The sequence below is a fragment of the Pelodiscus sinensis genome, chromosome 2, assembly GCF_052426305.1.
Source record: "Pelodiscus sinensis isolate ZL-2025 chromosome 2, ASM5242630v1, whole genome shotgun sequence".
NCBI lineage: Eukaryota > Metazoa > Chordata > Testudines > Trionychidae > Pelodiscus > Pelodiscus sinensis.
The window spans coordinates 261,721,541-261,793,330 of NC_143053.1; the positions used below are offsets into that span (position 1 = coordinate 261,721,541).

Sequence of the window (71,790 nt, forward strand, 5' to 3'; positions counted from 1 at the left end):
GGCAGGGGTGAGACAGGCACATAGCTCCATGAAGATGGCCTTCGTCATACTGAAGTTTTGCAGCCACTGCACCACTCCATGACCAGCCCCCACTCTGCTGCTGGGCTTCTGTGGAATGAGGTGTACCGATAGTTTGAATTAGAAAGAAGGCAGCAGGGGGAAGGAAGTCCCCAGCATGTGCTTCCTCCCAGGACTCCCACCTTCCCTTCCCCTGTGCAGGAAGGCAGTAAGGGAAGGAAGTCACTGGCGTGCAACAGACCTGGCTTTTCAGGAAATGTGCCGGCTGACTAGGGGAGGGGAAGAGAAACCCATACACATCCTGAAACCCTGGACTTGGCATGAAGCTGAAGGACTTGCTCATCCCTAGCCCACGGAAAGCTGGCACTACCTCCATTATTGCTGGAGGTAGGGCCAGCATGGGCTTCCTTTTGGAGGTGGGGGGTCAATTAGGTGGAAGACCCAAATGCCTCAAAATTGACTGGTCGTATCTCCCTCCTCCCCCAAATTGACCAGTTGATTTCAATTGCTGGGTTGGTGACCCAGTGGCCACACAATGAGCCGGGCAGCCAGAGCCGGCCAGCGGTCTCCCACCCAGACCCCCAGCTCCAGGAGCCATCCAGGGGCCGGAGATGGCAGGCACTTTCCTGGACTAGTGCGGAAATCATGGACCTCATAGAGATTTGGGGGGAGACCTCCAATGTCCATGATCTCCACACTAGACAAAGGAACGCCACCATGTACAGCTGCATAGCTGCCACCATGGCCACCAAGGGCCACACACACACCCGAGAGCAGGTGCGCATGAAAATTAAAGAGCTGTGGCAGGCGTACGCCAGGCCCACTCGGGGCAGTTCCTCAACAGGGGCATACACCTGCCCCTATTTTGATACCCTGGACCACATCATGAACGGTGGGACGGTCCATGCCACCCCAGAGGGCACCAATCTGGGAGCAGCGAGGAGGAGCTGCCAAGGAGGGTGCCATGCCGACAGGACCCCTGAGCTATCCCAGCAGTGGAGTCACCAGGGTCGTCCGGGGAGGCCACACCAAGTGAGTGCCATCACTGTCCCCTTCCCGGTGGGGGAGGGCCGGGGAGGGAGACCAGGGACTGCGGGCATGGGCCTTGATTACCACGGATAACACAGCAACCTGTGTACGTGCAAGCAGGTGCCATGCCACCCCTGGGCAGGTGGTTCCAGCTGCGTGCCACACAGGAGCCGTGAGTGAAGAGACCTGGCATGCTCCTGACCTTGTGGCAGAACATATCAGGACGCCCTCCCTTCACAAGCCTCCTCTACACAGAGGCAGGGGACATCTCCCCCCTCACCTCAGCTGCACTATACACAGCACAGGGGCATGGGTGTGGTCTCGGGGCACCTCCCACTCCCGGGGATAGCTGGACATTCTGACCATGGCCTCTGTGCAAGCACATTGGCTCTGACAATGCAGGGCACGGTCATCCTCACTTCGCAGAGGGGGGCTGCAGTTCACCCACTGAGTCCTCAGGGAGAACTGATCACTTCTCTTCTTTCTCTACAGCCACGCCAGCTGCGTGTGCAGGGCGCTCCACCCCACTCGGGGCAGCATCCCATACCCGAGGGCTCAGCAAGTCCACAGCAACACTGCAGGGCTACGTCTAGACTATATCCCTTTTTCATAAAAAGGATGTAAATTAGACGTATCGCAATTGCTAATGAAGCGGGGATTTAAATTTCCCCCGCTTCATTAGCATAAAAATGGCTGCCGCTTTTTTTTGGCACGGAGCTTTGCTGGAAAAAAGCGCCAGTCTAGACACAGATCTTTTGGAAAATAAAGCTTTTTCCGAAAGATCCCTTATCCCTTATTTCATATTTGAATGCCTGCATTAGCGTCCCTAGTTCGAATTAGGGGGCTAATGTAGACATACCCTTCGTTATTTGTCCCACAGCTTCCATGTTCTTGAATCTCACCCTCCCAGATGTTAGAAACCTTCTTCTAACTCTTAGCCTGAGCTTGTTCATGGAAAGATTATACCCATTTATTCTTATACCAATTTTGTCCTTCAACTTAACTAACTCTTCTCCATCCCTAATATTTACTTCATGATGTATTTATCTGATCCCAACTCAGCATCATTTTTGCTAGGCTAGAAACTTTTCTAGTCTCCTCTCTTGAGATAGGAGTTTGGTTCTATTGTACCATTTCTATCTCTCCATTCTTAAGGTCAGGTCACACAGACCTTCCTTTGGATAATTCTTACCCTCCTCTGTATTGAAAATACCCCCCAACTTTGTATCATCATCAAATTTCATTAGCATAGATCTACTTTTTGCCAAGATTATTCATACTAAATATTGATCGATTTCTCCCAAGACCATTCCTTAAGAAACTCTACTAGCAATCTCTATCGAGTCCAATAGTTCACCATTCAGCATAGCCTGTTACTTACCCCGCTTTCTTCCAGTTTCTTATCCAACATCATCCATCAATCTTTTGACATTTACTAGGCTCATGATGATGAGCCATCTGGCTACAGGGAGGAATTCAATAGAAATTGTTCCTTTTTCTCCCTCAGAAGTGGGGGGAACACATAGGCTGTGTCTAGACTGCAGGATTTTTTTAAAAAAAGTAGCCTTTTTTTCTAAAAAACTTCACCTGCGTCTAGACTACAGCCACGTTCTTTTGAAATTAAATCAAAAGAACACGGCTTTTCTTTCGACGGTGGTACTCCTCATTTCACGAGGAAAAACGCCTTTTTTTGAAAGCGCTCTTTCGAAAAAAGGCATTCTTGAATGCAAACAGGGCTTTTTCGAAAGAGAGCATCCAGACTGCCTGGGTGCTCTCTTTCAAAAAAGCGGCTCACTTTTTCAAAAGAAGAGGATGCTCTTTTTCGAAAGAAGCTTTTTCGAAAGTATCTTTCAAAAAGCCTTTTTCGAAAGAGGCTTGCAGTCTAGACATAGCCATATACTGCACTATTCCTTTGGATGCTAACACCTGTATCCATTGTATACCCAGTTAGTTACGTGGGTTGCTGAGGCTGCATTTAGGACCAAAACCTTCATAGTGACTGGGAAGCTCCAGAAAGCAGAGTCTTTACTTCCCAAGTAAAGGGGCTGCAGTCTGTCTGGGCCTTGCACAACAGATGTGGGGGTAGCAAAGCTGCTTGCACCATCTCTCTCCATGCCCCTTTACTGGTCTTTGGAGAGATTTTTCACATCAGCAACCCTAGACACAAGTTTTAATAATAGCAACAATTTTATTGGTAGGAACAGTGTGAGAAAGCATCAGAACCAATCTCCAGCCCCGTTTGCATCCACAGCCCCGGCAGCATCAGTGTATCACTAGAAGTTGTCTGTATACTCAAAAAAATGTATATGCACCTTCACTTTGGGTAGCAGATGATAGCAAATACATATTTCATAAGCACAAAACATGCTTTATAGGAGGCTACATGCATTGGCAAAGGAAAAACAGCACAAAACAATACAAATTTAAATCACAAGTAATTATTTCTCTACCTTCTGTTCTGCAGATTTACTATTCATAACCCTCACCACAATATATTGCACAGAAGTCACACAGAGGTTGCATATTAAGCTGATCAAATGCTTGGCACTCCTAGCCAGCCCAGTATTGCACCAAAAGTAATACAACCAAAAGCAATACAACCAAACTTTTAAACATTTATGACCGGTGAAGGAATAAACCAAAAAGAATGTCTGGGTTTCCAGTACTAACAACTGGGGAAAATACTTTGTAACATCTAAAGTCAGCAAATTTGATCTGAAATTCTGGTGAGAGGAAAACAGGGAGTCTACAATTCTATTTTTACAGCCATTTTTAAAAAGAAACAAAATCCTAGAAATCAATTAAAATTTGATCTGATTTAAATGATTAAATTCTGTAACATTGAGTACTCCACTAGAGAAAAGACTAACAGATTTCCGTTGTTTCTCCTATACAAATAAATAAGATGGTATCAAGTACTTCCATGAAAATACATTATCCAAATTGGAATCATCCATTGGCTATAATAATACGGAGGGAAAGCTTAAGTCTAAGACACTCATGTCATAAGGAATATATCTGAGTAGAATTCATCTACTGTGCTCTGTCTTCACCCTTTGTCCTCAATCGGTGTGACAATTTTGGACTATGACTTCATCATTGAATTTGGAGTATGATTCCTAGGGTGTAAAGACATACTCTTGAAGACGTGCCTTTGTCTCGGGTCCTAGCCGCCCCGGAGCGGCTGCGGCGCCGGTTCCTTCACCGTCCGCCGTGGCTTGTGGCGTTCGCGAGTGGTGGGGTTGCTTCACCCCGTCATACACCTCCCCCCTTTGCCTCTTGCCCGGATCTGTTCGGCAGAGGCCTCGCATCCCCCCCCTCCATCGTGTCCTCTTGCCCTTGTCCTCCTATACCTGTCTCTGTCTCCTGCTCGTCACCTGGCAGTCGAGAGAGGCAATCAGCGTTCAGGTGCTCTTTACCTGGTTTCTGCTTTATCTCGAAATGATATGGCTGCATGCTTAAATACCAGCGGAGTATCCTCGCGTTTGTCTCTTTCATAGTTTGCATCCACTTCAGCGGCGCATGGTCAGTCACCAATGTAAAGTGGTTTCCTATGAGAAAATATCGTAAAGAGTCTACTGCCCACTTAATGGCCAGCGCCTCCTTCTCTATCTTGGCATAATGTTTTTCGCGGGGAAATAACTTCCTACTTAAATACACCACAGGGCTTTCTATCCCGTTCTCCTCTTGTGCTAATACCGCCCCAAGGCCCACCTCCGATGCATCTGTATGCAGCACAAACAGTCTTTCAAAGTCGGGTGGTCGTAACACTGGCACTGATATTAAACATTTGCGTAACACCTCAAACGCCTGTATCCCCTGGGGTGTCCATATCACCTTTTGAGGGTGGCTTTTTTTTGTGAGGTCCATCAAGGGGGCGGCCAGCAAGGTGAAATGCTCTATGAAGAGCCGGTAGTATCCTGCCAGGCCTAAAAACTGGCAGACCTGTCGCTTTGTCTGAGGGCGGGGGTAGTCCCAGATTGCCCGTACTTTATCTAGTAGAGGTTTCAACTGCCCATTGCCCACCGTATATCCTAAATACGATACCTCCCTTTTCCCGAACTGGCACTTCTTCGGGTTCGTGGTGAGACCTGCCCGCCGAAGCGCCAGAAGCACGGCTTCCAGTTGCCGTAGGTGGTCTTCCCAGGAATTGCTGAAAATGATGATGTCATCGATATAAGTGGTCGCGTAGTCTCCGTGAGTCTCCAAGACCCGGTCTATCAGCCACTGGATGGTGGCTGCCATGCCATGTAATCCGAACGGCATGGTGACAAACTGAAATAGGCCAAAGCGGGTGGCAAACGCCGTCTTTTCTTTTGACGCGGGAGCTAGCGGGATCTGCCAATAACCCTTGGATAGGTCGATGGTTGACAAATATTTGGCCTGTCCCAATCGTTCTAGGAGCTCTTCGACTCTCGGCATGGGATAGGCGTCAAACTTGGACACTGCATTTATCTTGCGGAAATCAATACAAAAGAGCATGATCCCATCCTCTTTTGGGACTAATACGATTGGGCTACGCCAGTCACTTCTCGACTTTTCTACCACCCTCCACTGGATCATATCATAGAATCATAGAATCATAGAATAATAGGACTGGAAGGGACCTCAAGAGGTCATCAAGTCCAGCCCCCCGCCCTCAAGGCAGGACCAAGCTCCGTCTACACTATCCCTGACAGATGTCTATCTAACCTGTTCTTAAATATCTCCAGAGAGGGAGATTCCACCACCTCCCTTGGCAATTTATTCCAATATTTGACCACCCTGACAGTTAGGAATTTTTTCCTAATGTCCAATCTAAACCTCCCCTGCTGCACTTTAAGCCCATTACTCCTTGTCCTGTCCTCAGAAACCAAGAGGAACAAATTTTCTCCTTCCTCCTTGTGACACCCTTTTAGATATTTGAAAACCGCTATCATGTCCCCCCTTAATCTTCTTTTTTCCAAACTAAACAAGCCCAGTTCATGAAGCCTGGCTTCATAGGTCATGTTCTCTAAACCTTTAATCATTCTTGTCGCTCTTCTTTGTACCCTTTCCAATTTCTCCACATCTTTCTTGAAATGTGGCGCCCAGAACTGGACACAGTACTCCAGCTGAGGCCTAACTAGTGCAGAGTAGAGCGGCAGAATGACTTCACGAGTTTTGCTTACAACACACCTGTTGATACAACCTAGAATCATATTTGCTTTTTTTGCAACAGCATCACACTGTTGACTCATATTCAACTTGTGGTCCACTATGACCCCTAGATTCCTTTCCGCCATGCTCCTTCCTAGACAGTCGCTTCCCATCTTGTATGTATGAAACTGATTGTTCCTTCCTAAGTGGAGCAGTTTGCATTTCTCTTTATGAAACCTCATCCTGTTTACCTCTGACCATTTCTCTAACTTGCTAAGGTCATTTTGAATATGTCCCTATCCTCCAAAGAAGTTGCAACCCCACCCAGTTTGGTATCATCTGCAAACTTAATAAGCGTACTCTCTATCCCAATATCTACATCATTGATGAAGATATTGAACAGTACGTGTCCCAAAACAGATCCTTGCGGAACTCCACTTGTTATCCCTTTCCAGCAGGATTTAGCACCGTTAACAACAACTCTTTGACTACGGTTATCCAGCCAATTATGCTCCCACCTTATCGTGGCCCTATCTAAGTTATATTTGCCTAATTTATCAATAAGAATATCATGCGAGACCGTATCAAATGCCTTACTAAAGTCTAGGTATATGACATCCACCGCTTCTCCCTTATCCACAAGGCTCGTTATCCTATCAAAGAAAGCTATCAGATTAGTTTGGCATGACTTGTTCTTCACAAACCCATGCTGGCTATTCCCTATCACTTTATTACCTTCCAAGTGTTTGCATACGATTTCCTTAATTACCTGCTCCATTATCTTCCCTGGGACAGACGTTAAACTGACCGGTCTGTAGTTTCCTGGGTTGTTCTTATTCCGCTTTTTATAGATGGGCACAATATTTGCCCTTTTCCAGTCTTCTGGAATCTCCCCTGTCTTCCATGATTTTTCAAAGATCATAGCTAAAGACTCAGATACCTCCTCTATCAGCTCTTGAGTATCCTGGGATGCATTTCATCAGGACCTGGTGACTTGCTGACATCTAACTTTCCTAAGTGATTTTTAACTTGTTCTTTGTGTATCCTAGCTTCTAAACTTACCCTCTCTCTGCTTGTATTCACTACGTTAGGTACACCTCCAGACTTCTCGGTGAAGACCGAAACAAAGAAGTCATTGAGCATATCTGCCATTTCCAAGTTCCCTGTTACTGCTTCTCCCTCCTCACTAAGCAGTGGGCCTACCCTGTCCTTGGTCTTCCTCTTGCTTTTAATGTATTTATAAAAGGTCTTCTTGTTTCCCTTTATGCCTGTAGCTAGTTTGATCTCATTTTGTGCCTTTGCCTTTCTAATCTTGCCCCTGCATTCCCGTGTTGCTTGCCTATATTCATCCTTTGTTAGTTGTCCTAGTTTCCATTTTTTATATGACTCCTTTTTTATTTTGAGATCATGCAAGATCTCCTTGTTAAGCCAAGCTGGTCTTTTGCCATATTTTCTGTCTTTCCTACACAGTGGAATTGTTTGCTTTTGGGCCCTTAACAACGTCCCTTTGAAATACTTCCAACTCTCCTCAGTTGTTTTTCCCTTCAGTCTTGCTTCCCATGGGACCTTACCTACAAGTTCTCTGAGCTTATCAAAATCTGCCTCCCTGAAATCCATTACCTCAATTGTGCTGGTCTCCCTTCTACCTTTCCTTAAGATCATGAACTCTATTATTTCATGATCACTGTCCCCTATACTGTCTTCCACTTTCAAGTTCTCAACTAGTTCCTCCCTATTTGTTAAAACCAAATCCAGAACAGCTTCTCCTCTGGTAGCTTTTTCAACCTTCTGAAACAGGAAGTTGTCTCCAATGCAGTCCAGAAACTTATTGGATAGCCTGTGCCTCGCTGTGTTAGTTTCCCAACATATGTCTGGATAGTTGAAGTCCCCCATCCCCACCAAATCTTGGGTTTTGGATAGTTTTGTTAATTGTTTAAAAAAGGCCTCATCCACCTCTTCCTCCTGGCTAGGTGGTCTGTAGTAGACTCCTAGCATGATATCACCCTCGTTTTTTACCCCTTTTAGCTTAACCCAGAGACTCTCTACACAGCTATCTCCTACGTTCATCTCCACTTCAGTCCAAGTGTGTACATTTTTAATATACAAGGCAACCCCTCCTCCCTTTTTTCCCTGTCTGTCCTTCCTGAGCAAGCCGTACCCTTCCATACCAACATTCCAATCATGCGTCCCATCCCACCAGGTTTCTGTAATACCAATGATATCATAGTTGTTTTTATTGGTTAGCAATTCCAGTTCTTCCTGCTTATTACTCATACTTCTCGCATTTGTATATAGGCATCTAAGATACTGATTTGATCTTGCCTCCCTGTTGTGCCCTGACCCTCCTTTCTCCTTGCCATTATAGGCCGTAGTCCCCCCATTTCCAACCCATCTCCCAGTCCCGCACATTCAGCACTTACCTGTGGGCTTTGCTCACCTGTCCCCGTTGAACATAGTTTAAAGCCCTCCTCACAAGTTTAGCCAGTCTGTGTCCAAACAAGGCCTTCCCGCTCCTGGAAAGGTGAACTCCATCTCCGCGAAGCAGTCCCTCCTGGAAGAGCACCCCGTGATCAAGGAAGCCGAATCCCTCCTGGCGACACCATCTTCGCAGCCAGGCATTCACCTCCAGGATGCACCTCTCTCTGCCCGGGCCCCTACCTTTGACAGGAAGGATCGAAGAGAATACCACCTGCGCTCCAAACTCCTTCACCCGTACTCCCAAAGCCCTGTAGTCACACTTGATCCGCTCAGTGTCACACCTGGCAGTATCATTTGTGCCCACGTGGATGAGTAGCATGGGGTAGTAGTCAGAGGGCCGGATAATCCTCGACAATGCCTCCGTAACATCTCGGATACGGGCCCCTGGCAGACAGCATACCTCTCGAGATGAACTGTCAGGGCGACAGATGGGCGCATCCGTTCCCCTCAGAAGAGAGTCTCCAACCACCACTACCCTACGTTTCTTCCTCGCAGTGGTGGCAGGAGACTGCTCAACCTTGGTGGTGCAAGGCCTGGTCTCCTCCACTGTGGGGGGTGACTCCTTGTCTCCTGCAGAAAGTAAAGTGTAACGGTTATGTAACAACACAGTGGGAGGGTTAGGAGCAGGGGTGGAACACTGCCTGCTGACGGAAGTAACCAGCTGCCAGTGCTCACCCTGCACCACCGCCTCCTCCATAAGTGGCTGGTCAACAGTCCCACATCCTAGGACTGTGACCTCAGTGGACTCCACAGGAATACTATCCAGGAATTCCTCATGGCCTCAAATGCTCCTCAGCCTGGCCACCTCCTCCTGTAGCTCTCCCACCTGCTGCCTGAGAGATTCCACCAGCAGGCACCTTTCACAATGGGTGTCTCCCCCAGCCTGGAGATCACTCAGTGGGAATTGCAAGCCACAAATACAGCAAGACCACACCAGGACCTGGGTAGAGGCATCCATGCTCAGGTTCTCTGTCTGGATACAGGCACAGGTGGAGGAGACAGGAGAAGTACTGGCACAAGCGCTTCGGGTCTTCATCACCATCAGTCACTCCCTCTGCTCAACTCCCTCTTCAACTCCCCTGTCTGCAGTCCCCTGTCCGCTTTGCTCCCTGGTTGCTCTGCTCTGGCTTTTTAAAGCCTGCTTGCCTAGGTCAGGCCTGCCCCCTTCTGAGTCACACAGGGGAAGGCTGAGCCTGAGGCTAATCAGAGGCAATCAAGGGAACAATGGCAGGCTCTCAGTCCCAACTGCCACAGAAGCTGAAACTGAAACTGCTAGCACTCACCTGGAATCAGACTCTCAATTCACACTTCAAACTGTAAAATTCAAACAGTCAGGCACAGGCACAGGCACAGGCACACACTCACACCACAGCTTGTCCTCTCACCGGGTAGCCTCTTCGGCGGTGGGGTCGCTTTGCTCTCCCTCTTCAAGTCCCCTGTCTGCAGTCCCCTGTCCGCTTCCTGAAGTTCCTTCTTTACAGTGGTCCATAGTTTTCGGGGGATGGGCGTACCGGGTCTCTCACTTTCTGGTCGGGGTCGTTGTCGATTTCGTGGCATGTCAGGGTCATCCTTCCAGGTTTGCTCGTTAGATTGGCCGCCAAGCGTCGTAAGATCTCCCGCAGTTGCTCCTGTTGGGTACAACTCAATTCTGCCTCCACGGGGCTGGCTGTCCATGTTACTTCTTCCTCCCTTCACGGCCCAAACTCGATATTGGCACTAAGGGCCTCTACTGGGGGTGCCTCCCGGGTTACCCAGCGTTTTAATAAGTTTACATGGTACACTTGGCTCTTGCGCCGTTTCCCCCCTACCTGCACTTCGTAATCCACTTCCCCGATCCTCCTCATCACCCGGTAGGGTCCTTGCCACTTGGCTAATAGGTTGGAGTCCCCCACGGGTAATAACAATAAAACCGGGTCCCCTGGGTTAAAGGTTCTTGTTCGCACCCCTCTGTTGTAGTAGCGGGCTTGCGTCTCCTGTGCCCGCTGCAAATTTTCTTGGGCCCACCGCCCTACCGGCCGCATCTTATTTTGCAACTTAACTATATATTGGACAGCACCTAACGCCGACGAGGTTTGCTCTTCCCACCCGTCCCTTACCAGGTCTAAGATCCCGCGGGGCCGCCACCCATATAGCAGCTCGAACGGGGAATATCCCACCGAGGCTTGGGGCACCTCACGTATCGCGAAGAGCAGGGGCGGTAACAGCTTATCCCAGTCTCATGAGTCGTCTTGGGCCAACCTCCTCAACATTGCCTTCAGTGTTTGATTGAAACGTTCGATGAGCCCGTCCGTCTTGGGGTGGTATGCCGCCATGCGGATCTTCTTCACCTGTAACCATCTACACAATTCGGTCATCAATCGGGATACCAGATTTGGACCCTGGTCCATCAGGATCTCTTTGGGGAGCCCAACCCGTGCGAACATTTTCATCAACTCGTCCACGATTGTGGCCGCGCTCGTCTTACGCAAGGGGACAGCTTCGGGGTAGCGCGTGGCGTAGTCTACCACCACCAATATGTACTGGTGTCCCCTCCACGTGCGCTCAAGGGGCCCCATGAGATCCATACCCACGCGCTCAAAGGGCTCCGTCACCAGCAGCATGGGGATCAACTCTGCTCGTGGCACCCTTGCCCCTGCCGTCCGTTGGCACTGCGGGCAAGAGGCACAAAAGTTCTTAATGTCCTGATAAAGACCGGGCCAATAAAAGCATTGGAGTACCCATTGTTGGGTCTTCTCCATCCCTAAGTACCCCACCCATGGGTTATCGTGTGCCAGTTCCATTATCCGCCATCTGTAGGCACTAGGCATGATCAGCTGGGCATCCTCTTCTCCCAACCCTGCGTCCCCCAGGATTCAGTATAACCGATCCCCCTGGATCTCAAAATACGGGCCTTGCCTGCGTTCCTTGCTGGTACCTCCGCCCTCTGTCATGAGGGTCCGCGTGTTCTCCCAAGCATGCCAGAGTGTCAGGTCCTCCCGCTGTAGGATCAGGAAGTCTCCCGAGTCCACTTCCAGGGCTGTCTAGGGCTTCCACCTCTCTGGTTCTCCTGTCCTTTGTTGGGCTGGGTGCGCTTCCCCCTTTTTCTCGGCTGCCCACACGTCTTCCACCTCCATTCCCCGGGTGCAGTGCCCTTCTAGCAGGAGCTGCTTAAATCCCGGCCAATCCCGGCCTAACAATACTTGACAGGGTAGCCGCCATGCCACGCGCAGCGGCCCCCTTCTGTCCGTCATGCAGGCTTACTTGTACCGTCGGGTAGGGCCGTGCGTCCCCATGCACGCATCTAATCCACACCTGGGCTTGTGTGGGCCGGCCCCCTTTTAAGATATCCTCCCTCACTGACATCTGCCCGCACCCGGAATCTAATACAGCCTCCACCGTCTCCCCATTCAGACATACCCTCCTCGTAATTCGGGTTCGGCTTACCTCTCGTCATGGGTCCCTCCTGGGTAGGGGTTGCCCGTACATACAATCCATCATAGGACACTCTCTGCGGAAATAGCCCTCTTGTCCGCGCTGGGGTCGTTGTCTTGATCTCTGGGCCCCTTTCTGTGTTGCTCCATGCCTCCTTTTCCTCCTTCCTCTCAGGGCTACGCCATACCGGGGCTAGCTGTCATTCGGGGCCCCATCCCGGGGCACCTCTGGGGTCTGCCCTTCCATTGTGGTGCCCCTCCTTTCCCCAGGTTCCAGGGCTTCCGCGCTGTACCGGGCTGGTGATGAGCTTTTGTGGGCCAGACCCATTTCCTCAGATCAAATAGTGGAAGAAAGTAGTCACAACCATATATACCAAAGGATACAATTAAAAAAATGAACACATATGAAAAGGACAAATCACATTACAGAACAGAAGGGGGATGCGGGGGGGGGGGGGAGGAAGGAAGGTAAGTGTCTGTGAATTGATGATGTTAGAGGTGGGGAGAGTGGGATGTTTGTGAGTTAATGGTATTAGAGGTGATAATTGGTGAAGCTATCTTTGTAATGGGTGAGATAGTTCAAGTGTTTGTTCAATCCTCTTTGGAGAGTGTCGAATTTTAACATGAATGACACTTGAACTATCCCACTCTCCCCACCTCTAATATCGTCAATTCACAGACACTTACCTTCCTTCCTCCCCCCCCCCTGCATCCCCCTCCTGTTCTGCAATGTGATTTGTCCTTTTCATATGTGTTTATTTTTTTTAATTGTATCCTTTGGTATATATGGTTGTGACTATTTTCTTCCACTACTTGATCTGAGGAAGTGGGTCTGGCCCACGAAAGCTCATCATCTAATAAACCATCTTGTTAGTCTTTAAAGTGCTACATTGTCCTGCAGTTTGCTTCAGCTACCCCAGACTAACACGTCTACATTTCTATCACTATGGGAGACAGGAGAGATTCCAGCAGACTGGAAAAGAACAAATATAGTGCCCATCTATAAAAAGGGAAATACAGACCAGTTAGTTTAACTTCTGTGCCAGGGAAGAGAATGGAGCAAGTAATTAAGGAAATCATCTGTAAACACTTGGAAAGTGGGAAGGTGATAGGAAACAGCCAGCATGGATTTGTAAAGAACAAATTATGTCAAATGAATCTGATAGCTTTCTTTAATAGGATAACGAATCTTGTGGATAAGGGAGAAGCAGTAAATGTGGTATACCTCAACTTTAGTAAGGGGTTTGATACGGGTCGCACATATCAATAAACTAGGCAAATACAACTTAGATGGGGCTACTATAAGGTGGGTGCATAACTGGCTGGAGAACCATACTCAGAGAGTAGTTATTAATGGTTCACAATCCTGCTGGAAAGGCATAACAAGTGGGGTTCCGCAGGGGTCTGCTTAGGGACAGGCTCTCTCAACGATTTAGATATCAGCATAGAAAGTACGCTTATTAAGTTTGCAGATGATACCGAGCTGGGAGGGGTTGCGACTAATCCGGAGGATAGGATCATAATTCAAAATGACCTGGACAAATTGGAGAAATGGTCAGAGGTAAACAGGATGAAGTTTAATAAAGACAAATGCAAAGTGCTCCACTTAGGAAGGAACAGTCAGTTTAATAGGGTATGTCTACACTACAAAGTTAATTCGAACTAACAGGTATTAGTTCGAATTAACTTTGATAGGTGCTACACAGGCAAACCGCTAGTTCGAACTTAATTCGAACTAGCAGAGCACTTAATTCGAACTAGGTAAACCTCATTCCACGAGGACTAACACCTAGTTCGAATTAACTAGTTCGAATTAAGGGCTGTGTAGCCGCTTAATTCGAACTAGTGGGAGGCTAGCCCTCCCCAGCTTGCATTGGTGGCCACTCTGGGCACCACCAGGGAAACTCGTATGCCCCCCTCGCGGCCCCGGAGCCCTTAAAGGGGCACGGGCTGGCTACAGTGCCTGTGCCAGGTGCAAGCCTGCCAGCACCCAGCCAGCAGACCCTGCACCTGGCACGGCTCGAGCCAGCCACCCGCTGCCACCCAGCCCTACGCCTCTTCCCGGGACAAGGCTGGCGGCTCCCAGGAGCCTGCCCGAGGCCACAAGATGTAGGCGCCTGCCTGGTTTAGTGCAGAGATCGTGGACCTCATCCAGGTTTGGGGGAAGGCCTCCAACATCCACGACCTCCACACTAGGCACAGAAATGCAGCTGTCTAGGACAGGATAGCTGCCAGGCTGGCCAGCAAAGGCCACATTCAAAACCAATGTGGTCCAGTGAAACCCCCAACCCTGAGCCCTGGGCTTAGACAATAAGAACATAAGAACGGCCGTACTGGGTCAGACCAAAGATCCATCTAGCCCAGTATCCTGTCTGCCGACAGTGGTCAACACCAGCTACCCCGGAGGGGATGGACCGAAGACAATGACCAAGTCATTTGTCTTGTGCCATCCATCTCCAGCCTTCCACAAACGGAGCCCAGGGACACCATTCCTACCCCCGGGCTAATAGTTCTCTTTAAACTCTGTTAGGGTATGTCTACACTACAAAGTTAATTCGAACGTACGTTAGTTCGAATTAACTTTGATAGGCGCTACACAGGCAAACCGCTAGTTCTAATTTAATTCGAACTAGCAGAGCTCTTAGTTCAAACTAGGTAAACCTCATTCTACGAGGACAAAGCCTAGTTCGAATTTACTAGTTCGAATTAAGAGGTGTGTAGCCCCTTAATTCGAACTAGTGGGAGGCTAGCCCTCCCCAGCTTTCCCTGGTGGCCACTCTGGGCACCACCAGGGAAACTCTATTGCGCCCCTCCCGGCCACGGACCCTTTAAAGGAGCACGGGCTGGCTACGGTGCCCGTGCCAGGTGCAAGCCTGACAGCACCCAGCCAGCAGACCCTGCACCTGGCACGGATCGAGCCAGCCACCCAATGCCCCCCAGCCCTCCCCCTCTTCCCGGGACCAGGCTGGCAGCTCCCGGGAGCTTGCCTGGGACTGCAAGAGGCAGGCACCCGCCTGGTCTAGTGCGGACATCGTGGACCTTGTCCACGACCTCTGCACTAGGCACAGGAAAGTGGCCGTCTAGGGCAGGAGAGCTGCCAGCCTGGGCACCCAGGAGCAGGTTGGCATGAAAATCAAGGTGGTCCACTGAGACCCCCGACCCTGAGCCCTGAGCTTACAATGGCCGTACTGGGTCAGACCAAAGGTCCATCTAGTCCAGTAGCCTGTCTGCTGACAGCGGCCAACCCTAGGGACCCTGGAGGGGATGGACCGAAGACAGTGACCAAGCCATTTGTCTCGTGCCATCCATCTCCAGCCATCCACAAACTTTGGGCAGGGACACCATTCCTACCCCCTGGCTAATACCTCTCCATGGACCCAACCTCCATCACTTTATCTCACTTCTCTTTAAACTCTGTTCTAGTTCTAGCCTTCACAGCCTCCTGCAGCAAGGAGTTCCACAGGATGAACCTTTTCTTTGTGAAGAACAACTTTCTGTTACTAGTTTGAAGCATGCTACCCATTCCTTTCCTTTGGTGTCCTCTAGTCCTTCTTTTATGGGAACTAATGAAGAACTTTTCTTTATGCACCCTCTCCACACCACTCATGCTTTCATAGACCTCTATCATATCCCCTCTCAGTGTCCTCTTTCCTAAACTGAAAAGTCCCAGTCTCTTTAGCCTCTCTTCATATGGGACCTGTTCCAAACCTCTGATTATTTTAGTTGCCCTCTCCTCTCCCTCCCTCTCTCTTCCCCTCTCCCACCTCCTTTTCCCCGAGGAGTAACGGTAGTTCGAACTACGTAGTTCGTGCCCCGTGTAGCCACGCTGCACGGGGTTCGAACCAGCGGGGTTTTAAAAATGGCGGCTCCCCGCTTATGCAAATGAAGCCCGGGAAATTCAAATCCTGGGCTTCATTTGCAATTGCAGTATGCCTACATTACCACCCTAGTTCGAACTAGGAGGGTAATGTAGACATACCCTCATTGAGGTAGACAATCAAGCGGGGAACCCTCAGAACTGTCTGTCCGGGGTGGGGGTCGGGTCCCTTTAAGCACAGACCTCGGCTAGCCTGAGACGGCAGCTCCACGGTCTAAGTCCTAATCTGATGCCCTGCTGGCACTGGCTCCGGCCAGCCTTAACCTCGGTTCAGGGTCCACTCAATGTGGACATGCTAGTTCGAATTAGCAAAACGCTAATTTGAATTAGTTTTTAGGTCTAGATAAACTAGTTCGAATTAGCTTAGTTTGAATTAACTAATTTGAATTAAGTTAGTTTGAATTAGTGCTGTAGTGTAGACAGACCCATACATACAGAATGGAAAGCGACGGTCTGGAAAGGAGTACGGCAGAAAGGGATCTAGAGGTTATAGTGGACCACAAGCTGAATATGAGTCAGCAGTGTGATGCCGTTGCAAAGAAAGCAAACATGATTCTGGGCTGCATTAACAGGTGTGTTGTGAGCAAGACACGAGAAGTCATTCTTCCGCTCTACTCTGCGCTGGTTAGGCCTCAGTTGTGCTGTGTCTAGACTGGCCAGTTTTTCCGGGAAATCAGCCACTTTTTCGGAAAACCTGGCCGCTTGATTTTCTGCAAAAGCACTGACGATCTACTGTGCGAAATCAGCCGCTTTTCTGGAAAAGCTTTGCCACTCCCGTTCGGGCAAAAGTTCTTTTTGCAAAAAACTGTTGTGCAAAAGGGCCAGTGTAGACAGCTAGCTAACGCTTTTGCCAAAAGCAAGCTAAATGGAAAAAAGCGGTTTGGACGCCGGTAGACCCTGTAGGAGCCCTGGCCTTCCTAATAACCCGAGCTCTTAAAGCAGCCACAGGCTGCTGAGCGCACGTGGCAGGAGCGTGCCTCAGGCCTGCCACTGAACTCTGCCACGGCGCCCCTGCCCTGTCCAGCAGCCATCTGAGCCAGCCATGGCTGCTCCGGGCAGTGAGCCACCTGCAACCCCAGTGCAGGAGGCCCCCAGGGGCCAGAAAAGATACTCCCTCTCGTGGTCCCCCAGGGAACTGGAGACCCTCCTGGACCTCTGGCAGGAGGAGCAGGGCCTCCATGACACATGGTCCCGGCGCCGCAATGCCAACATATACGGCCACATGGCCCAGGCACTAGCCCAGCACGGACATCCAGCCCGGAACCTCGAACAGGTAAGGGCGAAGGTCAAGACGCTGCGCCTGGGTTACATGCGGGCCAGCAAGGGCAGGGGGGCAGGACCAGACACCTGCCCCCACTACGACTGGCTGCACGCCATCCTCGGCCAGCCAGCCCCGCAAGCCCCAGACGTGCCCATGAACACCTGCCAGCGCTCCCCCGTAACCCAGACCACCGAGGCGGGGAAAGGAGAAAGCAGTGCGTTGGAGGAGGCCAGTATTGCCACCTAGCAGGCCCCCTCCAGCAGCCCCTCCGAGGCCAGGGAGGAACCCACTGGTGAGTCTTTGCAGTTTGCACTCCCAAAGGGTGGGTGGTGCGGGGGGGGGGGGAGCCAGGTGCCCGGAGGGGGGACGGGGAGAGCATGTCACTCAGGCCACATGAGCTGCATGCTGCGTAGCATTAGGCAGCAAGCAGCACGTGCAACCACGTGCAGCCTGGTGACCGAGTGGCACGTGGCCGTGGCAGGCAGCTGCAGGGCACGCCTGGGACCGTGCTGCTCACACACATGTGGCGGGACCAGGGGGAAGGGTGGATGCCGGCTGGAACCAGCCAGGGCCCCAGGGACTCAGCCCAGAGCCCGCACCTCCGCACGGGTGCAGCACGGAGAACGTCAACACTGCCCCATGCCTGGCTGTGAGGCACAGCCAACTGCTCCTGGGTAAACCGCAGCGTCACAGCCCTGTGAGCGTGGCCCCCACTGAGCCCCTCGCCTGCTCCCGGTGCCTTGGCTGGCCCCCCGAGGGAAGTCCCCACTGCGGCCACACATGTCCCTGGGCTACCGGGGTTGTGTGAGGGCTAGTGGGAGGGAGAAGGGGGGGAAGTGCTCGGGCCGCCCTTAGGGCCACCTGAGTTTTGCTGCAAGGATGGGACACCCCCCCCCCCCAGTCAATCTTCTGATTCTATCCAGGAGATATCTCACGCCTTGGGATCTGAGATCCCAGACCGCCTCTGCCAGACGTGCTCCCAGGCACTGTGTGGGGATGCATCTTGCTCCCTGTCAAACACCAGTGATTAGCCCAAAGCTTTTCACAGCCTCCACCGGCAGGGAGTTCCACAGGTGAACGCAACACAAGTGCCCTTCCACCCTCCACGGGGCCAGGACACAGACCGGTGGTTAAAATACATGAAGGAGGACCCTACTCCAGGGGCGGTCCTCCTTGCAAACATACAACACGGGGGGAAGGGAGGAACCAAGTGGGCCCAAACCACACTACTGTGGTGTCACCTGGGCTCAGGGGTGGAGGGCATGAGGTGTGGGGACAGTGGCCGGGCTGCCTGACTGACCCGTCCTTTCTTCTCTTCCCTGCAGCGGGACCAAGCACAGCCCGGGGACCCTCCAGTCCAGCAGCAGCGGCACCCCCAGCTGCCCAACCACGGAGGCGCAGGCTCCACCACCGGGACCAGCTCCGTCGTCGCCACGTCCAGGCGGTAAAGGGAATACAGGGCTCCATTCGCGAGCACGTCCAGGAGGACCTGTAGTGGCGCCAGGAGACCTGGGCTGCCTTCCAGGCCCAGTGCACGAGGATGGCTAACTCCATCGCCACCCTCACTGCACACATAGCACATGCCATACGTTATGGCATGGCCTTACCCCATACCCTCGACATCCGTCCCCTAGCACTGCCCATGCCCCCTCCTCCTGCCCACCTTCTCATGCAGCCTGCCCTGATGCGGCCTGCCCCCCATGTGCAGGTCCGCCCACAAAGGAGCGCTCGCAGGGGCCATCCCTCCGAGGAGTAGCTCTTCCCCCCCCATCCCAGTTGAAGGTCTCCTCCCCCTCCCTGTCCCAGTTGAAGGTCTCCTCCTGCTCCCCCTCCCCCTTGTAAATAAAAATAGACAATTTTTCAGTTGAAAACAAAACTGTGCTGGTTATTGTGTTGCTCAAAGTAACTGTAATAAATGAGTTGAGATGCCAATTAGCCAACTAAAATTAAGAGGATTACAAAATGCGGACACCAAATTCAGTATCTATCACCGGTGGTCCCTTTTAATTGGTCATTGGTTTGTGGCGCATGAATAAATACTGACACTTTTCAGTAAAATTTAAACCACAACTATATTAACATAGATAACAAACAAGCAAGAACGGTTAAAAGACGCACACAAAAGAATATGTAACATAGTCCAGGCGCAGGGAGGACAATTGGGTAGTGTTGCTGGCAGCCTCAATCCTCTGGTCCTTCCGGGACTCAGGAGAGGAACAGCCAGGAGATCCCTTGAAGACGACTGGAATCCAGTACGCTGACTTGAGCCTTCCACACGAACCACATTCTTCGGGACACCTCGAACAGGTGATGGTGGCCTGAACCCAAGCCTAAACTAACAAGAAAAACCCTAACTATGCCCGACGCACCCGACGAACAGTCACGATGACAGCCAATGTGCTTGGACCCAACGCTTTACAATTGGGGGGAGGTAAGGGGAGGGAGTGGGGAAGGGTAGGGGATGGGAGGGAGTAGTCTGGGGAGACCCTGGTGACCCTACCATGGGGCTTGTGCGAACATGTCCTTCAGGGCCTCTCTGATGCGCACCCCATCCTGGTGTGCCTGGCGGATGGTATCTGTGTGGGGCTGTGCAAACAACTGTCCTCCGCTGCCATCCATGCAGGGAGGAAGGCCTCCTCTCTCCGCTCCACAACGTTGTGTAGCATGCAGCAGTACCTCCGTTGCATTCCACTCACCCATCTTGAGACGGGTGAGCAAACAACGGAAATGGGCTTTTAAGTGGCCGAAGGCGAGCTCCACCTGATTTTGGGCCCGGTTGATGCAGTTGTTGAACCGGGCCCAGTTCTGGTCTGACTGCCCCGTGTAGGGCTGCATTAGCCAGAGCAGGGGGTAGGCTGTGTTCCCAATGACACAGATGGACATAGGCACATCCCCAACAGTCAACTCCTACCGGGGGAAGTAGGTGCCCGCCTCCAGCCTGCAAAAGAGTCCGGAGATACAGAGGATGCCGGCGTTGTGTGCCCGGCCGGACCAGCCCGCGTAGATGTCCAGGAAGTGGCCCCGGTGGTCCACGAGGGCCTGCAGAACAATGGAGCAGTACCCCTTCCTGTTCATGAAATGGGCTGCTTGATGCTCCGGGGCCTGGACGGGGATCTGGGTGGCGTCCAGGGCTCCCCCGCAGTTGGGGAACCCGAGGGCAGCGAAGTCGGCCATGGTACCATCCACATCGCGCAGGAGGATGACTCTTGGGAGCAGGACATTATTGTTGTCATGGACGACCTGCAGAAGGGTGCAGAGAAACACAAGGGAACACATCACATAAGGCAGAGGTGAGTGTGCGCTCCCTTGGCCCCTCCCCGTGATTCCCTTTGTCCACACACACACACACACACACACACACACACACACACACCAGGGCCCCCTTGCCCCACGCCACTCCCCCACCAGCGGGCCTGTGCAAGGGAGGAACGGCCCAAACCCCGGGGTGACCCAGCCTGGAGACTTGGCTGCCCCTGGTCATGGAGTGCAGCACCCTCCTCGCACCCCACACCCCCTAGGTATGTCTACACTGTCACCCTAGTTCGAACTAGGGTGGCTAATGTAGGCATTCGAAGTTGCAAATGAAGCCCGGGATTTAAATATCCCGGGCTTCATTTGCATCTTGCTGGGTGCCGCCATTTTTAAATCCCCCTTAGTGCGGACTCCGTGCCCACAGCTACACGCGGCACAGAGTAGGTAGTTCGAATTAGGCTCTCTAATTCAAACTACCGTTACTCCTTGTGCTTCATGTACAACTTTGAATGCCTACATTAGCCACCCTAGTTTGAACTAGGGTGGCAGTGTAGGCATACCCCCTGGGACTTACCTCCATCACGACGACACCGACGGTGGATCTTCCCACCCCGAATTGCTTTGCCACCGATCGGTGGCTGTCCAGGGTGGCCAGCTTCCACAGCACGATGGCGACTCTCTTGTCGACAGGGATGGGTGCCCACAGCCGGGTGGTGGCTCTCTGGAGCACGGGGGTGAGCCAGGTGCACAGTTCCAGGAACGTCCGCTTTCACATGCGGGAATTCCGGAGCCATTGCTGGTCTTCTCATTGCCCGAGGACCAGCCGGTCCCACCAGTCAGTGCTGGTGTCCAGTCTCCATAGTGGCCTCTCCACGGTTGGGTGCTGATGCCACAGGGATGTCATGGCCTCCCTGGTGAGGGAGTCAAAGGCGATCGCTGCCTCCTGGTCCTGAAAGATGAGGGCACCGGCCTGGAGCACCAGCTGCAGGCACTCGAAAATGGCCAACAGGGGCCCGAGCAGGCACATGGCCACCCATGGCTCCATAGCAGACAGGGCAGGGCAGAAGACAGAAAACACAGGAAAAAGCCGTTGGGGGCAAAAGGGTTGTGTCCCCAAAATCAGAGGGCAACCACCAAACCTGCTATGGCTGTCAGTCCCTGGCAGAGGTCCCAACGCACGGAGCAGGAGACCAACGGCTGTCGGGCGAGACCCCTTTAAGCACGTGTCTGAATGGCTCTCCGGCCCCGCCCCCAGAAAGGTCTGGTGGCCTTTGCCCTCTTCAAAATGGTTCCGGGCTTCAGCTTTTGCGCAAAAGCGCGCTGCCAATCTAGACGCGCTTTTCTTGAAAATCATGCCAGTCTAGACGTAGCCTTCGAGTATTGTGTCCAGTTCTGGGCACCGCATTTCAAGAAAGATGCAGAGAAATTGGAGAGGGTCCAGAGAAGAGCAACGAGAATGATTAAAGGTCTAGAGAACATGACCTATGAGGGAAGGCTGAAGGAATTGGGTTTGTTTAGTTTAGAAAAGAGAAGATTGAGGGGGGACATGAGAGCAGTTTTCAGGTATCTAAAAGGGTGTCACAAGGAGGAGGGAGAAAACTTGTTCATCTTGGCCTCTGAGGATAGAACAAGACACAATGGGCTTAAACTGCAGCAAGGGAGGTTTAGGTTGGACATTAGGAGAAAGTTCCTACCTGTCAGGGTGGTCAAACACTGGAATAAATTGCCCAGGGAGGTTGTGGAATCCCCATCTCTGGAGATATTTAAGAGTAGGTTAGATAAATGTCTATCAGGGATGGTCTAGACAGTATTTGGTCCTGCCATGAGGGCAGAGGACTGGACTAGATGACCTCTTGAGGTCCCTTCCAGTTCTAGTATTCTATGATTCTATGATTACATGAAATGCTTGCCTCAAAGCATCTCTGAGTTCTGTACATGCATGTCCGTAAGTGCATTTCATAAAGCATGGGGGAGTCCATCACACCTGCACCCCTGTTCCCTCACTCACCCATTCCACTGAGGCTCTGCAACCCCAGCCTGCTCCTGCACCTTCCCACCATGGAGTAACCTAGCCCCAGAGAGGGGGGTTGGCTGGCATGGTGAGCGTGGGGGAAGCCCCCTAGCAATCATAAAATCTAGCTTTTGTACTTAATAACCTTGGTTTTGATTTATCTAAACCAGTTAGCTGGGATGAAGTTTATGGGAATCATAGCTCAGAGACCAAAGGCTGTTGCACATCCCTTTACATGTTGAAGGATGGGGCAACTTTTATGAGCTTATGTGGTACAGTTCCCTGTGCAGTGCAAGATGTTAACTCCAGAGGGTGCGTGTGTCTGAGGAACCGGGAGCAGCCGTCCTATGAAGGGGCTGGTCAAAGAGACTGTTTATGTCTGCTGATCGGTGTGCTCCATCTGAGATGGGAGTGATGACTGGAACCTTTTGCCATTTGTCACAGCAACACACTGAGAATGGGAGCCCAGGCTAGCGGGGCAGCGGTTGTGCAGTTACAGGTAGACCCCAAGGGAAACCCATCACCCTGTTGCCTCAGCTCAGGGAAGGCAGCACACACTCCTGGTATCTGTGTCTCCCTTGCAGAACATTCTTTCCAGTACCAGTAGATAAGCCTCCCAGGTCTATGATGACTAATGGCCAGATTTCTGCCCCCTGTATATGGCACTCTGGCTCCCTGCTGGGGGAAGCTCTCAGCTGACATAAGGTGGAAGAGGTGGCTCCTGGGTCATCTGCGGCCCCCCCCCCCCCCATGGGCACCATGGACCTAAGGCAGAAGGAGGTGTGCTGAGGGCAGAGCAAATCTGAACTCTTCCTTAGCAGGCTGATGAAGCAGAGAAGCTGCCAGCCAGCACAAAAGGGGCTAAAAAGCCGTTGAGCCCAGCTAGCCCTGCCCCATTGTACCTGCAGCCAAGAGGTGGGATAAAAGAACAGAGCCTGCCTCAGCTCAGGGCTGACTGGTGAAGAGGCAGGAACTAGGACAGAGCACCGAGCTTCCAGCAACCACAGCTTGCTGGGTCAAGGAAACTGAAGAGGAGCCCCCAGCGTGGCAGGTAACTAACTGAATGAACCCCAGAGACGCTGTGCAGCTTGCTCTCGGCAGCTTATGTCTGCTCTGCCTCCGGAAGCATGGGACTGCAGCAAGGCTCTGTCTAGACCTGAGAGGGAATCCTGCTGCATGGTAGGCTGGACTAGAGGGGCCAGTCCCAAAATGAGTGGAGTAACATACTGGTGGGAAGTGGCCCGTGGCAATGATTTCTGACTCCCTACTGGGAAGGACATCACCTCCTGTCCAGGGGCTGACATGCTCAGGGCACTGAGCTGCGAGCCAGTGGAGAGGAGGGGCTGGATCTTCCTGCTCATCTCCCAGCCCTAAAGAGGAGACAATTTGGCCACAGTGGTAATTCAGGCAATCTAGCCACTAGGCTGCCTGGCCACACAAGTCCAGTTGTGTTCTCATTAATAAATGCTCCCTTATGAGGAGCCAAGATAATGAAGCAGATTTTGTGATGTCTCCTGAGCAACCACAAAGTTAGGTTCTAATGAGGAAGTGGGAACTCATTTTTATCGGTGCTGTACAGAAAGAAAGACAGTTGCCACTGTGGCAGTGTCCAGACTCAGGGGTTTTTTCGAAAAAAGTAGCCTTTTTTTGAAAGAACTTCCCCTGCGTCCAGACTCAAGCCGCGTTCTTTCGAAAGTAAATCGAAAGAACGCGGCTTTTCTTTCGACGGCGGTACACCTAATTCTACGAGGAAGAACGCCTTTTTCGAGGGAGATCCGTCGAAAGAACGTGAGTCTGGACGGGGGGAGCCCTTTCTTTCGAAAGAATTGGCCTCCAGGAAGAAGCCCTGGTGGACAATCTGGGGCATGGGTTGCACGTGTGTGGTTCCTGGCTGCAGCCATTCCTTAAAGGGACAGGCACCCTCACAGCCACTTGTTGCAGACAAGGAGCCAGAGCACACGGCGACCTTGCTGCAGCATGTCCCAGCCCCAAGACCGTCCTGGCCCTTCCACCGAGCCTTCTGGGGACCCAGCCAAGGGCTCCAAGCGCCGGGCACCATCCTGGTCTGGCCCAGAGATCAAGAGCCTGCTGGAGCTGTGGGGAGAGGAGGAGGCCTTACAGGCCCTCAAAAGCCGGCGGCGAAATGCCGAAATTTATGGCCGCATGGCTGAAGCCCTGGCCCAGAAGGGCCACTACCCCTGCACCCAGGACCAGGTGCGCTCCAAAGTGAAGGAGCTGCGGCAGGGCTACGCCAAAGCCAGGGAGGAGAGCTCCCGGTCTGGGGCAGCCCCCCACTACTGCCCCTACTACCCAGAGCTGGACCAGATCCTGGGTGGCAGTGCAGAAGCACGCACACCACGGAGGTTCGTGCAGTCCGGACTGGCAGACCCCGTGGTGGACGCTCCAGAGCAGGATCCAGAGCACTCTGGAGACGGGGACATGGTCCCAGAGGAGGAGGACAGCGAGGAGACGGCGACCCTCACCATGGAGCCAGTCACACAGACCTCTGAGGCCTCCCAGGCGTCATCTGGTGCGGGAGAGGAAGCAGCAGGTGAGTACAGTGAGGTTGTGTCACACCCGGGGAGGGGGGAGGTAGGTGGGTGCACAGTGGGTGATGCACAAGGGAAACCTGTCATGCTCAAGCTGATGCCCAGGTCACACACACACAGTGTTACCTTCAGAATGTCTGATTCCCCTGTCTCAAGGAGAGGGCATGCCCTTTTGGACAGCTGTAGCACACATGACTGATTGTGATAGAAATGTAGCCGTGTTACTCTGATCTGAGGATGTGGGTCTGGCCCAGGAAAGCTCATCCCCTAATAAACCATCCTGTTAGTATTTTCAGTGCTACAGAGTCCAGTTTTTAGGACTGATTGTGTCTTCCTCTTTTCCTCCACAGCCGGACCAGCCGTGGAAGAGGGCCGCAGCACCCCAGCCCCACCTCCATCTCCATCTCGGGGACATGGGAGCCGCAGACAGAGGCGTGTCTATGCGGACATCCTGAGGCAGCACGTGGAGGCCGTGCAGGAGCTCAACTCCATCCTGTGAGAGAGGGCGGAGGCAGAGGATTGCTGGCGTGACCGGCTCATGGACGAGCTGGTCCTGCAGCGCACGTCCCTGTGCGCCACTCTGAGGGAGGTCTGCGGCTTGCCTGCTCCTGTGCCTGGTCCTGCTCCTCCAGCACCCCATGACCCCACCCCACCAAACCCCCCTTCCACAACAGCATCCCTTTCCCCCCTTGGACCTCCCTCTCCCCCAGCCCCACCAGTTCCCCAGCCCGTCTCTCCCCCAGGCCCTCCTCGCCCCCAGGCTACCACGTCCCAAGAGCACCCCAGCCAGCCAACCGACAGGTGCACCACCCGATCCCGTAGCCGTGGAGCACCCCAAACACGAGGCCCAGGCAGGAGAGGGAAATCTGCCAAGCCCCGTGCAACCTGATCCCCTTCCCCCCTCCAGGTTTCCAGTCCCCTTCCCCCCTCCAGGTTTCAAGCACCCCCATCACCCCAGTTAAAGCACAAACAAAGGGTTCAACAAAATGTTTCTTTATTGTAAATAGTGTTTTCAACAACAAAAATGAAAAAAAAATTGTTATGTTTGCTACATTTATACTATTGTTTGAGAAAATGTACAAAAATTAAACAGAACATTTTATTTTGCAACACACCCTGGTGTAACTGATGTGTCCAAACTGGGTCAGGAGATGGGTTGTGGAGGAAGCTTCTATTGGGGGCCAGGGCCCAGTCCCCAGGCAGAAGCCCCTCAGTACACTCAGTGGCCTCCACTGGAGAATTGCTCCCAGAGGGCCTCCCGGATGCCAACAGCAGACTGGTGAGCCTGGCGGATGGCAGCTGTCCGGGGCTGGGCAAAGAGCCTCTCCTGGGCATCAGCAGCTCTCCCCCACCCTGGTAGGAAGGCCTCCCCTTTCCTCTCCACGAGGTTATGGAGGATGCAACACGCAGCCACCACCTCAGGGATGTTGCTCTCCCCCATGTCTAGGCGTGTGAGCAAGCACCGGAATCTGCCTTTTAAACGTCCAAACGCACATTCCACCTGGTTGCGAGCCCGGTAAAGGTGAGCATTAAACTGCTCCTTGCTCGCATCCAGGTGGCCGGTGTGGGGCTTCATCAGCCACGGCATCAGGGGATAGGCGGCATCAGCCACTATGCACACCGGCATGTGCACATCCCCAACCGCAAACTCGCGATGGGGGAAAATGTTCCTGCCTGAAGCCTCCGGTAGAGGTACGAGTTTCTGAAGATCTGGGCATCGTGTGCCCGCCCTGACCACCCAACACAAATGTCCGAAAACTGACCACGATGGTCGACCAGGGCCTGGAGGACCATAGAAAAGTAGCCCTTTCTGTTGATGAATTGGGCTGCTCGATGGGGCAGTGCACGGATTGCAATGTGTGTCCCATCGAGCGCTCCTCCGCAATTCGGGAAGCCGAGGGCAGCAAAGCCGGCCATGACGCTGTCCAGATCCGGTAGACAGATGAGCCTGTTGAGCAGCTCCGAATTGATGGCCCTCACCACCTGCAGAACGAGACAGACAACAAAATGTTAGAAGGGGTGCCTTATGTCTTAGGAGGAGAACCCACCGCCCACCTTCCCTCTCAAACACCCCGGGAATCCCCTCCTCAGAACCCCCCCCCACACACACAATTCAGGGTGAGTGGAGGAGCTCCCTCCCACTCCCACTCCACTTGGCCCTTCCTGACAGTCTCCCTTGCCCCCACCCCAAACTGTGACTGTCCCCAGACAATGACTTACCTCCATCAAGACGCCCCCGACAGTAGATCTCCCCACTCCAAATTGGTGTCCCACGGAGCGGTAGCTGTCGGGGGTTGCCAGCTTCCAGAGGGCAATGGCGACCCTCTTTTCCAGGGGGATGGCGGGCCGCAGGTGGGTGTCTTGCCGTTGCAGAGCAGGGGCGAGCCAGGTACACAGCTCCTGGAAAGTGGTCTTTCTCATGCGGAAGTTCCGTAGCCAGTCTTGGTCATCCCAGATCTCCATCACGAGCCGGTGCCACCAGTCAGAGCTGGTGTCAAACCTCCAAACACGCCTGTCCACGAAAAAGTTCGGAGGCAAGGGCAGTGCGGCTGCTTGACGGAGGAGCCCCTCGTACCTCTGGTCTGGGTCCAGCTCGGGAAGTAGCCTCATGACAGTGTCATGCAGATGCAGCAACAGCTGCAGTATGGTGGTGTGGGGCCATCGCCTGCCTAGGGGCAGCTCTGGCTCCATGCCACAAAAAAGGGTCTCAAAGCGAAAAACCTCAAAAGAAAAAAGCTGCTGGGGTGTCCCAGGAAGCTGAGCACTCCAAACCAGCACTGCAATGCCTTGCTTACTTCCTCGAGGGACAGCAAAGGCAGCTGCAGGAGCAGAGCAACAGGTGTTCAGGAGTGTCCCTTTAACCACGCGTCTCTGCAAAGGGCAGGCAGGCAGCACCCAGAAGGAAATGCTGCCCCCATGCCCTGGCAGAAGCAGTTCCGGGTGGCTTTCAATTTCGAAAGAGCGTCCAGCAATCTGGACGCTCTTTTTCAAAAAAGCAGATCGATTTTTCAATCCGCGCATTGTAGTCTAGACGCGCTCTTTCGAAAGAAGCCTGCAGTCTAGACATAGCCACAGTGTTTAAATGCAGGTTATCACAGAGAACACAGGGCCTTGCTTAGGGATCTGGCTGTGTATGTGTTGAATGCCTACTCACTGCAGCTCTTACTTAATGGCAGTGCTGTATTGTACATGGAAGTCACCTTTCCTTTTCTTAAAACTTCACTGCAGGTGTCATAATGCAGAATTTACGGGTTGCAGATCGCTCTGCCTTTTGCACTGTGCTTTGTATGTGCTGCTGCTTTGTCAGAAACACTAGGAGTTGACTTGGCTTTTCTCTTGAAAAGATACTTTAGTAATACAGGTCGAAACTCTCTAACCCAGGATTCTCCGGTCTGGCAGCATGCATGCTCTGGCATGGGTGTTGCAGGACTAGAGAGTCCCAGTGGAGGGGCAGCAGCAGGGGTCCCTGTGGGGTTGGCTGGGCAGCAAACTGCCTGTAGCAAGCTGTCAGTGGGGCTGCCCAGCACACCGCAGCAGGACTGCCCGGAGAGGATGGGAGATACAGGCTATGTCTACACTGCAGGGCTGTGTCTACACTGGCATGAATTTCCGGAGCTGCTTAAAACAGAATACTATTCCGTTTTCAGTTTTTCCGGAAAAGGAGCGTCTACATTGGCAGGCTGCTTTTCCGGAAAAGCCCTTTTTCTGGAAAAGCGTCTGTAGCCAATGTAGACGCGCTTTTCCGGAAAAGACTACTGGGCTGTCTACCCTGGCCCTTTTCCGGAACAGTGTTCCGGAATAAGGACTTATGCCAGAGTGGGAGCAGCGTAGCTTTTTTGGAAAAGTGGCTGATTTCGTACAGTAGAGCGTCGTTGCTTTTCTGGAAATTCAAGGGCCAGTGTAGACAGCTCGCAGCTTATTCCGGAAAAGCGGCTGATTTTCCAGAATAAGTGGCCCAGTGTAAACACAGCCCAGGTGTTTGTCAGCAGAACGCATTCTAAAGAAACGGTCATTAGAATTTGTCACACTGGGTACGTATACACTACAGCGCTAATTTGAACTAACTTAGTTCGAATTTGTTAACTCGAACTAAGCTAATTCGAACTAGTGCATCTAGACGTAAAAACTACTTCGAATTAGCGTTTTGCTAATTCGAACTAGCATGTCCACACTGAGTGGACCCTGAACCGAGGTTAAGGATGGCCAAAAGCAGTGCCGGCAGGGCATCAGAGGAGGACTTAGAGCGTGGAGCTGCTGTCTCAGGCTAGCCGAGGGCTGCGCTTAAAGGGTCCCGACCCCCACCCCGGACAGACAGTTCTCAGGGGTTCCCCACTTGCAAAGCAGTCCTGGCTTGGAGTGCCCTGAGTGCCCACACTCGGCATATCACAGCACTCGGCCATCAGCCCGGCTGCACTTGCCACAGGCTGCCATCCAGGATGAATAGTGATAGAAATGTAGCCGTGTTAGTCTGGTGTAGCTGAAACAAAATACAGGACTATGTAGCACTTTAAAGACTAACAAGATGGTTTATTAGGTGATGAGCTTTCGTGGGCCAGACCCACTTCCTCAGATCAAATAGTGGAAGAAAATAGTCACAACCATATATACCAAAGGATACAATTTAAAAAAAAATACGAACACTTATATGAACCCTACTATAAGGAGGGTGCATAACTGGCTGGATAACCATAGTCAGAGAGTAGTTCTTAATGGTTCACAATCCTGCTGAAAGGGCATAACAAGTGGGGTTCTGCAGGGGTCTGTTTTGGGACAGGCTCTGTTCAATATCTTCATCAACGATTTATATACTGGCATAAAGAGGACGCTTATTAATTTTGCAGATGATACCATATGAGGAGGGGTTGCAAGTGCTTTGGAACAATCACTTGTTGCAGTTCAGATATGAGAGAGAGACCCCCTCTATCTGGATGGTTTGGAGGGAGAACAGGTTGCAAAGTGTGTGTATGTATGAAGACATTTGCATGATTACATTTCAAACAGTTTACACAGAATCCCTGGGCTGGAAGAGAGCTCAGGAGTCACCAAGTCTAACCCCTCTGTCCAAAACAAGACCAATCCCAACTAAACCATCCCAGCCAGGGCTTTGTCAAGCCAGTACTTAAAAATCTCCAGCAATGGAGATTTCACCCCCTCTCCAGGGAACCCAGCCCAGCGCTTCACCACTCGCCTAGAGAAACAGTTTTTCCTAATAGCCAATCTAGACCCCCCCCCCCACTGTAACTTGAGCCCATTGCTCCTTGTTCTGCCATCTGCCACCACTGAGAACAGCCTCTCTCCAGCCTCTTTGGAACCCCCCTTCAGGAATCTGAAAGCTGTTATCAAATCTCCCCTCACTCTTCTTTTCCTAAACAAACCAAATCCCTCAGCCTCTCTTCTTAGATCTTGTACTCCAGCACCCTCATCATTTTGGTCACTCCCTGCTGGACCCTCTCCAATACGTCCGCATCCTTTCTACAGTGGGGGTGGGAACAGAATTGGATGCAATTCTCTAGACATGGCAAATAAAGGGGAATAATCATTTCCTTAGATTGGCTAGCAATTCTCCTACTAATGCACTCCAATATGCTATTAGTTTTCTTGGCTACAAGGGCATATTTTACTCATATCCAACTTCTTATCCACTGCAATCCCCAGGTCTTTTTCTGCTAATCTGCTACTTAGTGTGTTGGTCCCCAGCCTGTAACAATGCTTGGGATTCTTCTGACCCAAGTACAGGATTCTGTACTTGTCCTAATTAAAATTCTTTTGGCCCAATCCTCCAATTTGTCAAGGTCGCTCTGCACCCCATCCCTACCTTCCAACATATCTACCTCTCCCTCCAGCTTATTGTCATCTGAAAATTTTCCGAGGGTGCAATCCAGCCCATCATACAAGTCATTAATAAAGATGTTCAACAAAACTGGTCCTAGAACAAATCCTTGGGGCATTCCACTAGAAACTGACCACCAACCAGACATCGAGCCGTTGATCACTACCCCTTTGAACCTGACAGTCTAGCCAGCTTTCTGTCCACCTTACAGTCCATTTAGCCAATCCATAGTTCCTTATCTTGCTGGCAAGAATATTGTGGGAGACTGTATCAAAATCTTTGCTAAAATCAAGGTCTATTACATCCACTGACTTCCCCATGTCCACAGACCCAGTTATCTCAAGAACTTGCTCTTGGTGAATCCATGTTGACTATTCCTGATCACTTTGCCCTCTTCCAGCTGCTTAAAAATGGACTCCTTGAGGATCCCCTCTGATTTTTTCTGGGGATTGAGGTAAGGCTGACTGGTCTGTAGTTCCCTGGATTGTCCTTCCCTTTTTTAAAGATGGGCACTGCATTTGCCTTTTTCCAATCATCCGGGACTTCTCTGGATCTCCACAAATTTTCACTGATAATGGCCAAAGGCTCTTCAATGACATCTGCCAATTCCCTCAGCACCCTTGGATGCATTAAAATTAGACCCATGAATTTGTGTATGTTTACCTTCTCACAATATTTTTTAACCTGTTCTTTCTCCACCAAGGGCTTCCCACATGCTTCCAATACTGTGTTACCTAGTGCAGTAGTCTGGGAGCTGACCTTGTCTGTGAAGACTGAGGCAAAAAAAAAAGCATTGAGTACCTCAGCTTTTCCCACATCATCTGTCCTTAGTGGTATGTCTAGACTGAAAGCTTCTTCCAGAATAAGCTTTTCCAGGAGAGATCTTCTGGAAAAGATTATTTCAAAATAAAGAGTCTACACACAGAAAACACAATGAAATAGTAATGTGCTTTTGTGAAAGATAGCATCCATGCTGATTGGACACTATTTCTCATCTAAGGTCACTCAGAACCAGTTCAGGCAAGGCAGTTGCTTCCAGGTGCTGCTCTCTAAGGCTAGCCGAGACATGAGCTTAAAGGGACCCCCTGAACAGCTGTTTCTCAGGTTCTTCTGCTTGCTTGCCTGCCTCTCTTACGGACAGCAAAGCATTTCTCCTGCATGCTCTGGTTTCCCTGTGTTTGGACACCACAGCACACCCTAACACGGAGCCGGAGCTGCCTCTGGGCATACGATGGCCCCACACTGCAGGTGTGGGGTTCTGCCTCAGAGCATGATCTGTGCTCCCTCACCTTGGCGTAGGCCTGCCAGAGTTCTTTTACTTTGCTTCAGACCTACTCCAGAGTCCTGGTGTGGCCCTTTGTGATAAGGCTCTCAGCCATCCAGCCATATACGTCCACATTCCTGCATCTGGATTCCTGCTTCCTTCCACAAACCCTATCCCCTGTATCCACATCTTTAAGAGCTGTCAGGGAACAGGAATAGAGTTGAGATGAGTGAGGGTGGAGTGGCCAGCAGAGCACCTGTATTATTTCCTGGAGACCTCTTTTTTTCCATACAACTCTCTTTTCTGCATCTACACAAACCTTTTTCTGAAAAAGCTGTTTTGGAAAAAGCTTATTCCTTGTTGAATGAGGTTTACTGCCATTGGAAAAAGTCCTCCGTTATTTTGCCTTTCTGTTCAAATAATGGAATTGCTAAAGTAGATACTAGTATCATTTTTCTGGAATAATGGCTGTTATTCCAGAAAAATAGTGCAGTGGAGATGCATTCTTGCTTACCTCCTTGTCATGAATAGGGGATGTAAAGGAAAGTCAAACTTACCTGGAGAGTGAGGAAAGGGTTACACCAAATTTGGAGCATCATTTAAGGGAGGAGGCTTTGGGCACTCGGCCAATGAAATGCAAATGAAAGAGTTTGGTTTTTTCCCTTTGTTTTGGGGAAGTAGCAGGAGATATGGACTCTCTCAGGAACAGACTCCTTGAATTCATTAAAATGTGTAAATAGGGAAAAGTTTAGATAGACCATCAGGTTATATTGTTTTCCTTGTTTGAGGGATGGAAATCATGTCTGAGATGGTTAATACTTTTTCTCTTTTGTAACTAAGAATCCCTGGATCTATTTCAATTGATGGCTTTTAACACCCAGTCATCTACTATTCTTGCAACAGTGGTTTTGTTTTAATGATAAAATATTTTATTTTTATTTTGATTAACCAGTAGTGATTGATTTTTGTGTCTTTAAAGCTATATGTGGAAGTGAAACCACATTACCCTGGAGAAGCAAAGCCCCATTGTCTCTGCAGATTATCTCTGTTTTCCCAATGCCAAGTGAAAAGGAGGTTGGAGCAGGGGGAGAACTTTGCCTCCGGAAGGGTTTCAAGTCTGTTTTTCTATTTTGGATCTCAGAGAAACTGAGACCTGACCAGTTTATCTCTGGGAGTTACAGAGACAGAGTTTATCATGCTAACCAGCCCCCATTACCTACACTCAAAGTCCAGGTTGGGGAATTGAGCCGTGACACTCCCTCATCCAGTAAGAGCCCCACACCCTCATTGATCACCCTCTTATGCCTGTAGAAACCTTTCTTGTTATCCTTCACATCCCTTGCTAGCTGCAATTCCTAATCACTCCCCTGAATTCTCGAGCAATATATTTATACTCCTCCCTAGTCATCTGTCCAAGTTTCCGCTTCTTGTAAACTTCCTTTTTGTGTTTAAGCTCACCAAGGATGTCCCTTTTAAGTCAAGTTGGTTACTTGCCATATTTGCTTTTCTTACTGTGCATCGGGATGGTTTGTTCCTGTGCCTTCAATAAGGCTTCTTTAAAATACTGCCAGCTCTCCTGGACTCCTTTCCTCTTCATGTTAGTATCCCAGGTGATCCTCTCTATCAGTTCTCTATGGTTATGGCTACACTATGGGTTTTGCCACAAGAAGCAATGCAAATGAAGCATGAATTAGCATTTTCTCACACTTCATTTATGCTCTTTCATTTCATTTTTGCGCTAGGGGTTTTTGTACTAAAACAGGCAGTGTATCCATGACTTTTTTTTTGCACAAAACACCCTTTTTCCACAAGATTCTTATGCCTCTCCAGGACAGGTGGAAGATTTCTGACACTTAAGAGTCAAAAGTAGAAAATACTAGGAATGATGCTAGTTGTTTTGTAGGGTGAGACCTTATTTACAAGCTCTTTGTAACATGGATCTCTCTACAAACTCTGAAGTCATGTGTTGCTCTAGGGTTTCTACTTTTTGAGTTTTGTTAGTCTCTAAGGTGATGAAGGATCATTCATTGTTTTGTCAGTTACTGACAAACACAGCTACCCCTCTATATCATTGAATTGTTGACACAGACAAGATGAAAGTTTCAAACCAGGAAAACTTTTATCTGTTTTTGCGGCATGGATCCTAAACATTCTCCAGAGAAACTGTTTAAGTATTAGTGAATGCCTTTTACTCTCCTTTCTAATGTCAGTAAATACTGTATTAGTCATGGTCTCCTTGCACATACTATTTCTAGTTGATGCATAGATTTGTTTAGAAACTTAAAGCTGAGCTTTATGTGGATAATATGATTTTGGTGTGTTTACTAACTTGAGTTGTCAGAAAGGATGATGATACATGTACTCTAGGGGAAGTATTATTTTTTCTTTTTTTAGTTCATATTAAATAGTTTTAATGTACTTTTTTCCACATATACGGACTTCTTAAAATGCATATGTATGTATGTATGTATGTGTAGATAGGTATAGCTATAGCTATAGATGTGTGTGAGTCTGTTTGCAGTAGTGGTGCACACCCATACACTACTTGAATACTGGTGTTGCACATAAGAAATTTCAACCTGCCTAAAAGTAAATTATCCCACTCAGGAAAGAAAATGTTAGAGGGAACACTGGACCCAGGAAAATCACGTGAAAAGCATTTGAATAACATTCATATATAAAAAGCTGATTTTGATTGTACAAGTCAATTTTTCCCATCATTAGGTTGTTTAACTGATCCCCCAAAATAATTGTGATTCGTAACAAGCCTTGTGTATAAAGGGAAAACAGTACATATAGTATCGTAAAGCATCTGATACCACGGCAAAAATTTGGGAAATATAATGCAGATGGGTATACTATAGTGTGGGTGCATAACTGGATAACTGTTCTCAGAGAGTAGTTATTAATGGTTGAGTCATTCTAGAAGGGAATAAAAAGTGGGGTTCCACAGGGATCAGTCTTGGGATTGGTTCTGTTCAAAATCTTCAATGATTTAAATTTTGGCATAGAAAATACACTTATTAAGTTTGCAGATGATATCAAGCTGGGAGGGGCTGCAGCTGCTTTAGAGGGTAGGGTCAAGATTCAAAATGATCTGGACAAACTGGAATAATGATCTGAGGTAAATCATTTTTCTGATCATAATCAAACCTCATAGAAGTGATTATAATGATTGCTATTTATTTGTATGACTGGGTTTTTCTAGATAAATATTTTTCTATATTCTGGGCTCTTAGGTTAAATATTCTTGTAAATAACAAATGTTATTACAAAAATTTCAGAGGAAAATGGATGGGAGTAATCTGAGAGGAGACCATGCAATCTTCAATGGTAAGAGGATTACACAAGTCCATTTCTGGGCTAACTTCTTTATTTTTTACAGCTTATATTTTTCTGTAAAATGAAAGCAAGCCCTGCAAGCTTCAGGGTTTTGAGACTTGTTCTAAATATACCTCCAGCCACCCAAATTACCGTGGTGGCTGTGGTATGGGTGCAGTTATTGGGGAATGGTAATGACATGTGCCTTGTAATTGGTCTTATGTGGGAACTACCTCCAGCAAAGAAAATCTCTTTCCCAATATTTCTAATTTCATGCATAGATCAAACTGCTCTAGCAGCTGCAAACTGTAAATCAACCTGCCACTTTTGATCAAGAAAAAAGATGAGGGTGTAAGCATGTTACAGCCCTCTCAGTCAGTTTTACAGAGTTGGTCTGCTTTTTGTTTTTCTTCAAAATCTCAAATAAAAAATAGAAACAATTGTGTATGAAAACGTTTATTCCATTTGACCAACTGGATAGAGCTTGGAAACAGCAAGAGGCAACATGTAGCTCAGTCAGCCTGATTCATTACACACTACACAAGAGAAGTGAATCTTGAAAAGGGACTTTGATGTGGCCACAGTAGTGATTTCGCATATAAGCTCAGCACAACAAACCATGTACTGGGGGCTAGATGGAGGAAGGCATAGAGTTGGTTGGATAAGGAGGATATGGAGTTCAGTTTTGGGCATGTTCAGTTTAAGATAGCAAGACATCCCAGAGGACAGAATAGCTGAGAACTGGGACTGGATGGAAGTTATGTACTTCATGTGACTCAGCTGCAGCAAATGAAATTCTAATGCAGGCTAATTAGCAATTGTATAAAAAGGTACAAGTCCTACTCGTGTACTATTACCTGTGCAGTGATGCTCTGACTGTCCCACGGATCGGAGCTCAGAATCATCCTCGTTGGCAAAACCGGAGCTGGGAAAAGTGCCACAGGAAACACCATCCTTGGTGAAAAAACGTTTGAGTCCAAACTCGAGGCAAAGCCAGTGACTCTGACTTGTGAAAAGGGGCAAAGGAGCTGGAATGGGAAGGAGATTGTGGTTATTGATACACCTGCCATTTTTGACCAAAAGGCTTGTGCCACAACAACTAAGGGAGAGATTGTTCACTGTATCATGCTCTCCGCCCCAGGACCCCACGCTCTGGTGCTGGTGACCCAGCTGGGCCGTTACACTTCAGAAGACAAGGAAGCAGTGAGGCGAGTCCGGGAGATCTTTGGAGATGGAGCCATGAGGTACACAATTGTCCTGTTCACCCGGAAAGAAGATTTAGGGGTCAGCTCCCTGCATGACTACGTGAAACACTCAGATAATAAAGCTCTTAAGAGGCTGATTCAGGCATGTGGGAACCGCTACTGCGCTTTCAACAACAGAGCAACCGGAGAAGAGCAGACGGAGCAGGTTTCGGAGCTGGTGGGAATGATCCAGAGAACGGTGCTGGAGAACGGGGGCAGGTGTTAAACCAATGATATCTATTTGGAACCAGCTGAAGAAGATGCGAGTGATCTTACTGCAAGGAATACGAAGGCTAGGAAATCTGTTTGTAAAAATAAGAACGTTATTCTGTTCTTGGTGTTTGCTGTAATTGTAGTTGTTGTTGTTGTATTTCTCTCAGTTTTCCTCAGGCCCAAAATCCATTAATAAGTTCTCATTACAATGTAATCCTACTGCTTCCCAACCTCCCTCTTTCAGACGGGCTAGCACACTCACTCTTGTGCTAATGCAGCACATTCATATACTATGTATAAAACTAGTAACTTTTGTTCTGTATTAAAATACTTATTCTGTAATTTAAATATGCTGAGCCAGTTTCCACACTGCATTACTCAGATTTAGAATGGTTTCACTCACTTAACTTAAGTGCAGCAGTACGGACTTACAGTCATATAACGGCTTGCAACATGGATTTGTAATGGAATGTCTCCATTACCTTCAGTGGAATGCTGTTCATTTCAAGAGCCTTAGAGTCTTCCAAACTTCAGAGGAGATTTCCCCTCCCAAGGCCTGGCCCCTGGCCAAGACATAATCCAGAGATTGTTGGAGAATCTGTGACCTCCAGAGTAGGGGACAAAGAAGCCACCTGTCCTGGCCAAAGGCAGATGGACCTGCTCCACGTAGCTCCTGCATGGCTCTCCTTCTTCAAGATCCTGTCAGTGGGGGGAGGAGGAGGGCTCACTGGAGGAGCAGCTGCAACCAGACCATAGTAATAGCAATGCAAGCAGTGAGCCCAGGAGGCTGCTCTCAGATTCCTTGCATTACAGTCAGGTTTATGGTCTTATTGTCTCCCAAAAATGCCAGAAGTCCTCAGCAAGGTTCCATGTCGGCTTGATTCAGTGTTCGGGACTTGGGTGGGGAGGGGCCTGTGTTGCCCTCATGAAAAGTGGAAAGGCACTATCTTTCCCCCAGTTCCAGTACCACTATTGCATTTACAGCCAGGTAACTTTGGGTATGTCTACACTGCACAATTATTTTGGAATAAGCTATTCCAGAATAGTTATTCCAAAATAGCTTACTTAGAAATAGCACATCTACACTGCAGGGAAGTCTCAAAATTAGTCCCAAGCCGGCTTTCCTAATGTAGAGATGAGATCTTGATGGCCAGGAGGCACTGGGGAGGAATGACTTAGAATGGCCCTGGTGCAGGGCTATTTTGAAATAGCAGCAGTGGAGAATCTACACATGCCTTATTTCGGAATAGGCATTTCAAAGATTTATTGTATTATAAGACCAAGGAAGAAAATCTTGGTTACTCTTCACTGAGAAAGCAGAAAATACAGGGCTTTTTGATTTCATAAAGGTTGGCTCTTGGTCATGTGTGCAAGTGTCACTTGGTAGCAACCTTAGGTAAAAAACTGCTTTAGATAAAATTAATTTACTAAAGTTAACTCACTTCTACAAAACAAGAATTATCTTTTTGTATTATTCATGCTTAATTGTTTCCATCTGTCTTTGTTAATAAACGTCTTATTTATCATAAGTGCATCTCTATGTTGTAACACTAAGCCAAATGTGCCTCTTCAGTTGAATCTAGGGTGACCATCCCATTTCTCCTGGGACAGTCTGTATTTGAGGGTTGTTCCCAGTCTCCTGACATTGTTTTACAGATGGGAACTTTGTCCCCTATTTTCCCAAAGTGACTGGCAGGAATCCAGCAGTCAGCAACCTACAGCTTGCAGGGGCCACAAGTGAGCTAACGGGGGGTATGTCTACACTGCCACCCTAGTTCAAACTAGGGAGGCTAATGTAGGCATTTGAAGTTGCAAATGAATCCCGGGATTTAAATATCCCGGGCTTCATTTGCATCTTGCCGGGTGCCGCCATTTTAAAATCCCCCTTAGTGCGGACTCCGTGCCCACGGCTACACGCGGCACAGAGTAGGTAGTTCGAATTAGGCTCTTTAATTTGAACTACTGGTACACCTCGTTCCACAGAAGCCCAGTAGCAGAGTCAGGGCTATCTGGTTTTAGAGAGCCTAATTCGAACTACTTACTCCATGCCTCGTGTAGCCGCAGGCACGGAGTCCGCACTAAGGGGGATTTAAAAATGGCGGCACCCGGCAAGATGCAAATGAAGCCTGGGATATTTGAATCCCGGGCTTCATTTGCAACTTCAAATGCCTACATTAGCCACCCTAATTCAAACTAGGGTGGCAGTGTAGACATACCCAGGGAGTTTGGAGAGGGAATTCTCCAGGAAAAAGAGGAGTAAAAATGGGACCCTTGTGGCAAGTGGCTTTCTGGAGTGTGTGTGTGTGTGAGGGGGAGGGGGTTATTTGCTGTGTGCTGAGCTTGTGTTTGTCTGGTTGGTTGGTTGGTTGGTTGGTTGGTTGGTTGGTTGGTTGGTTTGAAGGAGCTTCTAAAAAGTTTGAAATCTAGAAGCCTCTGTTAATTGGCTGAGCCTCAGTCAGGGGGAGGGGCTACCAGAGCTATATAAGCCTTTGACTCAGCGACCAGGGAGCTTGCGAACAGGAACAGCTAACAGGGAGTTTGGAGAGGGAGGTTAGAGGGCACTTCTTTAAAATATAACTCTTAGAATAATCTATACTTCAGAGGTTTAAAAAGAATCCCAGTTTATACTTAAACTTATTCATTAGAAAAATGGAGAGAGAAGCCCAGCAGCAGAGTGGGGTCTATCTTGTTTATTGCTATTTTAGATTTGGTTTTGGTGAGTAGCGAGGACCTCATAGATGAAATGGTTGTAGGAGACAACCTTGGCTCAAATGATCATGAGCTAATTCAGTTCAAACTAAATGGAAGGATACACATGGAAGGGTTTTTGATTTCAAAAGGGCTAACTTTAATAAATTAAGGAAATTAGTTAGGGAAGTTGATTGGACTAAAGAAATTATGGATCTTGAGGTGGAAGAGGCCTGGGATTATTTTAAGTTAAAGTTGCAGAAACTGTCAGAAGCCTGTATCCCTAGAAAAGGGAAAAAAATTATAGATAGGTGTGTTAGACCAAGCTGGATGAGCAAGCATCTCAGAGAGGTGATTAAGAAAAAGCAGAAAGCATATAAGGAGTGGAAAATGGGAGGGATCAGTAAAGAAAGCTACCTTATTGAGGTTAGAGCATATAGGGATAAAGTGAGAGGCTAAAAGTCAGGTAGAATTGGACCTTGCAAAGGGAATTAAAACCAATAGTAAAAGGTTTTATAGCCATATAAATAGGAAAAAAACAAAAAAAGAAGTAGGACCGCTAATTACTAAGGATGGAATGGAGGTTAAGGATAATCTAGGAATGGCGCAATACTTAAACAAATACTTTGCTTCAGTCTGTAATGAGGCTAATGAAGAGCTTAGGGATAATGGTAACATAACAAATGGGACTAAGGATATGGAGGTAGATATTACCATATCCGAGGTAAAAGCCAAACTTGACCAGCTTAATGGGAGTAAATCGGGGGGGCCAGATAATTTTCATCCAAGAATATTAAAGGAACTGGCACATGAACTTGCAAGTCCATTAGCAAAATTTTTTAATAAATCTCTAAACTCAGGGGTTGTACCATTTGACTGGAGAATTGTTAATATAGTTCCTATTTTTAAGAAAGGGAAAAAAAGCGACCCGGGTAACTATAGGCCTGTTAGTCTGGCATCTGTAGTATGCAAAATCTTGGAAAAAAATTTGAAGGAGAAAGTAGTTAGAGACATTGAGGCTAATGGCAATCGGGACAAATTACAACATGGTTTTACAAAAGGTAGATCATGCCAAACCAAACTGATCTCCTTCTTTGAGAAAGTAACAGATTTTTTAGATAAAGGAAATGCAGTGGATCTAATCTACCTCAACTTTAGTAAAGCTTTTGATACAGTACCACATGGGGAATTATTGGTTAAATTGGAAAAGATAGGGATTAATATGAAAGTTGAGAGGTGGATAAGCAACTGGTTAAAGGGGAGACTACAGTGGGTCATATTGAAAGGTGAACTGTCAGGTTGGAGGAAGATAACTAGCGGAGTTCCTCAGGGATCAGTTTTGGGGCCAATTTTATTTAATCTTTTTATCACTGACCTTGGCACCAAAAGTGGAAGTGTCCTGATAAAATTTGAGGATGACACAAAGTTGGGAGCTATTGCCAATGCCGAAAAGGATCAGGATATCATACAGGAAGATCTGGATGACCTTGTAAATTGGAGTAATAATAATAGGATGAAATTTAATAGTGAGAAGTATAAGCATTTAGGGATTAATAACAAGAATTTTAGTTATAAACTGGGGACACATCAGTTGGAAGTAAGGGAAGAGGAGAAGGACCTTGGAGTCCTGGTTGATCACAGGATGACTATGAGCCGCCAATGTGACATGGCTGTGAAAAAGGCTAATACGGTTTTGGGATGCATTAGGCGAGGTATTTCCAGTAGGGATAAGGAGGTGTTAGTGCCATTATACAAGGCATTGGTGAGACCCCATTTGGAATACTGTGTGCAGTTCTGGTCTCCCATGTTTAAGAAGGATGAATTCAAACTGGAACAGGTACAAAGAAGGGCCACTAGGATGATCCGAGGAATGGAAAACCTGTCTTATGAAAGGAGACTCAAGGAGCTTGGCTTGTTTACCTTAACCAAAAGAAGGCTGAGGGGGGACATGATTGCACTCTTTAAGTATATTAGAGGGATAAATACCAAGGAGGGAGAGGAATTATTTAAGCTTAACACCAATGTGGACACAAGAACAAATGGATAGAAGCTGGCTAGTAGGAAGCTTAAACTTGAGATTAGATGAAGGTTTCTAACCATTAGAGGAGTGAGGTTCTGGAACGGCCTTCCAAGGGAAATAGTGGGGGCAAAAGATCTATCTGGCTTCAAGATTAAACTAGATGGCTACGTCTACACTGGCATGACTTTCCAGAAATGCTTTTAACGGAAAAGGTTTTCCATTAAAAGTATTTCCAGAAAAGCGTGTCTAGATTGGTCCCGGAGTTATCGTTAGAACGATGTGCTTTTGCAGAAAAGCACGTCTACATTGGTGGCATGCTTTTTTGCAAAAGCAGAAGCCCGGAACCATTTTGAAGAGGGCAAAAGGCCACCAGACCTTTCTGGGGGCGGGGCCGGAGAGCCGTTCAGACATGTGCTTAAAGGGGTCTCGCTGGACAGCCTTTGGTCTCCTGCTCCGTGCGTTAGGACCTCTGGTAGGGACTGACACCCTTACCAGTGTCGAAGCAAACGCCTCACTCAGTTTACGCGGCTAAACAGACAGTTTTATTGGCCAATAAAAGCAAAGTGAGCCAAACGTGGTCTCAGCAAAGCTGGGTCCAGTAAGGCTACCTAATACAATCAATCCTAGTATCTTTATACCCTTAACCAAATAGTCTGACGTCAGGGCATCTAATTACAGAAATAATCAATTAGACTAGGAAAAACAAAGCCTTATCAACATGATGGCGGACAGGTACGAGGGAGTACCTCTCCTCTCTGAACTAGCCCAATTAACACATTCCAATAGCACATCTGTCTTGGCCTGGCGCATGGGGTGATAGAAAGTTCACTCTGGCCTACGTGCAAAGACAAAAAGCTGAAATGGTTTCTGTTATACAAGATGGCTTCTAGCTAAACATAAACTAACTTCATCAACTCCCCCCTTTTAGCCTTTTAAAGGCTAACCATGAAACCATTTTACATCTCTATTTTCATCAAAGCCTTTATATACATTTCTTGTTCCTCTCTCTGCTCATCATCTTTTAACATCATTACTTCTACATTCTCTTTAGTGAGGGTCTGTCCCTTGTTTTCTAGAATACAAGAAATACAGCATTTGATTATCAAGAAACAAAAATAAGCACAAAAGAATATAGCCAATACTAAAACTACACCTTGCAGAATCTAAGTTTTCACATGTCTAAACTAGCCTCTTAACCAATCCCAGAGGGTCCAGTCTTTCTCCTGCCTTAAGCGTTCCACAGTTTTTTTCAATCTCTGAGGCATCTTCTTCTACTTCTTTGCTGGTGTCAGAAATATACCCGCAGCATTCTCTTCTTACTAAGGCACAAACCCCGCCTTTACTAGCTAGGACATAGTCTAGGGCCATCGGTTTGGGCTTTTTTTTCTCACCTTGGCTCTTGAACCATTACATGTCCAGCAGTACTTTCCAATTGGGGTCAAGGCTAGGCGGATATACCCTGGGTTAGTAAACCTTTTTTTTTTTTCTTGTCGAGTTTAATTTGGCTTAGTTCACTAAACAGTGTGCCATTCATTTGAGTGTTTTTCAGTGGGACTGGAATCATTGGGATGCCTCCTTCTGAATGTACAGGACTGTGAGCACATATCCAGCAACCTGTGGAATTAAATTCTTGGGAAACTTGGTTCATTAAAAGCATAAACACATTTGAACCATATAGGTTATAACTACTAGGTATTAAAAACAAGATTAAGCATAAGCTCAACATGAATTGTTTGTCCAGCCTCATGCTGGCTGTTCTTCAGGACTTCGTAGATTGCTTCACCTATCGCTGGCAGGTCCTTCTGGGCCGCAGCTGGTACCTTTCAGGATCGTCTGCTTCAGGGCTTGGATTGCCGGTACCAAGCCTGCGCTGATCCTCGTCTACTTCTGGACCTGGATTTCTGGTACCAGGCCTGCGGTGCTCCTTGTTGGGGCCGACTTCTGTAGGGGCCAGGACGGGTTTGCAGTGGGAGGCGTGAATCCAGGTGGGCAATCCTTCGCACTTTACAGCAGTATGGGTGGTCAGAAGGACTTGGTAGGGACCTTTCCACCTGGGTTCCAGGGCAGTCTTTCGCTGGTGAACTTTCACACAAACCCAGTCTCCTGGATGTAGTTTATGGCACGGCTCAGTCGGGGCCTCCTGGAAGGCGTCCTTAACCTGTGAATGATAGGACTGTACACACCTCATAAGTTCCTGACAATACTTGACTATGCTTCCTTTAATGAGTATGGCATCAGCCAGGTTAATGTCTGGGCTGCTTAACAGTCTCATAGGTCGGCCACATGCAATCTCATGTGGACAGAGTCCAGTTTTCCGATTAGGAGTGGCTCTCATGCTCATTAGGGCAATCGGGAGTGCTTCTACCCATGTTAAACCAGAGTCCTCACATATCTTAGCAAGTTTGTTCTTTAAAATCTCATTACGTCTCTCTACTGCTCCTGCGCTCTCCGGGTGTCGCGGGCAGTGCAGTGCTTGTCTGATAGAGAAGTACTTTGTCAGCTTTTGAACAATTTGTCCAGTAAAGTGGGTACCTCTATCACTGGAGATCACCAGGGGTATTCCTCATGATGGGATGTAATGATTTAGAAGTTTCTTAGCTACTGTGATGGCATCCGCTTTCCTGCAGGGATAAGCTTCTACCCATCCCGAAAACAAACAATAACCAGCACGTATTCAAAGGATTGACATTTAGGCAATTGAATAAAGTCCATTTGTAAATTCAGAAATGGTCCTAAAGGCGGAGGTCTGGTTGCCGGAACTGTCTTTACAGGTTTATCCACGTTGTGGGCTTGGCAGACAGGGCAAGCCAGACAGTAATCTTTTGCTGCTTGGGAGAATTTGGGAGCAAACCAATTTTGTTTTAGGATTGCCACCATCCCCCCCTTTGCCAACGTGCGACAATCCATGGAGCACGGAGGCAAGGTGAGGTAGCAAGACCACTGGGGCAACAATGTGGCCATCAGAGCTGCACCACAAGTGGTCTGGGTGCAAGGTGCACCCTGCCAGTCTCCACTCCTGCTTTTCTGATTCTGGGGCTTGGTTTCGCAGGAGGGCCAGTTCTGAAAGAGACGGCGTAGGAGCTGGTGATGGTAGGAGAGAAGGGAAAAACAGCAGGTAGAGGAGCAGATTTCACTACATTCCAGACTGTACAAACTGCATAGCCGGCTACTAAAATTCTGCTAGAATTATAAAAGCAAAAAACTATCTATGTAAAGCACAAAGTTAAGATTATTCAAGGGACTTAAATTATTCTTTCATTAAAACAACAATATTGTACACACAACAATGTTAGAAATACATATATCAAAATTAAGACACACACAAGACAAATCTGGACAGAACACAGAACACAAACTTATTATGTCATGACACAGAACCATGGTTTTTTTTTCAGTTAATTTTCAGATGATATTAGCGCTTCTTGATGATCTGAAAGACAAAGAAAACATTTCTACCCACATTGGAGTGGTGCATTATATTTTAGAACACTTTTTCTTTACAGATTTTTGCTACTTTTTTATCAGCCTGCTGTTACTCAATTGTATGCTTTTATTTTGAACACTAGCTTCAGAGGGTTTGAGTAAATTACTTTATTATTTAATTATTAAGTTAAAGGTGGCATGCCTCAGTTTCCTTCTTGTACTGCAGACCAGGCTTTTTTTACTGCCACAGAAACTCTTAGAACAAGGTGCTTGCTAGTTACTATTCCAGCAAGCAAAAAGGTTTTCCTTTCCTGAAAAGAATCACGTGCAATGTTACAGACTTACTTATGGGGGACAGTGCTCCCCCCCTTCCAGAACAGACAGGCAGTTTGCAGACACACACAACCTTGGATCTGAAAGCAAGTCAAAAGTGCTATCAGCTCAGCCTTGAACAGAAACACTGTGAAGTTTCTGGGCTTGGATTTTTTTAAACAATAATTAGGTTCCTTGGAAGACACATTTAACCCTTAGGGTGCAGGTTTTACAAATTTACAATGTATAGATTTTATTCTTTTATGCCGTTAACCAATTAAGTTTCAGTAGAATTCCTTATTTTCTCTTTAATAGATTTAACAAAGTGTTTGTAGCCAAATGTTTAACTTGACTGTTTTATTGCTAAGATGATTAAAAGAGGCTGCAAGAAACAAGGAGTTATTTCTTAAAGCAGTTTTTTTTTTATTTTTTTTTCCTCCCCCTTAGGATTTGGAGGAACACTTTCCTTAAACTGTTAAACTTATTTTAAAGTTTGTGTTTTGCTTTGGATCGGGCAAGTTTGTTACAGGAGCCCGTGTTTTCAAAGGGAAGAGCTAATTCCTTTCAGTTATTTTTCATGTTTCCTCTCTATCTGTGTATGCGTTATAAAGAGGGATAGAGGGGTGATGTTGTGCCAGATTTTCCCCCTAAGCTTGGTTGATATGGGTGTGCCAACTGAGAATTTTCTTTTCTTTTTTTTTTTCTCTTCTTGTGCATTATTTTGGCATAGAGGCACTGCAGCAACTTTTAAGTTACCTATCTTACTGCAGGGAGGATTTTTGCTTTTCTGAGCTTCACTTTTATTTCTCAAGGCTTTAATTTTTCTTCTTTTTAAATTTGTTAAATGCTTACAGGTCCTTGGACCATTATGCATGTACAAGTAGTATACAGGGGTGCCTTTTGGCAGTGTGTGTGGGGGTGCTTAGACTAACCCCACTTAAACTAACTTTACACACTCTAAAGAAAGAGTCTGCCGGGTCTAGATTGTTAGACCTTAGCAGCTTATGAAATAAGGGGAGTCGTTACTCCCTCACATATCTGCTGAGTCTCAAGGTTCAGCTGACCCCCCCCCCACTCCTTGCGTTCAGAGCTCCCTCGTGGGAGAGCCCTGGTGCAGCTGGAATCAGCTCAAGTCTCAGACCTATACAGCGGCATTCATTCTTCACTCATTACATTCATACTCATCTTCCACACACAATTTTTTTTCTCCTTTTTCACATTTTTCCTACAGTTTCCACATTTAGATGCATCTTTATTTATTGTCTAGTTCCCATGGGTTTCTATTAAGTGACGCTGCCCTAAGACACCCGGCACTTAATATCAGACTTCATTAGGATCCTATACCAGAAGGCACTTAACATAAAGGCACTGGAATTCCTGTAGACTGACCTACCCCCATTTCCTGCGCGTGCTTAATTCTGTAAGACACCGAACCAAAGTCCGCCTGCTTACACCATATTCTGCAAGTCACCGAATCAGAATCCGCCTGCTCGCTCTGCGAGTCACCGAATCAGGATCCGCCTGCTCGCTCTGCGAGTCACCGAATCAGAATCCTCCTGCTTGCTCTGCAAGTCACCGAAACAGGATTCGCCAGCTTGCTCTGCGAGTCACTGAATCAGGATCCGCCTGCTCGCTCTGCGAGTCACCGAATCAAGAATTCACCTGCTCGCACTGGTCCCCCCCCTTTTTGTTGCGAAGCACTGGACTCAAGGTCCACCTGCCTCGCAGGGGTTTCCGGCACCTGCCCCAGCCCAGCAGAACACCACGTCCTGGCGCCTGGAGACAGCCTGGCAGAATGGGGCACTATGGCCTGGGGTTAGCCTCAGAGGTCAGTACTACGCCCACAAATAACAGAGAGAGACAACAAAGCTTCCCCACAGTTCCGTGTGCCGAGAGAGAGTAATGGCACCACACCAGCTTTTAGCGTCCGAACTCAGAGGGTCCAGCGCATGGCTGCCTCACTAGAGACACCGGTGTGCCCTTTTGGAACTGTGACACATAAGACAGGCCTAATAGACAAAGACAGACACAGACAGACAAAAATGTTAGCCGCTCCACAAAATTGAATTCCGTAGCTCCCCTTACCCCGATGGCTGGCCGTCACTCCAAATCCCAAGCCCTCACCAGGAGATTTCGTAACAGGTATCTCCTTACCTTCTATTGAGCGCTCTGAGAGGTTTGGAAGTGGAGTGCCGGTCCGTCCATACGGGCAAGTGGCGCGTTAGGAATCTCGGTAGAACCTCCAAATTGTCGAAGCAAACGCCTCACTCAGTTTACGCGGCTAAACAGACAGTTTTATTGGCCAATAAAAGCAAAGTGAGCCAAACGTGGTCTCAGCAAAGCTGGGTCCAGTAAGGCTACCTAATACAATCAATCCTAGTATCTTTATACCCTTAACCAAACAGTCTGACGTCAGGGCATCTAATTACAGAAATAATCAATTAGACTAGGAAAAACAAAGCCTTATCAACATGATGGCGGACAGGTACGAGGGAGTGCCTCTCCTCTCTGAACTAGCCCAATTAACACATTCCAATAGCACATCTGTCTTGGCCTGGCGCTTGGGATGATAGAAAGTTCACTCTGGCCTACGTGCAAAGACAAAAAGCTGAAATGGTTTCTGTTATACAAGATGGCTTCTAGCTAAACATAAACTAACTTCATCACCAGGTTTGGTGGTTGCCCTCTGACTTTTGGGGACACAACCCTTTGGCCCCCAACTGCTTTTTTCTGCATTTTCATTCTTCTGCCCTGCCCTGCCCTGTCTGCCATGGAGCCATGGGTGGCCATATGCCTGCTCGGGCCTCTGTTGGAGCTGTGAAAGTGCCTGCAGCTCGTGCTGCAGGCTGGTGCCCTGCTGTTCATGTTCGACTCCCTCACCAGGGAGGCCCTGGCGGCCCTGTGGCATCAGCACCCCACCGTGGAGAGGCCGGTTTGGAGTTTGGACACCAGCACTGACTGGTGGGACTGGCTGGTCCTCGGACAATGGGACGACCAGCAATGGCTCCGGAATTCCTGCATGAGAAAGCGTACCTTCCTGCAGCTGTGCGCCTGGCTCACCCCCGCGCTGCAGAGAGCCACCACCTGGCTGCAGGCACCCATCCCCATGAACAAGAGGGTTGCCATCACGCTGTGGAAGCTGGCCACACCGGACAGCTACCACTCGGTGGCCCAGCAATTTGGGGTGGGAAGATCAACTGTCGGTGTGATCGTCATGGAGGTAAGTCCCAGGGGCAGTGGGGTGGGGGGAGGGTGCTGCAGTCCATGCCCAGGGGCAGCCAAGACTCCAGGCTGGGTCGCCCAGGGGTTTGGGCCGTCCCTCCCTTGCACAGGCCAGCTGGTGGGGGGGGGCATGGGGCGAGGGGGGCCCTGGTGTGTGTGTGTGTGTGTGTGTGCGCGCATCCGTGAGGACAGAGGGAATCAAGGGGGGGGCCAAGGGAGCGCACACTCACCTCTGCCTTATATGATGTGTTCCCTTGTGTTTCTCTGCACCCTTCTGCAGGTCGTCCACGCCATCAGCGACATCCTGCTCCCAAAAGTCATCCGCCTGCGTGACGTCTATGCTATCATGTCCGGCTTCGCAGCCCTGGACGCAAACCATATCCCCATCCGGGCCCTGGAGCATTGAGCAGCCCATTTCATGAACCGCAAGGGGTACTGCTCCAATGTTCTCCAGGCCCTCATGGACCACCGGGGCCACTTCCTGGACATCTACGGGGGCTGGTCCGTCCGGGCACATGACGCCCGCATCCTCCGCAACTCCGGACCCTTTCGCAGGCTGGAGGCGGGCCCCCAGTGGGACTTCCCCCGGCGGGACTTGACTGTCGGGGATGTGCCTATGCCCATCTGCATAATCGGGGATGCGGCCTACCCCCTGCTGCCCTAGCTAATGCGGCCCAAAAAAGGGCAGCCGGACCAGAACCAGGCCCAGTTCAACAACCGCCTCAACCGGGCCCGAAATCTGGTGGAGATCGCCTTTGGACGTTTGAAAGTCCACTTCCGTTGTTTGCTCACCCGTCTCGAGATGGGTGAGCGGAATGCAACGGAGGTACTGGCCACGTGCTGCGTGCTCCACAACATTGTGGAGCGCAGTGGGGAGATCTTCCTCCCTGCATGAATGGCAGCCGAGGCACAGACCTTGGAACAGCCCGACACAGCTGCCGTCCCCCAGGCGCGCCAGGATGGGGTGCACATCAGAGAGACCCTGATGGACATGTTTGCCCAAGCCCCGTAGTAGGGTCGCCTGGGTCTCCCCATACAACTCCCTCCCATCCCCTACCCTTCCCCACCTCCTCCCCTTACCTCCCCCCAATTGTAAAGCGTCGGTTCAAAGCACATTGGCTGTCATCGTGACTGTTCGTCGGGTGCGTCGGGCATAGTTAGGGTTTTTCTTTTTAGTTTAGGCTTGGGTTTAGGCCCCCATCGCCTGTCCCGAAGAATAGGAAAGAGGATTCGGGGTTCGTGTGGAAGGCTCAAGTCATCGTACCTGATTCCAGTCATCTTCAAGGGATCTCCTGGCTTTTCCTCTCCTGAGTCCCGGAAGGACCAAAGGATTGAGGTGGCCAGCTTCGCTGTCATCTTCCGTCGAGGGATCTCCTGGCTGTTCCTCTCCCATGGCCCGGAAGGACCAAAGGATTGAGGTAGCCAGCAACACTACCAATCGTCCTCCCTGCACCTAGACTATGTTACATAATCTTTAGTGTGCATCTTGTAGCCGTTCTTGCTTGTTAGTAATCTATGTTAATATAGTTTGTGGTTTAAATTGTACTGAAAAGTGTCAGTATTTATTTATGCACCACAAACCACTGACCACTTAAAAAGGGACCCCAGGTGATCGAATACAGAATTTGGTGTCCACAGTTTGTAACCCTTTTAAATTTAGGTGGCTAATTGGCATCTCAATCATTTCTTACAGTTACCTCGAGTAACACAATAACCAACACAAGAATCAACTGAACAATAGACTTTTTATTTACAAGGGGGAAGGGGAGGAGAACTTCAACTAGGACGGGGAGGGGTAGGTGCTACTGTATGGGTGGGCCCTGCGAGCGCTCCTTTGTGGGCGGACCTGCACATGCGGGGCAGGCCGCATCGGGGCAGGCTGCACGGGGAGGTGGGCAGGAGCTGGGTGCATAGGAACTGGGGTGGCAGGAGCAGGGGCAGGAGCTGGGGGCATACGAGCAGGGGCATTGCGGGGGCAAGAGCTGGGATAGGAGCAGGGGCTATTGCAGGGGCAGGAGGGGGCATGGGCTGTGGTACAGGAGGGATGGCGGGGGCATGGGGTACGGCCATGCCATAGTACACAGTGTGCACAAAGTGCATAGTGAGGATGGTCATGGAGTTGGTCATCCTTGTATACTGTGCCTGAAAGGCACCCCAGGCCTCCTGCCGCCACTGCAGGTCCCCCTGCACGCACTCGCGAATGGAGGCCTGGATTGCCTCCACTGCTACAACGTGCCAGCAAAGCAGCTGGTCCCGGTGTAAGAGTCTGCGCTTCCGGGGTTGGCCTGCTGGGGGTGCCCCTGCTGCCGGACTGGAGGGTCTTGTGCTCGGTCCGCTGCAGGGAAGAGAAGAAAGGACGGGTCAGTCAGGCAGCCCGGCCACTGTCCCCACACCTCATGCCCTCCACCCCTGAGCCCAGGTGACCCCACAGAAGTGTGGCTTGGGCCCATTCGGTTCCCCTCCTGCCCCCGTGTTGTATGTTTGCAAGAAAGACCACCCCTGGGGAGTAGGGTCCTCCTCCACTATTGTAACCACCAGTCTGTGTCCTGGCCCCATGGAGGGCGGGAGGGTGCTTGTGCTGCATTCACCTGTGGAACTCCCTGCTGGTGGAGACTGTGAAAGCTTTAGGCTAATCACTGGTGTTTGAGAGGGAGCAAGATGCATCCCCACACAGTGCCTGGGAGCACATCTGGCAGAGGTGGTCTGGGATCTCAGATCCCCTCGCCTGGGATATCTCCTGGACGGAACCAGGAGAGGGACTGGGGGGCGGGTGTTCCATCCTTGCAGCAAAACTTAGGGCAGGCCTTCTCCCTCCCACTATCCCTCCCGCAAGCCCGGTAGCGCAGGGACATGTGTGGCCACGGTGGGGACTTCCCTTGCGGAGGCAGCCAAGGTGAGGGGCTCGGTGGGGGCCATGGTCACAGGACTGTGATGCTGTGGTTTTCCCAGGAGCAGCTGGCTGTGCCTCACACCCAGGCATGGGGCAGTGTTGCCGTTCTCCGTGCTGCACCCGTGCGGAGGTGCGGGCTCCGGGCTGAGTCCCTGGGGCCCTGGCCGGTTCCAGCCGGCATCCACCCTTCCCCCTGGTCCCACCGCATGTGTGTGAGCAGCACGGTCCCAGGCGTGCCCTGCAGCTGCCTGCCGCGGCCACATGCTGCTCAGTCACCAGGCTGCACGTGGCTACACGTGCTGCTTGCTGCCTAATGCTACACAGCGTGCAGCTCACGAGGCCTGAGTGACGTGCTCTCCCCCTCCCCCCTCCGGGCACCTGGCTCTATCCTCCCCCGCCCTTGTGAGTGCAAACTGCAAAGACTCACCAGTGGATCCTTCCCCTGCCTCGGAGGAGCTGCTGGAAGGAGCCTCCTGGATGGCAATGCTGGTCTCCTCTCCTGAAGCACCGCCGCTGTCCTCTCCCTCCCCCACCTCTGTGGTTCGGATGACGGGGGTGCGCTGGCAGGTGTCCACCGGCACGTCTGGAGGTTGCAGGGCTGGTTGCCCGAGGATGACATGCAGCCGGTCGTAGTGGAGGCAGGCGTCTGGTCCTGCCCCCCTGCCCTCGCTGGCCCAGAAGTACCCCAGCCGGAGCGCTTTCACATTTGCCCAGACTTGCTCACTGTTCCAGGCGGCATGTCCATGTTGGGTCAGAGCCTCGGCTATGCGGACAAAGATGTCCACATTCCAGTGCCGGGACTGGATGTCATGGAGACCCTCCTCCTCCTGCCAGACATCAAGGAGGGTCTCCAGCACCCTGCGGGTCCAGGAGGGAGCCTGCCTTTTGCGGCCCCTGGGGGCCTCCTGAGCTGGGGGTGCAGGGGGATCACCACCTGGAGCTGCCATGGCTGCCTTTTGATGCTGGCTGGGCAGGACAGTGCACCGTGGCAGAGCTCAGTGGCAGGCCTGAGGCACGCTCCTGCCATGTGCGCCCAGCAGCCTGCGACTGCTTTAAGAGCTCGGGTTACCAGGAAGTCCAGGGCTCCTACGGGGTCTCCAAGCGTCCAAACTGCTTTTTTCTGTTTCTTCTGCTTTTTCGGAAAAGCATTAGCTAGCTGTCTACACTGGCCGTTTTCTAAATGGGAACGGCAAAGCTTTTCTGGAAAAGTGGCTGATTTCACACAGAAGATCGTCATTGCTCTTCTGGAAAATCAAGCGGCCATTGTAGACAGCTGGCAAGTTTTTCTGGAAAAGCAGTTGATTTTTCGGAAAAACTTGCCAGTGTAGACACAGACGATGTGTTTATGAAGGGGATGGTTGGATGAGATAACATGATCTTGGTAACTAATTGACCATTCATTATCAGTCAGAAATAGGTCAATGGAGGGATGATAGGAGTTACTATAGAGAACTTTTTGGGTGTCTGGCTGATGAGTCTTGCCCACATGCCTAGGGTTTAGTTGATCGCCATATTTGGCATCAGGAAGGAATTTTCCTCCAGGGTAGATTGGCAGAGGCCCTGGAGGTTTTTCACCTTCCTCTGTAGCATGGGGCGCAGATCACAGCTGGAGGACTCTCTGCATCTTGGGGTCTTCAACGTATTTGAAGGCTTCAATATCTGGGCTATAGGTAAGAGGATTTTTCTGGGAGAGGTGAGTGAGATTCTGTGGCCTGCACTGTGCAGGAGGTCAGACTAAATAATTATAATGATCCCTTCTGACCTTAAAATCTATGAGTCTATGAGTCGAGTGTAACATGTATAATTACCTGCCCTGTGGGCGGGTGGCGTATGTGTGCACCCATTGCAAGGAGCTCCTGGCCCTCAGAGACCGAGTTCGGGCTTTGGAGGCCAGGGTGGCTGAACTGGAGGAGCTAAGGGAGCTAGGGTATGTCTACACTACCCTCCTATTTCGAACTAGGAGGGTAATGTAGGCATACCGCAATTGCAAATGAAGCCCGGGATTTGAATTTCCCGGGCTTCATTTGCATAAGCGGGGAGCCGCCATTTTTAAATCCCCGCTAGTTCGAACCCTGTGAAGCGCAGCTACATGCGGCACGAATTAGGTAGTTCGAACTAGGCTTCCACAAGGAGTATGCCTACATTACCCCGCTAGTTCGAACTAGCGGGGTAGTGTAGACATACCCGTAGAGAGCTATGTTGATGAGATTTTCCGGGACACTGTAGTACTATCCCACCTCCAGTCTGAGAGCCCCAGTGCTCTTAAGGAGGATGAAAGGCTCAAGGGAACAGAGCATTCAATGGGAGCAGAGGGAAACCATCCCGTAGTTGGGACCCTCCTCCCAGAGGATGTTGCGGTATCCTCTCGCACTGAGGATACCTCTGAGGGGGAGGGAATGCCAGTTAGGAAGAGGCAGGTGTTAGTAGTGGGTGATTCAATCATTAGAAACATAGATAGTTGGGTTTGTGATGACCGGGAGAACCGTATGGTCACTTGCCTGCCTGGTGCGAAGGTTGCGGATCTCTCGAGGCATCTAGATAGACTTATGTGTAGTGCTGGGGAAGAGCCGGTGGTCATGGTACATATAGGTACAAATAACGGAGGGAATGTTAGGAGAGATGTCCTGGAGGCCAAATTTAGGATGCTAGGAAAGAAACTTGAAATCCAGGACCTCTATGGTGGCATTCTCGGAAATGCTTCTAGTTCCACGCGCAGGGCCAGATAGGCAGGCAGAGCTTCAGAGTCTCAATGCATGGATGAGACGATGGTGTAGGGAAGAGGGGTTTAGATTTATTAGGAACTGGGGACACTTCTGGGAGAGGGGGAGCCTATACAGGAAGGATGGGCTCCACCTAAACCAGGGTGGAACCAGACTGCTGGCACTAAACATTAAAAAGGCCATTGAGCACTTTTTAAACTAAGATGGGAGAAAACCGATTGGTGCGGAGATGCACGTAAATCGGAGAGACACTTCTCTTAGAGGAGAATCCATTGATAGAGATTCTCTAAGCTGTAGTCAGAAAGAGAGTAGGGGAGAGGGCAAACCATGGGCCAGGGCAGACAAACAACCGCATACAAAGGAATCTAATGCATCAGGGAAGGGCAGACAAATAAGCAGTGGTACATTTTTAAAGTGCTTCTACACAAATGCTAGGAGTCTGACTAACAAGATAGGTGAACTAGAGTACCTCGTATTAAAAGAGGAAGTTGACATAATAGGCATCACTGAAATCTGTTGGAATGAGGACAATCTGTGGGACACAATCATACCGGGATATAAAATATATCGAAAGCATAGAGCAGGCCGGGTGGGTGGCGGAGTGGCACTGTATGTGAAACATATTGTAGAATCAAATGAAATAAAAACATTAAATGAATCAACATATTCAATAGAATCGCTATGGATAGTAATTATATGCTCCAATAATAAGAAATTAGCAGTAGGGATATATTACCGACCACCTGACCAGGACAGCGATACTGACAGTGAAATGCTGAGGGAGATTAGAGAGGGTACCAAAATAAAGAACTCTATAATAATGGGGGATTTTAATTATCTCCATATTGACTGGATACATGTCACCTCAGGAAGAGAAGCAGAAATAAAATTTCTCAATGGCTTAAATGACTGCTTCTTGGAGCAGCTGGTGCAGGAACCCACAAGGGGAGAGGCAATTCTTGATTTAGTCCTGAGTGGAGTGCAGGATCAGGTCCAGGAAATAACCATTACAGGACCGCTTGGGAATAGTGACCATAATATAATAACATTCAACATTCCTGTGGTGGGAAAAACACCTCAACAGTCCAGCACTCTGGCATTTAATTTAAAAAAGGGGAATTACACAAAAATGAGGAGGTTAGTTAAACAGAAATTAAAAGGCACAGTGATTAGAGCCAAATCCCTGAAAGCTGCATGGAAACTTTCTGAAGACACCATAATAGAGGCCCAACTTAAATGTATACCCCAAATTAAAAAACATAGCAAGAGACCTAAAACAGTGTCACCGTGGCTTAACCACCATGTAAAAGAATCAGCGAGGAACAAAAAGGTATCTTTTAAAAAGTAGAAGTCCAATCCTAGTGAGATAAAAAGAAAGGAACATAAACACTGTCAAATCAAGTGTAAAAATGTAATAAGAAAAGCAAAAAAAGATTTTGAGGAACAGCTAGCCAAAAACTCAAAAAGAAATAACAAAATGTTTTTTAAGTGCATTAGAAGCAGGAAGCCTGCTAAAAAACCTGTGGGTCCCCTACATGATCGAGCTATAAAAGGAGCAATCAAGGACGATAAAGCCATTGCAGAGAAACTAAATGATTTCTTTGCTTCAGTCTTCACGACTGAGGACGCTGGGGAGATTCCCGAATCTGCACCGTCCTTTGTGGGTGATGAATCTGAGGCACTGTCCCGAATTGAAGTGTCATTAGAGGAGGTTTTGGAACAAATAGAAAAATTTAATATTAATAAATCTCCGGGACCGGATGAAATTCATCCAAGGGTTCTAAAAGAAATAAAATCAGAAATTGCTGAGCTATTATCTGTGGTTTGTAACCTAGCCCTTAAATTGGCTTCTGTACCTAATGACTGGAATATAGCCAACGTGACACCAATATTTAAAAAGGGCTCTAGAGGTGATCCTGGCAATTACAAACCGGTAAGTCTAACTTCATTACCGGGCAAAGTAGTCGAAACATTTGTAAAGAATAAAATTGAGAAGCATGTAGAAGAACACAATTTGTTGAACAAAAGTCAACATGGTTTCTGTAAAGGGAAATCCTGCCTTACTAATCTATTAGGGTATGTCTATAATCTATTAGGGTACTAAGCTAATTCGACTTAGCGCAGCTAGACTTAAAGTCTAGTTCCAATTAGTGTTTTGCTAATTCGAACTAGCATGTCCACACAGAGTGGACCCTGAACAGGGATTAAGGATGGCCGGAAGCAGTGCCAGCAGGGCATTAGATGAGGTCTTAGAGCAGGGAGCTGCTGTCTCAGGCTAGCCGAGGGCTGTGCTTAAAGGATCCTGACCCCCACCCCGGACAGACAGTTCTCAGGGGTGCCCCGCTTGCAAAGCAGTGCTGGCTTGGAGTGCCCGGAGTACCCACACTTGGCACATCACAGCTTTCGGACATCAGACCGGCTGCACTTGCCGCAGGCTGCCATCTGGGGAGAGTGGGCAATTGGGGGGCTGCAGGAGAGCTTCCACCCCGAGCAGCGCGCAGAGCCAGCCCAGTCCTCCCCATCGGGGGCTCGTACCCCATTCCTCCTTCACCTCCTTCCACTTATCCTTCCCTAGCTCCCCTTCCTGATGTTCAAAAATAGAATCTCTCTTTATTGAACAAAACTCGGGAAGAATGGGAAAAGGAGGTGGGAGAGGGGAAGAGAGAGGGTGGGAGAGGGGAGGGCAACTACAATGATGACGGGTTTGGAACAGGTCCCATATGAAGAGAGACTAAAGAGAACTTAATTCGAACTAGCGGAGTGCTAGTGTAGTGCCTATCAAAGTTAATTCGTCCATTAGTTCGAATTAACTTTGTAGTGTAGACATACCCTTAGAGTTCTTTGAAGGGGTTAACAAGCATGCGGACAAGGGGGATCCAGTAGATATAGTATACTTAGATTTTCAGAAAGCCTTTGACAAGGTCCCTCACCAAAGGCTCTTGTGTAAATTCCATGGCCATGGGATAAGAGGGAAGGTCCTTTCTTGAATTGAGAACCGGTTAAAAGACAGGAAACAAAGGGTAGGAATAAATGGTAAATTTTCAGATTGGAGAGGGGTAACTAGTGGTGTACCCCAAGGGTCAGTCCTGGGACCAATCCTTTTCAACTTATTCATTCATGATCTGGAGAAAGAGGTAAGCAGTGAGGTAGTAAAGTTTGCAGATGATACCAAACTGTTTAGGATAGTCAAGACAGAAGCAGACTGTGAGGGACTCCAAGAAGATCTCACCAAGCTGAGTGATTGGGCAACAAAATGGCAAATGAAATGTAATGTGGATAAGTGTAAAGTAATGCACATCGGGAAAAATAACCCCAACTATACGTACAGTATGATGGGGGCTAATTTGGCTACGACAAATCAGGAAAGAGATCTTGGAGTTATCGTGGACAGTTCTCTGAAAACTTCCACACAGTGTGCAGCGGCGGTCAAAAAGGCAAATAGGATGCTAGGAATTATTAGGAAAGGAATAGAAAATAAGACCCAGAATATCTTGCTGCCCCTGTATAAAACTATGGGACGCCCACTGTGACGGGGCGAACAGGCCCTGCACTGCAGGGCTGGGAGTAGCCCAGGCCCAGCTGGCTGAGGGGGCCCCGCCCTTCCGGTCCTGCTGGGCATGCTCCCAGCAGAGGCCAGGTATAAAGGCAGAGGGAGCCCAGCAGGCAGGAGAACAGCTGGGGGAGGGAGGAGACCAGGCCAGGCCAGTGTTTTTGCAGCCGCTGGGACCAGAGCCGCTGCCAGTGCTGGACCCTGACACCAAGGAAGCCCGACTCCAGGAGGCCGGAGCGTACCCACAACCCCGGCAGGCCTCAGAGGCCAGGGGAACCAGGGCGTGGTAGGAAGCAGCCCAGGGCAAGGGATACAAAGTTTGGCTCAGCGTGTATCGGCCGGATTCCCCACCGAGCCGGCAGGAGCCACAGACCCTGCCTAAAGGGCCCTGGGCTGGGACCCGGTGGAGAGGGAGGGCCCGGGTCCCCCTACCACGCAGGGCCCTCCCGGAAAACCAGGCCTGGGGCCGGGAGAGGCTCCTCAGAGGGACTAGTCCTTGATACCGTATATCCCCTGATAGAGGGTCCGGGACTTTGTGTTGAGACATTGAGGCCGTAGACCCCCTGATAGAGGGGACGGAACTTCTGGGGACTTTGAGGTGCGGTATGGGCCCGGACTGAGACACGGGTCAGTATAAGGGGGTCAGCAGCCCCCGTCAGGGGTGTACCCCCTGACACCCACATCTTGAATACTGTGTACTGTGATCTCCTCACCTCAAAAAAGATTTTGGCCTTGGAAAAGGTTCAGAAAAGGGCAATTAAAATGATTAGGGGTTTGGAACGGGTAACATATGAGGAGAGGTTAAAACAACTGAGAAGGGGATATGATAGAGGTCTATAAAATAATGAGTGGTGTGGAGATGGCTGATAAAGAGAAGTATTTATTAGTTCCCTAAATAGAAGAACTAGAGGACAACAAATGAAATTAATGGTTAGCAGGTTTAAAACTAATAAAAGAGGGTACGTCTACACTACAACGTTAATTCGAACTAAGCTAATTCGAACTAACGGATCCAGACTAAAAAACTAGTTCGAATTAGCGTTTTGCTAATTCGAACTAGCATGTCCACATTAAGTGGACCCTGAACCAGGCTTAAGGATGGCCGGAAGCAGTGCCGGCAGGGCATCAGATGAGGACTTAGAGCATGGAGATGCTGTCTCAGGCTAGCCGAGGGCTGTGCTTAAAGGGTCCCGACCCCCACCCCGGACAGACACTTCTCAGCGGTGCCCCACTTGCAAAGCAGTCCTGGCTTGGAGTGCTCAGAGTACCCACACTGGGCACATCACAGCACTTGGCCATCAGCCCAACTGCACTTGCCGCAGGCTGCCATCTGGGGAGAGGGAGAAATCAGGGGGGCTGCAGGAGAGCTTCCACCCCAAAAGCCCACAGAGCCAGCCCAGTCCTCCCCATTGGGGGCTCGTGCCCCATTACTCCCTCACCTCCTTCCACTTACCCTTCCCTAGCCCCTCTTCTTGATGTACAAAATAAAGGACAATTGTGTTCAAAAATGGAATCTGTCTTTGTTGAACAAAACTGGGGGAGACTGGGAAAAGCAGGTGGGAGAGGGGAAGAGAGAGGCTGGGAGAGGAGAGGGCAACTAAAATGATCAGGGGTTGGGAACAGGTCCCATATGAAGAGAGGCTAAAGAGACTGGGACTTTTCAGCTTAGAAAAGAGGAGACGGAGGGGGGACAGGATAGAGGTCTCTAAAAGCAGGAGTTGGGTGGAGAGGGTGCATACAGAAAAGTTCTTCATTAGTTCCCATAAAGAAGGACTAGAGGACACCAAAGGAAAGGAATGGGTAGCAGGCTTCAAACTAGTAACAGAAAGTTGTTCTTCACAAAGCAAATAGTCAACCTGTGGAACTCCTTGCTGCAGGAGGCTGTGAAGGCTAGAACTAGAACAGAGTTTAAAGGGAAGTGAGATCAAGTCATGGAGGTTGGGTCCATGGAGTGGTATTAGCCAGGGGGTAGGAGTGGTGTCCCTGTCCAAGGTTTGTGGAAGGCTGGAGAGGGATGGCACGAGACAAATGGCTTGGTCATTGTTTTGGTCCATCACCTCCAGGGTCCCTAGGGTTGGCTACTGACGGCATACTGGGATAGATGGACCTTTGGTCTGACTCAGTACGGACATTCTAAGCTCAGGGCTCAGGGGTCTCACTGGACCACTCTGATTTTCATGCACTCCTGCTCCTGGGTGTCCAGGCTGGCAGCTCTCCTGCCCTAGACGGCCACTTTCCTGTGCCTAGTGCGGAGATCGTGGACGAGGTCCACGATGTCCGCACTAGCCCAGGCGGGTGCCCGCCTCTTGCGGTCCCGGGCAAGCTCCCGGGAGCCACCAGCCTGGTCCCGGGAAGAGGGGTGGGCTGGGGGGCATCGGGTGGGTGGCTCGATCCGTGCCAGGTGCAGGGTCTGCTGGCTGGGTGCTGGCAGGCTTGCACCTGGCATGGGCACCGTAGCCAGCCCGTGCCCCTTTAAGGTGTCTGGGGCCAGGAGGGGGGCAATAGAGTTTCCCTGGTGTTGGCCAGAGTGACCACCAGGGAAAGCTGGGGAGGGCTAGCCTCCCACTAGTTCGAATTAAGGGTCTACACAGCCCTTAATTCGAACTAATAAATTCGAACTAGGCTTAGTCCTCGTGGAATGAGGATTACCTAGTTCAAACTAAGCGCTCCGTTAGTTCGAATTAAATTCGAACTAGCGGAGTGCTAGTGTAGCGCCTATGAAAGTTAATTCGAACTAACGTCCGTTAGTTCGAACTAACTTTGTAGTGTAGACATATCCAGAAAGTTCTTCTTCACACAGCGTGTAGTCAACCTGTGGAACTCCTTGCCAGAGGAGGCTGTGAAGGCTAGGACTATAATAGAGTTTAAAGAGAAGCTAGATAATTTCATGGAGTTTAGGTCCATAAAAGGCTATTAGCCAGGGGATAAAATGGTGTCCTTGGCCTCTGTTTGTCAGAGGCTGGAGAGAGATGGCAGGAGACAAATCGCTTGATCATTGTCTTTGGTCCATCTTCTCTGGGGCACCTGGTGCTGGCCACTGTCGGCAGACAGGATACTGGGCTAGAAGGACCTTTGGTCTGACCCAGTACGGCCGTTCTTATGTTCTTATGTTCTTATAAGTGGCATGTGAGACAATTTTCTGTGCCCCCTACAGAGCAGGGAGCCCATTCTGCTGCTTCCAGCTGGGAAGGCAGGGTAGGAGGGATGTGCTCATGCCCGGGGGGCTGCCCCTGCACAACCTGGGCGTGCAGCTCCTGGGAGCTAAGTTAACTCTCCCTCCCTGCTACAGGCTTCCTGCTTTGGGAGTGGCTGGGACTGATCCACGGTGCTGGAACTGGGTAGCAAGCACAGGTGGAGTGCCAGGCCCCGGGCTGCTTCCTACAATCTGTGTGCAGGAGCAAGGAGCCCCTTGTCCAGCACTCAGCTGGGCTGGACTCAGTCTGGAGCTGCCTGCAGGCAAAGGGCTGGGCTGGGCTGGGCTGGGCAGGAAAGAGACTCTCCCCCTGCCCTGTCCCTCCTTGTTGAAGCACTACTGCACTGCCAGTGAGTGCACTTGGGAAGCAGGTTATGGGGACAGGAGGAGGTGAAGAAGGATTCCAGAGGAGATGGGAGGGAGCAGGGATTGCACTGAGGAGGTGTCACGTTACTGGATTTTGAGGGGAGCAGCCAGATCACTGCTGCACACATGGGGGGGGGGGGTATTGGCCCAAAAAGTGGCACAAAGGGGGCCATGTGAGGTGTCCAATAGAAACCTACTTTCTTCTGATTCCATATACGCTATTCATGGGATTGTATAATGTCGCTATGTGAAGTTAGAAGCATGTATTTTGTGTGGATACCAAATGTTTCTCTATATGTGGTTGAACTATGGACAAAGCTAATAAGCAAAGCTCTGGAACAATCACCCTCCATAGGCCAAGGACACACCTCAAGAGTGGTGACTCATACCTAGGGGCTACCAGCAGGGAACACGGGGATAGGCCATGGGCCAGGTGACCTGCTGTAGCCAAAAAGAGGCCAGGAAGGAGGGATAAAGAGTCCATGAGGTTGACTCCATCTTGGTTCTTAGCTCAGCACTTCATCCCAGAGGCAGCAGTGCAGGGATCAAAGAGCCCAGAAGACCTGTGGACCCATCCTGATCCTAGGATGCGCAACAAGAACTTTTAAACCAGCAGCTGCAACATCTCTGCTAGAGCCTGCATCAAGAACTGGGAGATTCGGTGCATGTAACGTACTATCCTTTAACAACCTTACTCTCAGGCTTTTCTTTATTGTAGTAATAAACCTTTAGTTGTTAGATGCTAAAAGATTGGCCCAGCGTGATTTGTGGGTAAAGTCCAGAGGGTAAATTGACCAGGGATCTGTGGCTGGTTTCTTGGAACCAGACAGAACCTGTTCGGGGTAGGTGAGGTAGGGTTCTAAGACACCCCACCTGTGTATGAGGCCCAGGGCCATCTGGGGCACGGATATTGCTGGGGTGTCGGAGGGGTTTTGCTCGGGAGGCTTCAGGCAGGCAGCTGAAGTGCTCTGTGAGACTGGTTTGTGGCCTGTTTGGAGAGGTCACCAGTCAGGGGCTGTAAGGAACCCCGAAGTTGAGCAATTCGCCCTGAGCAGACGCCCTCAGCTGTGCCCAGACTTGGCCTGGTCTGTCACAAGGAGGGATGGGGTGATACGTGGGATCAGGCTGAGGAGAGGGAGAATTAAGGGGGCTGAGGAGAAAGAGGCTGGAACAGCGGGAAGATGTGAGGTAGGGCTGGAGCACCAGAGGAGGGAAGTGTATCAGTTGGGGGTCACATCAGTGAGGGTTGGGGTTTGGGGAGGAGTTTTTTTACTTCTCACTTGCATGATCCCCAGCTGATTTTTCTGCGGGTCAGTGGCCCCTCACCCAAACAAGGCTCCCTGCTTCTTCAATAAAGAAAATGTTGAAACCTTGTATTAAACTTAATATTTTACTTTATTTAAAATGAAGTTTGATAAACTAACATGAGAAAGTTAAAATGCTCAGTGTGTTTAATAATCTAAATTAAACCCTTCTCCCAAACTGTAGGTGGTTCAGAAAATACAGTCACCTCACCCACTCTGCCTCTGCTCCCCTCTTCCCTCTCCTCTCCCCAGCACACAGATCCAAGAACAAGTTAAATCTTGCCACACCACTTCTGAAAGGTGCCGGCCCCAGAGGGAACACTGGCACTCAGGGCTTTAGTCATTGAAGCCACAAGTGCTGGCAGCTTTGCACTCCCCGCTCCTCTGCAGGGCTGAAGCCCCAAGTGCCCTCCCCCGCTGTAGGGCTGGAGTCTCAAGCACCAGCAGACCCCCCACAGTGTCCCATTTGGCATGGGAAATAGGGCCACTCTAGTTGAATTGAACATGCTGGTGTGTACAGTGCCTCTTTGGCAATTTCTGGGATTGTCCAGTGACAAGGGCTGGGCTCTACAGGGGGAGGCTCGTAAAGGGGCTTCAGGAACTGGGGTGCACCAAGTGTTCCCTGCAAAGTAAAGGCTAAAGCAGAGAGCTATCTACCTGACTCAGGTCTGGGTCACCCTGAGAAATCATGAAAACAATCAAGTGTCGTCAGGATTAGGTTCACAGACTGGCTGAGTGTGATGGTACATCAGCCCCACACTGGTACTGAGAGGGCTGATATCACACTTTGAGCCAAGGAGGTGAAACCTCCACAGCCATACTGGGGAATGCTCCAACTGGAGACTATTCATAGAATAGAACAGCTCAGCTCATTCAGGGCTGACAGCCAAAAAGGAAGGACTTTGGCTGAGGCTCCAGCTAAGGAGCTGCCCCAGCCCTTGCTAAATGAAGCTAGTAATTCTGCGAGCGGGATCAGAGGCCTGGAACCCAAGATGCCCTGGTGGATTGATGTCTCAGAGGGTCTGAGAGACCCTGGCATCCCACAAATCTCAGCTTCAAGCTATAGAGTAGGAAGTGACCCAGGGAAGATGAACGAGTGCTATCTTGTACCCAAGTGAGTCTGCATGTTGCAGCAGGATTCCCTGATGACCTGAGGCGGATTGATCCCCCACTATTTGGGCCCTTGTATTGGCCTGTGTAAGAGGCCAGACCCAGGCCCCCCATTCAAGCCAACACTGCTTTGGTGGTTGTTGTCTCCTGCCCTGGGGTTGCAGGCTACTGAGCCACATTACCCTGCAGCTGTGGACTTGCAATATGTGCTTTAGCCATTGGGCCACATTGTCCAACTTTATCAGGTTACTGTATTAACTCATTTGGCCATACTGATCCAAGACTAGCTCTGCTGCTAGGCCATGCTGCCCTGAAGTCAAGGGTTGCTGTAATTGAATGGGCCTAAAGCAATGGTCCCAACATTTTTGAGTGGTGAGCGCCAACAATTCTTCAAGGGGCTTGGAGTGGGACTTCTGGGTTGGGCAGGGGTGGGGCTGCACATGCACCGGGTGCCCGGGGCCAGGGCCGCACTTGTGCTGCACTCCCAGCGGTGGCGCCACGCTCTTGGGGCCTGGGGTACAAAAATGGTTCAGGCTGGCTCTGGTCACTAGGCAGGCACACACAAATGCCCCAGTGGGCACCCTGGCGCCTGCAGGCACTACATTGGGGACCACTGGCTATTTCTCCCACTGTGGCAAGAATCGTGGTTTTAATCTGATGGGCTCTCAAAGGCTGGGGTCACCCTTGCATCTCAAAAGGTTTCATGAGTTCTGAAAGCAGTTCCCCAAAATAACCCCAGTCTCTGGCCAGTATCACTGGGTAGGTAAGGGTGGGGGGCAGGCAGACCATCAAAGGCTCTTCATGCCTTCAGACTCATAAGGTCACATCTCCAGTGGACACACTGCAGCCTGATGGTACCTGAAGGAAGGCCAGGGTTAGGCATGAGCAATCATCAAACTGGGGTCTGGGTGGAATCAGAGTCAATCAATCCAATCTCCTCTGTCCCATTTATCCATAGTGGGATGGTCAGCTTGGCCTGGTCTTGAGGGTGTGTGCATGTTTGTGGGGTCCAAAGCTTCCTAAAGTTACACTCCAAGTATGGGCAGTTCCTGGACCAATGCCCAAAGTCCTGGGTGGACTTCAGAAGGTCCCCTTAGGTTGCCTCAGAGAGTAGTTATTAATGGTTCACAGTCCTGCTGGAAAGGCATAACAAGTAGGGTTCCGCAGGGGGTCTGTTTTGGGACCGGCTCTGTTCAATATCTTCATCAATGATTTAGATATTGGCATAGAGAGTACTCTTATTAAGTTTGCAGATGATACCAAGCTGGGAGGGGTTGCGACTGCTCTGGAGGATAGGGTCATAATTCAAAATGACCTGGACAAATTGGAGAAATGGTCTGACATAAATAGGATGAAGTTGAATAAGGACAAATGCAAAGTGCTCCACTTAGGAAGGAACAATCAGTTTCACACATACAGAATGGGAAGTGACTGTCTAGGAAGGAGCATGGCAGAAAGGGATCTAGGGGTTATAGTGGACAACAAGTTGAATATGAGTCAGCAGTGTGATGCTGTTGCAAAGAAAGCAAACATGATTCTGGGCAGCATTAATAGGAGTGTTGTGAGCAAGACACGAGAAGATATTCTTCCACTCTACTCTGCGCTGGTTAGGCCTCAGTTGGAGTATTGTGTCTAGTTCTGGGCACCGCATTTCAAGAAAGATGTGGAGAAACTGGAGAGGGACCAGAGAAGAGCAATGAGAATGATTAAAGGTCTAGAGAACATGACCTATGAGGGGAGGCCGAAGGAATTGGGTTTGTTTAGTTTAGAAAAGAGAAGATTGAGGGGGGACATGATAGAAGTTTTCAGATATCTAAAAGGGTGTCACAAGAAGCAGGGAGAAAACTTGTTCATCTTGGCCTCTGAGGATAGAACAAGAGACAATGGGCTTAAACTGCAGCAAGGAAGGTTCAGGTTGGACATTAGGAATCAAGTTCCTAACTTGGAAAAAGTTCCTAACGGTCAGGGTGGTCAGACACTGGAATAAATTGCCCAGGGAGGTTGTGGAATCTCCATCTGTGGAGATATTTAAGAGCAGGTTAGATAAATGTCTATCAGGGATGGTCTAGACAGTATTTGGTCCTGCCATGAGGGCAGAGGACTGGACTAGATGATCTCTCAAGGTCCCTTCCAGTCCTAGTATTCTATGATTCTATGGGCATAGACAAGCTTCTCTAAGCCTGGAGTTGAGTGGAGATCCTTGTTCCATATCTGAGGGGCACTTGGTCTCCAGGAGGGGGATCTGGTGAGCTGGTCTGGGGCCTGAGAGCTGAGATATGTGGGTACCCCTAAACCCATGAGCCCTCTGGGTCCCAGGGAGGAGCAGTGGGAATCGAGGTTTTTCCCAGCTACTTTCAGCTATTGGTGTCTGTGACGGGGAAGGTGTTCCCTGCACTTGCATCTGCAGCCCGACGGAGGCGCACGGGAGGAGAGGGGGGAGCAGCTGAGTGCCCTGGGGTAGCCGGTCGTTTGGCAGCCGGAGCACTCAGCGTGTGCGCCGCCGAGCAACCTGGGGAATCCAGAGGCGCAGGGCACAAGGCCAGGGGTAGAACTGCAGCAGCAGGCACGCTGCCCGGGGCAGGCATTAGGACCCTGAGGGGCCCAGGTGGCGGGAACGCCGTGCGGAAGGGCGGCCCCAGCACGCCAGGTCAAAAGGGCGGTGGCAAGGGGAGAGAGGAAAGAGGGAATGGGGACTGGCGGCGTTCTCTCCTCCTCTGCAGGAGGCCCCAGTGGAGCAGGAGGCGGAGGGCTCTGGCCGGAGTAACCAATCACTCCGGACCGTCCGGGAATGGGAGGACCAAGCTCAGCGGCCGGGGGACTTTTACTGGGAGCCAGGCTCCTTGGCCACCGTGCCCAAGGACCAGAGTGGGCCAAGCCCGAGTAAGGACATTCCGGCCACAGCGACCCGTGAGTGCAACCCGGGAGCAACCTCCAGGGAGGACGGCAAGCCGGCAAGACGGGGGCTCGCCGGAGGGTGGGAAGGTCAGAGAAAGAGAGGCGAGGGGGTGACGGTGAACCACCTCGCCACAGTGTCGGGGTGCCATTGGTCACTTTGGGGCCCAAAGAAGGTGTTGCCCCTGGGGACTTGGCTGCTGGATAGTTCTCCATCAGTTGGATGGCTGTGGTTATGCTATGGGGGGGGGGGGGTTTCTACATCACTCATTCCCTTCCCCCAGTGGGTAGGATCTGGGTGAATTGTTCGATCAGGTTCTGCTTGGCCACCTGCACTCCCGTCTTTGTCTCTAGCTTAAGGCAACTCCAGCAGGCATCCCACAGTTTCTGGGTTATGAGGTGGGGTTGGGCTGCTGATGGGTACTGCTCCCCTGGAAGCATTGTCTGTAGATCTCCTCTGAGATGCCCAGGGCATCCAGGATCACAGCTTTGACCTGGGCATAGTCCTGAGTGGACACGGGGTCGAGGGCATGGTACGCAACCTGGGCAACCCCCATCAGGCATGGTGCCTGGATTGCTGCCCACTGCGCTCAGGCCCATTGAGCTACCACAGCCACCCTCTCAAATGTTTCCAGAAATGCCTCAGGGTCATCATCTGGGGTCCGAGGTTGTAGCAGGGAAGTCACATGCTGCATCAGCTGTTGTTGTTGGGCTCTTAATACTCCGATTAGCTGTTGCTGCTGCTGGGCCATCTGCTGGAACAGTTGCCGCTGTTGTTGCTACTGGCTAATGGTTTCCTCTGCCATCCACTTTAGCAGTGGCTCCATCTTGCTTCCATGGCTGGATTTGCACTCGCTTGGTCTATGGCTGTCACTGTAATAAGGCCCTTCAGCAGGCGTGGGACACTGCCCACATTCTCCACCACCTGTGGCCGGGTCTCCCAGGAAGTGGGATGGCCTACTACTTGGGTCCCAGTGGTAATTAGGTCCTGGGGTGTAAGACTTCTGGCTGCTTACCAGAGACTCCTCCTTTAGTTTGGGGCATGGCCTCAAGAGTCTGATTTCCTCATCCTCAGTGGGGTTTTCCTTCTAGTTCTCCCCTTTGGGCCAGGGGAAGGGTCTGAAGGCTTGAGTCCTCCTGCAGCCAACCCAGCAGGCAGCTCTGGCTCAGGCCCTGTGGACAGCAGAACCAGCTACTGCCTCTGCACTGGTCAGCCCCCAGCTGAGCTAAGTTCCATCCTTTTATTCTCCCTCCATGCCTGGCATTGGCTGCAGGTAAAATGGGGCAGGGATAATTGGGCAAAAAGGCTTTGTTTAGCCCCTGCACTGCCAGGCCCTCCTCTCACTCCCACACAAACTCTGCCACAGGAAGGTAGTCCAAGTGGTGTTTCTCCTGTGACTCCACGTGGGTTAAAAGAGATTGCCCTGAGCAGGAGGAATACAGTTCAGTAGTGATGGAAAGTGTGTAAAGGGGTCTGGTAGGGGAGCCCAGTTCAAGTAAGAGTGGTCAAGGAGCCTGGGCAGAAGTCGACCTTCCAGCTTGGAGGGCAGAGAGCAAACTCCATGCCGCAGGCTTCCCAGCCAGGCACGTGGGGGTTCTGTGTTTGTCTGGGCTCTTACTATGGCCTTGGGGAGGTTCCTCATCTCCTGAAATTCCATTCCCTGCCCAGACAGAAACCAGAGGCAGGTAGAATGGGGTAAACATTTTATGAGTAAGTTTTCTTCACCATACAATGCAGTTTTGTGTTGACTAAGCAGCCCCAGTAATTACACTGTAAACTCAAAATATCGATAGGGAACTGTATTCACATGAGTAGACTTGTTGAAGCTCATGTACAACCAAGAGGTAGAGAGAAGATTCCCAAAGCTCATTAATTCCTCAGAGTGTCTGCACCGTGCTGGAATGAGAGTCAGACTTGGTATATTGGTGGAGCTAAATAGCTAGAGGAAGAAAATAATCATACGCTTGAACCAGCTAACACCACATCAACCCATCAGGAAGCCTGGCATGAGATCATGTTGGCTTCTTGTTCAAGGCAACAAAAAGAAAAAAAAAGGAAGGAGGCCAACTTAAGTCATTAGACCTATGAGGAATCCAGTGCTGTTCTCTCTGATGCAGTTACCAACAGTCCCCTCAACTTATGGACACTTCATGAACAATGTTCAGTCCTCAGGCTGTCTTCAGACAATTCAAAGGTCATTCAAGACTGGAGTGGTTCCTAAAGGACTTGCCTACCATCAAACTGGGGTTACTGGTTCTGTTGTGAGAGTATAACACTCCTCATTTGGGGACAAACATATCTGAGGGTATGTCTACACTGAAAAGTTAGTTCGAACTAACGGATGTTAGTTCGAACTAACTTTCCTAGGCGCTACACTAGCGCTTCGTTAGTTCAAACTTAATTCGAACTAACGGAGCGCTTAGTTCGAACTAGGTAAACCTCATTTTACGAGGACTAATGCCTAGTTCGAACTAGCTAGTTCGAATTAAGGGCTGTGTAGACCCTTAATTCGAACTAGTGGGAGGCTAAGGCTTCCCAGGTTTCCCTGATGGCCACTCTGGCCAACACCAGGGAAACTCTATTGCCCCCCTCCCGGCCCCGGAGCCCTTACAGGGCCACGGGCTGGCTACTCACTTTGTGCCAGTTGCAAGGATGCCAGCACCCGTGCCTGCACAGCCTGCACCTGCCACAGGATGAGCCAGCCATCCGAGGGCTCCCAGCCCTCCACTGCTCCCCAGGACCAGCCTGGCGGCTCCCAGGAGCCTGCCCGGGGGCGCAAAAGGCGGGCGCCCGCCTGGTCAAGTGCGGAGATCGTGGACCTCATTGAGGTTTGGGGGGAAGCCTCCAATGTCCACGACCTCTGCACTAGCCACCGGAACGCGGCCGTCTACTGACGCATGGCTGCCAGCCAGGCCGCCAGGGGCCACCAGCGCAGCCGGGAGCAGGTGCGCTGCAAAATTAAGGACTTGCAGCAGTCCTACTCCCGGGCTTGCCTGCCAGGGGCCGACCCGGAGGCCTGCCCCCACTTCCATGCCCTGGACCGCCTCCTGGGGCCTCATGCCGTCCCTGCCCCCTGGGACGTGATTGATCCCGGGGCAGAGGGACCCCTCCTGGACACGGAGGAGGAGGAAGAGGGCTCTGAGAGCCAGGAGCCTGCCGCCAGCCTGCCCAGGACCCGGGACCCCTGAGGCACGCCACAGACCCGCTCGCCTGCATCGTCTGAGGCCGGGGAGGCATCCACCTATGAGTACCCTCGTGTTCCCCTTATGTGTACGGGGGGCTGGGGCGAGAGGGAGCCCCGGGACCGTGCGCCTGGGCCTTGCCCACCACGGAGCAGCAGCTGGGGATCCTGCAGGGGCCCTGGCCTTGCAGAGGGGAGCTGGGTTTCACACACCTGGGCCCCTGGGGTAATTGACCGCTGGTCTTCTTGCACCACAGCTGCAGCACCTGGGCCTGCAGGGTGCACCGCACCGCCTGCAGCAGCCGCCCGCACCCGGGCAAGCAGGACAGCCAGGAACCAGGAGGACTACCAGAGGCGGCACCTCCGGTTCCTGGATCGACAGCTCCGTGTCCAGGACCACTGGGTCCAGGAGGACCTCAGGCTGCGCCGGAGGAGTCTGGAGGCCCTGGAGGAGCAGGGCCATGCTCTGCGAGGCCACCTCCAGAGCCTGCTGAACCGCTTCCCATTTCCCCCTCTTGCTCCCCCTGCTCCCCCTCTTGCTCCTCCTGCTCCCCTTCTTGCTCCCCCTGCTCCCACTCCTGCTCCCACTCCTGCTTCCGCTCCTGCTTCCTCCACACCCCCCGTCCCTCCTGCCCCACCCTCCACAACCATTCCCCACCAACGCCCCCGGACCCGCAGTGTGGCGAGACGGGAGAGGCAGCCGGACTCCCACCCCTGAGCTTTCCTTTCCCTTCCTCCCTTCCCTCCCCTCCCCTTCCAGCTCCCTCGTCCCAGGTTTCCCCCTCCCTTCTCCCACCTTCATTCCTCCCTCCCCCCACCCCAGTTCTGTGAAATAAACAGACATTTTTGTTTGAAAAACAGGTGTCTTTATTTGACAGTAGGTAGGGAGGGGAAAGGTGAAGGAGGGGGGGTAGGGTGGAAGAAGGCCCCAGTGGGGGATGCAAGGGAGAGGTCAGTCCTCCTCCTCCTCCACCTGGAAGCTCTCCCGCAGGGCTTCCCGGATCCGGACGGCCCCCCGCTGGGCTTCCCGGACGGCGGCGGTGCGGGGCTGACCGTAGTGTCCAGCCATGCGGTCAGCCTCAGCCATGCAGGCTAGCAGGAAAGCCTCCCCCTTCCGCTCACACAAATTGTGGAGCACACAACATGCCGCCACCACGGGAGGGATGTTGTGCTCGGCCAGGTCCAGACGGGTGAGGAGACATCGAAAGCGGGTTTTCAGTCATCCGAAGGCCCCCTCCACCACGATGCGGGCCCTGGTCAGCCTGGCATTGAAGGCCTGGCGGGAGGGATTGAGGTGCCCCGTGTAGGGCTTCATGAGCCAGGGCTGCAGTGGGTAGGCGGCATCCCCCACCAGGCACACGGGCATGTCCATGTCCCCGACCCTGATGTGGCGGTCGGGGAAGAAGGTCCCGTCCTGCAGCCGCTGGCACACGGAGGAGTTGCGGTACACCCGTGCGTCGTGTGCTTTGCCGGACCAGCCCACATTAATGTCCGTGAACTGTCCCCGGTGGTCACACACGGCCTGCAGGATCACAGAGAAGTACCCCTTTCTGTTGACGTACCGGGACGCCTGGTGTTCCGGGGCATGGATGGGGATGTGCGTCCCGTCGATGGCCCTCCTGCATTTGGGGAAGCCGAGGGCGCCGAATCCCCGGATGACGGCGTCCGGGTCGGCGAGGCGGACCACCCTGCGGAGCAGCACCCGGTTGATGGCCTTGACCACCTGCGGAAAGAGACACAGCAAAGCGCCAATCAGTGGGGCGCCCGGGTGGCTGGGAGCGTGCGTGTCCTGGCAGTGCCCCGCGCCCCACTCCCGGAAGCAACCCCCCTGGCGGCGTGTAGAATGGCCGGGACAGCCCGACCCCTCCGGTGCGGGGCGCTTTTGCCTCCTCCCGCCCCCCTTTGTCCCTGGGGCGGCCCATCCCCTCCTCGCAGCCTCCCTCCCCCCCGGCTCGGTGGCCGACGAGCGCCTTACCTGCATGAGCACCGCTCCGACGGTGGATCTCCCCACGCCGAACTGGTTCCCGACGGATCGGTAGCTGT

General features: G+C 50.4%; 1 pseudogene; it reads left to right on the forward strand.

Annotated features, from left to right (window-relative positions):
- The first annotated feature begins 29,967 nt into the window (after positions 1-29,967).
- On the forward strand, positions 29,968-37,068 carry LOC102455979 (GTPase IMAP family member 5 pseudogene; annotated as a pseudogene).
- The last annotated feature ends 34,722 nt before the right edge of the window (positions 37,069-71,790 follow it).